Below are 72,089 nucleotides of genomic sequence, written 5' to 3'. Positions count from 1 at the left end.
TACCTTTGCCGCAACAACAACAACAGGTGTTCTAACGCAGCCGATTGCAACAGCAACAATGCAAAGTGTTTCCCAACTTGAGATGTAAAGTCTGAGGAAACAAATTGACGTGTTGCAGTTACAACTGGCGAATTCTCAGCGCGCACTGAAAGCTGCATCAACATCAAGTTCAACACAAGTGGTTACTGGTAACATTTTGAGTGAGTATGGTGGTGGTTCCTGCAGTGTCCAGTCTGAAGAAGACATAAATCGCCAAAGTGTCACACCACAATCTTACGTAACCAGTGATCAGCCTACAGTCTCCCGTCATAGTCAGCCGCCGCCTCTGCAACCTGCTCCGTCGTCCGTTGCCCAACCGTCGCTGCCAACTTCTCTGCCTGCATCTCAGTCGCCCTTGACGCAGCAGTTTAATGCAGTTCAACAGCCGCCATATTATAACAACTTTTTGATGCCGCCATTGCAAAAAAAGTTGTATGACTTGCCGAATTTTAGTGGTGTCCCTGAAGACTGGCCAATGTTCTCAACAGCGTTTGAACATTCAACGGCAGCGTACCAATATAATAATTTTGAAAATTGTTTGCGACTGCAGAAAGCGTTGAAGTGTGATGCTAGGGAATGTGTGAAGTCGTTGCTCATACATCCAGACAATGTGAACACTGTGATGGAGCAACTGAAATTCCAATATGGCCGACCTGAGTTGTTAATACGAGGGCAGTTGAAGCAGGTGAGGGAAATTCCGTCCATTAGTGAAAATGCTGTGGAGAAGTTGGTGCCATTTGCAATAAAAGTTCAGAATCTTGCCTCCTTTTTGGAAACAGCAAATGGCCATCAACATTTATCAAACCCTACACTAATGGATGAGTTAATTCAAAAGTTGCCCATGAGTAAGAGGTTGGAATGGGCTCAGTACTCGTCGAATTTGGAATCGTGGCCTACAGTTTTGGATTTTAACAATTGGTTGAAAGGTGTTGCCATGTTGATTCGAAGTGTCCAGCTTACAACAAGTCGTCCAACAGGTGAAACCAAGAAAAAAGTAGTTCTATATGCATCTGATGAGCAAGATAAAGAAGAAGAGTGCCGATTATGCCGAGGACAACACAATTTGTTTTATTGCAAGAAATTTCATTCCATGTCAGTGCCGAATAGATGGAATGAAGTGAAGAAGTTGAGGTTATGTTTTTCTTGCCTTGGTAGTGGACATTCTACTAGAAATTGCCGCCGTAGAAAAGAATGTCATGTAAATGGTTGCCAAAGAAAACATAACAAATTGCTGCATGACAAATCAAAAGATGTTGGTGAAAATAATTCACATAGTGTTGCTGCCCGGAATGATCAAGATGCCGAACCAGTGTTGAGTTGTGTTTCCAGTATTTGTGAAAAATCAAACTTGTTGTTCCGAGTGCTGGCTGTGAAACTTTATGGTCCAAACTGTGTTGTTGAAACGTTTGCCTTCTTGGATGAAGGTTCGTCGGTGACAATGATAGACAGTTCCTTGGTGAGGCAACTTGGACTTAGTGGTCGTCAAAGCAAGTTGAATTTAAGCTGGTATGGTGGTAAGTCGTCTCAAGAAAGTGCAATGGTGGTTGATCTTCATGTGAGTGGAACTTCTAAGAAAAGGAAGTATGCTTTGAAAAATGTGTATGGTGTTCCAAATTTGAAATTGCCCACTCAAAGTTTCAACATGAAGTCAAATAAGCATTATGAAGTGCCAGTGCAGCCATACAACAATGTGACGCCTAAGTTGCTCATCGGACTTGATCATTGTCATTTGGGGTTGCCAGATGAAGTTGTGCCATTGGAAGAAGGTGGCCCTTATGCAGCAAATACACCCCTAGGATGGGTAGTTTTTGGTCAGGTGTGTGGAAGACAGCCTACATCCCACACATGTTTGCTGACAGCTCAGCCAGAGCAAAATTTATATGATTTGGTGTCAAGTTACTTCGAAACAGAAAATTTTGGTGTGAAGGCCCTGCCGACAATAGAGGGTAAGGATGATGTTCGTGCTAGACAGTTGCTCAAGAATTCTACGATAAAGGTTGCCGGAAGATTTCAATCCAGACTACTATGGCGTGATGAAAAGGTAGTCCTGCCGGATAGCTATTCCATGGCCTTTAATCGACTTGCTGGAATTGAGCGGAAAATGAAGAAGAATCCTGAGTTTGGTGCCGGCTACAAAAGAATCATTCAAGATTATGTCAACAAAGGGTATGTACGAAAGTTAACATCATCCGAAATATCTATTTGTAGCCCGAGAACTTGGTATCTGCCACATTTTGGTGTGTTGAATCCCCTGAAGCCTGGGAAACTTCGCCTCGTGTTTGATGCTGCCGCCAAAGTCGAAGGAGTTTCTCTAAATTCAAAAGTATTGAAGGGTCCTCAACAATATAGACCATTGCCTGCCGTCTTGTTTAATTTTCGAATGGGAAAAGTTGCTGTTTGTGCAGATATCAAAGAGATGTTTCACCAAATTATTATTGCCGAAGACGATAGGTGTTCTCAAAGATTTCTTTGGCGTGAAAATGAATGTTGCCCCCCAGATGTTTATGAGATGACTGTGATGACGTTTGGAGCCGCTTGCTCGCCATGTATTGCCCAATATGTAAAAGAGACCAATGCCCTAGAATTTCGTGAACGTTACCCCAGAGCAGTAAAGGCAATTATCGACAACCATTATGTGGATGATTTTGTCGACAGCTTTGAAACTGCAGAGAAAGCCATAGAGATATCAATGCAAGTACGTGAAATACACAAATCAGCTGGTTTCGAGTTGCGCAATTTCACATCGAATTCAAAAGAGGTTGTCGTGGCTCTGGAGAGTAATTTGGGAAGAAATGTGAACTTCTGTGATGATTTAGCCGATGTTCAGTTTTCCACATGTATTGGAATCCTGGTGACGACGCATTTAAGTTTGAGCTGAAATTCCATCGAGTAGAACCAGACATCATCAGTGGAGAAAGGTGTCCGACAAAGAGAGAATTATTGAGTGTTGTCATGTCGGTATACGATCCCTTGGGCTTATTAAGTCACTTCATGGTAACTGCTAAATTGTTATTGAGGGAAGTCTGGAGATATGATATTCGGTGGGACGAAGATATCCCAAATGAACTGTTTGACATATGGAATAATTGGCGTGATGAGTTGAAGAATGTGGCCCAAGTGAGTGTTCCTAGACACTACTTTGGAATTGGATTGCCTGAAACAGTCGAGTTGCACATTTTCGTCGATGCCAGCGAAGACGCATTTAGTGCCGTGTCGTATTGGAGGTCGATAAAGTCAGATGGTGAGATTGAAGTCTCGTTTATTACCTCAAAAACCAAATGTGCTCCGTTGAAATCAATGACCATTCCCAGACTTGAGATACAAGCTGCCGTATTGGGAACTCGTTTGCTGTGCACCATCGAGAAGGAACATTCGGTCAAGGTTTCCCGACGAATTTGCTGGAGCGATTCTTCAACTGTCATCAACTGGATAAATTCTGACAACAGAAGGTATAAGCCGTTTGTCGCCCATAGAATCACAGAGATTTTGGATTCCACACGTCCTACTGATTGGAAATGGTTGCCCACAAATTTGAATGTTGCCGATGAAACAACAAGAGCCAAAAGAAATATGGATTTCTCTTTTAAATCTCGCTGGTACCAAGGTCCACAATTTTTGCATCAGCCGGAGGATGATTGGTCCGAAATGATTTCAACCTCCAATTATGAGCCGCCTGAAGAAGAGCTTCGTTCAAAATTTGTTTTAACGGTCAGTACATATGTTGTTATTGATTTTAATCGTTTCTCTTCTTTTCTCAGGATAAAACGTACAATGGGTTATGTCCTGAGATTTGTCGAACGTTATTTGAAGAAAAAAATTGGAGAGGTTGAAAGTTGTCTAACAGTCATCGAATTGAAGGATGCCGAAACTGTTCTTTGCCGCCTATCTCAACGTGAAAGTTTCGCCTTCGAATTAGATGTTTTAAAGTCTGGTGGTTCCATCCCAAAAAGCAATGAGTTGTACACCCTGTCGCCCTATATTGATGAAAATAATTTGATGCGAGTATATGGACGTATTGATGCCGCCAGTTGTTTGCCTATTGAAACCAAACGTCCCATTATACTTTCGCCAAAGCATCGCCTAGCCGAACTTATTGTTGTCCACGAGCATAAACTTATGAAGCACCAAAATTTTGAAGCCACTATTGCCGCCATAAGAAGTCGTTATTGGATTCCTCGACTTCGAAAACTATTAAAAAGCTGTATCTCCAAATGTAATGTCTGCAAGTTACGCAGTGTCTCTCCAACGCCGCCATTTATGGGTTCCCTGCCTAGCGACAGATTAACTCCAAATGTCCGTCCATTTGCCTATACCGGGTTAGATTATTTTGGCCCAATTACCATCACCATTGGTCGACGTCATGAAAAACGATGGGGGGCTCTATTTACATGTTTGACGATAAGAGCCATACATTTGGAGATTGCCTTTGATCTGTCAACCGATGCCTGCATTTTAGCTATACGCAATTTTATAAATCGCAGAGGAACCCCCATAAGAATACGGAGTGACAATGGCAAGAATTTTGTTGGAGCAGACCAAGAAGCCAAGAGATTTGAAGACGTTTTCGATGTGGTCCGAGTGAAGGATGAGTTGTCTACAAAGGGCATTGACTGGCAGTTCAATTGCCCATATAATCCATCAGAAGGAGGCATTTGGGAACGGATGGTTCAATGTGTCAAAAAGGTATTGCGTGTAACGTTGAAGGAAGTCGCCCCCAGAGAGCACACGTTACATAGTTTTCTCATTGAAGCGGAAAATATAGTCAATTCACGCCCTTTAACCCATCTGCCTGTTGGTCCCGATGAAGAAGAACCATTAACGCCGAATCATTTTTTGTTGGGCCATCCAAATATGCCAGAAACTCCAGCCGGAACAATTGTCGACAAACCAGCTGTGTTGAAGAAACAGTGGCGTATCTCACGACAGCTTCGTGACCACTTTTGGAAAAGGTGGATCGCCGAATATTTGCCCACACTGACAAGAAGAGCTAAATGGTGCCAGTACACAAAGCCCGTATCCCCTGGTGACTTGGTTTTAATTTGTGATCCTGATGTCTCTCGTCGTGAATGGAGAAAAGGTCCAGTGCAAGAGGTGTACCTAGGCAAAGATGGTGTAGTCCGACAAGCTGACATTGCCACATCGACTGGAGTCTTGAAGCGCCCCGTCTCAAAACTTGCCGTCTTAGATATTGAATTGTGAATCGGGTCGATTCACGGGGGCGGGGATGTCGCTGCCGCTCATATTTTTTATTTTTGTTTACATTTTTGTTGATCTCAGTTTCACACAGCAACATATGGATGATGGTGTGACGTCATTGACATGACCATCCATATGTTCGCATGTGTGTGTGTTTCTATGTTTTTGATATTATTTTGTTTTGAGCAGAGTACGTAAAAATACTTTAAATAAAATTTCCAATCGTTTCGTTTCGTATTTTCCATAGGAACAATACAAAACGAAACATAACCCTCGTTGGCCGAGCTCGCTGTTTAGTTTCGTTTTGTTTACATTCGTGAGTACAAACAAAACGAAAAGCGAAAAGTACTCAACTCCACAACAACAGATAGAAAACTAAATAGTACTTAACACATGTGAATAAATCAAAAACGTTTGGTGGTTGATAAAATTCACTGTGGTATGCTGATGCTAACTTATAGGGTTGTTAAGCAATCACATGTGTGTGTGTGTCTGAGTGTGTCGTTGACCATAACGCACGGCAAACGTTTCCCAAAAATACTTGTCGTTTCGGTGGTGAATGAAACAACTCGGCAAAGCATAGCCGAAGTTACATTTCACCAATCGTACGGTTTCCATCTTTTTACGTTGAAAAGTTTGTGTTTTTGTTGTGAGAATGAAACGATTCAGAGAAGCTGAAAAGTTTGTGGCTTTGTGTGATTGGTACGGGAATCGTTTTGCTTCTTTCCGTTCATTGGTTTTGAGTCGTTCTCTTAATTGATCATTGAGCCTTTGTTATGTTTTTTGTTAACCGCAGTAGTTTTCTCCTCATATTCTACTGCATTGATTGTCACTCAAACAGGTTTTTTGTTGGAACAAAACCGTTAGAAATTTGCAATGCAGTAGAATTTTGTGGATTATTATTGTCGCCCTTTTTTAATAAATTTAGTTCGTGAGGGATAAAGACTGCGGTAAGTTGTGTGGCTCTGTTTAATTTTCTTTATTAGTTTTTAATTTTATTTGTTTTTATTAGAAATAAACGCTCTTTACGCTACGTGCGCTACTAAATATCCACATATACACATACATATAAATTTATGAAGGTGTTTTTATTTGGTTGGTGGGAATTGGTGGCTCACAGGGAGTTGTTAAATTCGCTATCCCTCCCAGGAGAAACTCAAGTCGCAGCCAGCGACAACGGAGATTAGTTAAACCTAATTCCGTAACAATATCATTATCGAGTTTACGCAGTGTGTGGAATTTTGGTTCGTTCGTCTACTTTAATTAAGTAGTAATTTAAAGCCTGGGTACATATCCGCCTCGTTGTCTGGCTTCCTTGCATGCTTCATTTCTGACATAATAAAAATAAATGAATAAAGAAGAAAAGGGCAACCTAGTTCGAAATTGGTTCCGTCTTCTGTAAGGCCTGCGTACATAAGCTTCCTCGCCTGCTTAGGCCGCCATCAGACCATCTGCTTTTTCACATGTATGACATCAGCTGTTCTGTATATTAGTATACCCAAAGTGACAACATACATATGAAAAAGCAGATGGTCTGATGGCGGCCTTACCTTGCTTGCTTCTGATAAAAGAATAAAAAAGAAAAGGGCAACCCAGTCCGAAATTTGATCGGCCTTCTTTATTCTTTTATTTTTATTATGTCAGAAATGATGTAGGAAAGCAAGGCAACCAGGCGAGGCAGCTTATGTACGCAGGCCTTTATTCTTTTATTTTTATTATGTCAGAAATTAAGCAAGGCAAGGAAGCCAGGCAACGAGGCTGCTTATGTACCCAGGCCCTTAAGGGCTGAGTACATAAGCTGCCTGGCCTGCTCGCCTTGCTTGCTTCTGATAATAGAATAAAAAAGAAAAAGCCAACCTAGTAGTACTTATTTATTTATAAATCCGGCATAAATCCTCGTATACAACTCTGTTTTTTGCAATATGGTGCTAGAAAGTCCCAATTTACATTAGGCAAGTTTACTTGCGGCAAGTCCCTGTTTGTAGGAGAGAAACGTAAGGGGAATGGAAAAAAATTGCTCATACCGGCAATTTTCAGGCAATTCCTTTTATATTTTTTGTATTTGACACTACTTTCATTGTATGGAAAACAAAACATGTCGGAACAGAATTGCCTTTTATAAACGCAAGAGGCAAGTTTAAAAAGAAACAAGAAAAATTGCCGCAAGTAAACTCGCCTAATGTTAATCGGGACAAAATACAAAAAGTAGCAAGCTGGCACAAGAAATAAATGGTCTGTTCCTTTACTTTTGAAAATAGTAAAACCGACAGTAGTAGTAAAAGTTGTAAACTGCTCCCATATGAATTGTACGGTGTCTAAAGTAAAGGAACGCTTTTCGAGTAAAAAGTGGTAAAACATGAAGATTCTTGCACGTAAAGGAACAGAGCTAAAGTAGATGCATCGGAGAATTTATTGTAATGTTTGGTATTTGTTTTATTAATTGCAATATACACTCCGGTTCATCTGAATACAATCAACCAATATTTGCCTACAAATACCGTTATATCTGACGATAGGAGAGGAATTGTAAATTATATTTTTGTGGACATGTAGACTATATAGTAGCCGATATTTTCAATACCTAACATGTTTTACATATGCGTATTAACGTAACTTTTTATTCGCTTTATGAAAAAATGTCAAATTATTAACATGTTTTAATGGTTCACCAGGATAGAACCACCCTAAGAATTTACACAAATCCTTTGTCAGATGTGGTAAACTTTTACAAAAAAAACTATTTACAATTATAAATAAAGACCGTGAGTGTTGATTGCCAACAAAAAATGTGTTAGGGTCTTGGAATTTGCTGAAAATCGATGCTTAGAGCTCCAAAAAATATTCATATGAAGAAATCGGGAGAAACAATTTATAAAGTCAAAATTTTATACTGAATTATGTTCAAAATTTTAAAGACTACAATGAAATTACAAAAAAGTCACATTTGATAGCTTTATGAGTCAAAAACAGAGGAATTATGGTAAAGATAACTCAAATTTCTACCTTTCCATTCCAAGAATTAATATTTTATCCTGGGAAAGTCAATGCAAATCGATGGGTTCCACCCAGTTTCATTAGCTGTGGACATCTATTGGTCCAAAAAATAAAGAAAATCCCACCGCCGAAAGTTTCATGTCAACATCAAGGGCTTTGATTTTAAAGATATCGCATGACATGAAAATCACAGAAACATATATATATTTATTCCTTTAAACTCCTATGAGGAGCATAGGGCCACAACAAAGTTATTAAATCTATTTCTATCTAATGCTATTCTTTTGATTTCGTTCCATGTAACACCGCTTCTTTCAACATCTTTTTCAATTTGTCGCCTCCAGGTGTGTGCTGGGCGTCCTCTTCTTCGGCTTCCCTGAGGATTCCATTCAATGGCTTGTCTCGTTATATCACTGGGATCCTTCCGCAGTGTATGCCCTAACCACTTCCATTTCCGTTCCATGATATTCATATAGATTGGTGTTTGATTCGTCATCTCCCATAGCCTGTTATTTGATATTGTGTTGGGCCAGTAACAGAAACATAGGGGCTCTTTTTTGCTAATAACGGATCAGAAATATTTTTTCGGTACTTATACCATGAGTAAAAGATGTTTGAACTCCATAAACATCAAAATTAAACCCTTTCCTTTGGAAAAAATTAACGTCTGCCTTCCCCTATCCCTTAGTTGTTTCTTCACATCTAATGACTTAGAACCTTTTGAAATTCCAAGGACTTGATGGTGACATAGAGCGTTCGGCGGTGGGATTTTCTTTATTTTTTGGACCTATAAATGTCCACAGCTAACAAAACTGGGTGGAAGCAATCGATTTGCATTCACTTTCCTGAAATAAAATATCAATTTTTGGATTGGAAAGGTAGAAATTTGAATTATCATTACCATATTTCCTCTTTTTCGGAATCATAAGCCTATCAAATGTGATTTTTTGTAATTTTATTGTAGTCTTGAAAATTTTGAACATAATTCAGTATAAAATTTTGACTAATAAAAGTTTTTTACACAATATTTGTTGGCAATCACATTCACGGTCTTTATTTATAATTATAAATAGTTTTTGTAAATTCTTAGGGTGGTTCAATCCTGGTGAACCATTAAAACATGCTAATATTTTGACATTTTTTCATAAAGCGAGTAAAAAGTATCGTTATAATGCATATGTGAAACATGTTAGGTATTGAAAATATCGGCTACTATATATTCTACATGCCCACAAAAATATAATTTACAATTCCTCTCCTATCGGCAGATGTAACGGTATTTGTAGACAAATATTGGTTGGTTCTATTCAGATCATGGTACAATTAGAAAGGTAGATGCCTCAGCCCAGCTGATCGAATCTAAAACGTCAAAAAACTATGAATTCGCCATGAAAAATCAAAACAAACAACCATATGATTCGGTTAGTAAGAGATAGCATGTCTACACTTTATAGACAAACACAAGCGATAAAAGAAGACAAGACAAGAGACCTTTTGGCGAAAATTTTGACAGTTTACATTACAAAAAAAGATGCTTTGTTGTAGCAATTCGCCGATGCATCTACCTTTCTTATTGTACCATGCATGAAACCATATGATTCGGTAAGTCCGTGTTTAGACACACAAATTTCTCGGGAAAGTAAATTGAGTTTTTAGGCAATAGGGGGTAGGAAAGAGTATTGAGGAGCTCTTTCCTCTCCGCTCTCTCCAAAAAAACTCAATTTACTTTCCCGACAAATTTGTGTGTCTAAACACAGACTAAGAGATAGCATGTATACACTTTATAGGCAAACACAAGCGATAAAAAGAGATACATGTTGAAATGAAAACAAAACAGAGTTGAATTTTTTGATCAATAATAAATATCAACTCTGCATGTCAACACGGTTTTGACAGATTAAGCCATAACAAAAAAAATTGTAATCAGCTGTTAGCTGTGGCCTACCTAAGAATTATTGTACCATGATTATAATTATAAAAGGGTTGCCAAACAACAAAGCAACTTTTTTTGTAATGTAAAATGTCAAAATTTTCGCCAAATGATCTCTTGTTGTCTCTTTTTATCGCTTGTGTTTGTCTGTAAAGTGTAGACATGCTATCTCTTACTTACTGAATCATATGGTTTATTGTTTTGATTTTTCATGGCGAATTCCTAGTTTTTTGACGTTTTAGATTCGATCAGCTGGGCTGAGGCATCTACCTTTCTAATTGTACCATGACAGTGTGTTAGTAAGGTTGTAAGCACGCATGCTGCAAAACAAAAACAAATCAAAACATTTGCCTTTAAGGCTTGGTTACCAATTGTGAAATAAATTAAATTAAAAAATATAGGTGGAATTTCGAATTGTTGTATGAGGGTTTGTGTTGTTGTTTAGATAAGGATTTTTTAAATGCATACAAATTCTGAAGTTAGGCTGAGGGATGTCTGATTTTTTGAGAAATACGAAATGTATTAAATAGTATTAAACTTAACGTTGGGTGTGGCGATGAAGCTGAATTATATACTTAGTGTGTGAAAAGTGCAAAATTGCAATAAATTTAGTACTGGGTTAGGAATAGAAGTGGAATTCTGATTTTTTTTTATTTGCCAGGTTCATTGTTAGAGGTGATCGTAAAATAAGTGTACTAGAAGTATTAAATACTAATAAATATTGAAACACTCGTATTGAGTGAATCGATAAATGAAATTTGTTATAAGGATCATTGTTGAGTTTGGATCAGAATATTTATTAAAATCCCTCTTTAAATGTATGAATGGTTTCTACATTTAATACCATTGGCATTGGGTGAACAAGTAGAACTAAAACTGTAAAATTTGAGGTAAGGTCCTGGATTTTAAAAATTGTACTGAATAGTGTCCCAGCAAAATGTTTGTAGCCAAAGAAGTAGTTAAATCATGAGTGCAAGTGATTTCGGACTACATCTTTTTACGTGAAAGAAGTCATGATTTTTACAAGGGCATGGTGCAGTGAGGATACTGTCTAATTTACTTCTTAAGCACACATTTTGCATTAGTTCTTTGTAGTGAATAAATCACAACAACATATGATTCAACTACTTCTTTGGCTACAAACAAAGATGTAGGTCGAAATCACTTTTATTATTTTTTGTATACAAATTACTTTTTATGGATGCAAACATATTGCTGTTATTAGAATTAACAAGAAACAAATTGTTCTTTGTCTTTTTAAGTTTTTTTTTTGCAAAATTTTGAAATTTCTAAAATGTGAAAATTTTATGAAATGGATTCAAATCGGACATTGTCAAAATGTGAAGAACGGACTGCATTTTTCATGACTCTGCGTGGACTGCTTCAAAAAAAGCTATTCAATCACTACTTCACAAGGAACAACTTCAAATAAATTTTGCTGGGGTGCTATAGTTTCTATGTTATCACCAAGGCGAATTTAAGAAGGTGATCCAAGAGGCGAATTCAGGCCGCAGTATTCATTTGCTGTCAACATTTTTGCGCGAAACAGCCACAAAAGGTAGAAGAAAACGGTAAAATATTCTTCGCGAAGTTTAAATTAATAATGGGTCTATCTTGTATTGCCACTAAACTTGAGTTGCGTTGTCAGTTGTCTGCGCGACTGAGACGAAATGTTGTACCATTAATGTCAACTCAACTGGGTGACCTCTATTCGCCAAAAAAAAAAAAAAAACTATTTTATAAATAATTTGGCTTTGGATAACTCTTTTGTGTATTCTGGACAATATTTTAATATTTTGGCTGAGTTTTCGAGCAAATTTGGAAAACAACCCATGATTGGAATATAACCTGCCCATTGAATCTTCGGATCGTCAAGTTTTATTTGCTGTCCCAAAAAATGATAAGTTCGGTGGAATTATTTTTTGATGATGAAGAAAATATACAGGACATTGCATCTATTAGATGAAATTTGAGGGACATGTCGAATCCATTGGAATTGCCATCTGCACTGTAAGCTGATGATCATGTGGAAAGATCTGTATAATCAGTAAATTATTTCAGGTTTAAGGCGTATTTTGGATTGCCAAAGGATGCCGTAGTTTACGTTGTGGAAACGTTAAAGGATGACTTCAAAGAAAGTTACAGATCAACAGGAATACCCCCACTTTTAAAAGTGTGCGCAGCGTTGCGATTCTTGGAGGACGGAAGTTTCCAAAAGTCCCATGGCAATGATTTCAACAATTGCATGGCTCAATCTACATTGTCGAGAGTATTGAAGGAAGTTGTCCACTTGATAGAGGACAAATTGTGCCAAAATTGGATCGTTTCGAAGTTGACAGAGGAGGAAAAAAGGCAAAATAAAAACCATTTTTATTCAAAAACGAAATTCTCTGGTGTAGTTGGCTATATAGATGGAGGATGTTCGTCATTTGTACTTAAACTGAACCTACTGTTTTTGTCACCAAACTCCTCGGGCTAAGTTTGGATTTTCACTCAGTTTATCAATTAATATTTCGAACTGCTGCTTTGTCGTTATTTTCACCATATTGACACACAACATTAATTAATGATGCAAAGAATCAATAATTGTTAACAAAATGTTTATTTTTCCTTCTATTTTACTTCTTGTTTCTTCGAAAATGTTCACTGCAACTGAAAATTGGTGGTTGCTGAAAAACAGCCGCTTCGTCAACTGAGATTCGCAACTTCAGTTGAGAGTTGCCATACGTGGATCTATTTTGACAACTGGCAACGCCACTCAACTGTTATTGTTATCGACGATCGACCCCTAAGATGTTGTACACATAGATTCTTAAAAGAAGAGAAATATTTGTTATTTAATTTTGATTAAAAATATGTTTTGACAGCAAATAAAGACATCAGTTGTTATTATTGTATCAGCTTCTTTCTCGCACCATGGTTAACATGAATTCGATTTCTAAATAATGTACTGAAATCAAAAAGTCAAACGTATCTTTTCAACAAAATTGTTTATATTTTTGTCTATTCTGAACGTTATAGTAAAGGCCTGCGTACATAAGCTGCTCTGCCTGAAGGCCTGCGTACATAAGCTGCTCTGCCTGATTGCCTTGCTTACCTGCTTCATTTCTGACGTAATAAAAATAATAGAATAAAGACGAAATTTCGAACTGGGTTGCCATCAGTTGGAAATTGGGTCGGCCTTCTTTGTTCTTTTATTTTTTTATTGAAGCAGCAAAGCAAGGCAATCAGGCAAAGCAGCTTATGTACGCAGGCCTTCATTGCCTTGCTTTCCTGCTTCATTTTTGACATAATAAAAATAAAAGAATAAAGAAGGCCGAGGAAATTTCGAACTGGGTTGCCCTTTTCTTTTTTATTCTTTTATCAGAAGTAAGCAAGGTAAGCAGGCAAGGCAGCTTATGTACGCAGGCCTTAAGTTCATTTGAAAAAGGTAGATCTATGCGACTAATGTTTTACAAGAAGGTTCTTACACCCTGAAAATAAAAAGGCCTAAAATAAAATGTCTCAAAAATGAACTGTTATATAGGGTAACGTGTTTTGAATAAAGGTTTTCTTCATTTTGATATCACAAATTCCAAAATTCGGTTGAAAAGTGTGGATAAAAAATGGGGATAAAATTTTCAAAATACCCATACCATTCTAATAAAACATGGACTGGAATTTAAAATGTCAAAATTTTCAGTGTTCACACATGGTACAATTAGAAAGGTAGATGCCTCAGCCCAGCTGATCGAATCTAAAACGTCAAAAAACTAGAAATTCGCCATGAAAAATCAAAACAAAAAAAAACCATATGATTCGGTAAGTAAGAGATAGCATGTCTACACTTTATAGACACATACAAGAGATAAAAAGAGACAACAAGAGACCATTTGGCGAAAATTTTGACAGTTTACCATGGTACAATAAGAAAGGTAGATGCATCGGCGAATTGCTACAAAAAAGCAACTTTTTTTGTAATGTAAACTGTCAAAATTTTCGCCAAATGGTCTCTTGTTGTCTCCTTTTATCGCTTGTGTTTGTCTATAAAGTGTAGACATGCTATCTCTTACTTACCGAATCATATGGTTTTTTGTTTTGATTTTTCATGGCGAATTCATAGTTTTTTGACGTTTTAGATTCGATCAGCTGGGCTGAGGCATCTACCTTTCTAATTGTACCATGCAGTTTACATTACAAAAAAAGTTGCTTTGTTGTAGCAATTCGACGATGCATCTACCTTTCTTATTGTACCATGGTGTTCACCATACTAAATATAAATTGAAATTGTAATTTTTTTTCATGAGATGCGCATTATTTGCCATAAAGAGCTGTGTCTGGTTACCCTAAAATTATTGTAACAATTTGTATCAATTGTTGCTGGAAGCCGTCTGTTAACACAAAAAACCAGCAAAAGAGAGCGATTCGAGAGAGACATTTTGACAGTTCTTTCACTGAGAGCTTGTAAATTCTTGCTGGACAAATTTCTTCTAGCAAGCACTTGCAAGCTCTTCCTGAAAACAATCAATCAGCTGTTTTTAGTTTTTTGTTGATTTATGTTTGTGAACATTAAAAACAATTTTATTGTGGAAATAACATATGGCCTGTTCCCGTACTTTATAAAGTGGTAAAAGTCGTAAAAGTTGTAAAAGTCGTAAACGATTTTCATATAAATTTTGGGTACGGGAACGCAAAATGTGTAAAAGTGTTAAAAATTGTAAAAACTTTTTAGTTCTGGAACAGAGCTATAGTCTAATTGTATTGTTTTATGGAGAACAAATTTGTAAAAATACTTTTTTGTTTCATTTTCTTTTTTATTTTTAATAAAATACAACGTGTTTGCTTCCTTTGTTGGCGGACAAATTTTGGCAAGTCAGCTGATTGCTTGCTGGTTTTTGCTGGGATGGTGTCTGTTTACTTTTTAAAATTTTCTAGCAAAAGAGAATAAAAACCCTTTACTCTCTGAGAAAGTTCTTGCTGGACAATTCTTGCTGGGAAATTAACCAGACAGACTTAAGGCTTTGTATTATTTATGAACATTGAAATATGTAAATAAATACAAAATTAAATTTGCTTTCATATTCAAAGTTCATTTTAATCGCTAACTTCGCTTTTTTTATTTATTCATTTGCTTATTTTTTATCGAATCGATATGTAAAAAATGTAGTTTAAAAGTATATTCAATTTAAAAAAAATTGAAAAAGTGTAGAAAAATATCGAACATTGGTGGCGTCGTTTTTTATTGGGATAGCTAATACAATTTTGTTTGTTGTTGATTTATTAGTTTAAAACAACTAATTTATTACTGGAAAAAGGTTGGCTTTGTAAGGGGTAAGGCAGGGAAGACTAGTTTCGATCCACCCCACTGGATCTCATCTGTTCCCTTGTTTGTGGATATTCTCCACCGAAGTTACTTTTCAATAACTTCTTCAACAAGAAACTTTTTATACCCAAACATCAATCGTCAGCTCGAAGTGTAAAGGTGAACAAAGAAAAAACTTCAATGAGAAGTGTTTTCTTTGGCAACCTAACACAACTCCGACGAAAGTGTTTGCGAAACAAACCAAACCTTTTCCCACTGCTGTGTCGTCTAATTTCGACGAATGCACATAACAAAATGTAGTTGGTAGCTTGTCGCAGCCAACCATACAAACGGTGCCAGTGTTTCTCAAATCGAACATTGGTGGCTTCGTTTTTTTAATGGGATAGCTAATACAATTTTGTTTTTTCAAAATAGTCTGGCTTAATCCCATTGTTGTTGTTTTATTATTTTAAAACAACTAATTTATTACTGGAAAAGGTTGGCATCCTTCGCCAAGGGGTAAGGCAGGGAAGACTAGTTTCGATCCACGCCATTGGATCTCATCAGTTCCCTTGTTTGTGGATATTCTCCACCGAAGTTATTTTTCAATAACTTCTTCAACAAGAAACTTTTTATACCCAAACATCAATCGTCAACTCGAAGTATAAAAGTGAACAAAGAAAAAACTTTAATGAGAAGATTTTCTTTGGCAACCTAACACAACTCCGACGAAAGTGTTTGCGAAACAAACCAAACCTTTTCCCACTGCTGTGTCGTCGAATTTCGACGAATACACATAACAAAATGTAGTTCGTAGCTTGTCGCAGCCAACCATACAAACGGTGCCAGTGTTTCTCAATTCGAACATTGGTGGCGTCGTTTTTTTATTGGGATAGATAATAAAATTTTTTATGAATTAATTAGAGGGGGCATGTATATTTATGGATTTTAAGGAATTTTTCAAAGCAGGGAAATGACGGTGGTCGCAAGGGAATGATATTTAAATATTAAATTTTGTAAGATTCATTTGTCCTTTCATTGTTTTAATTAACTACAGCCTTGACTTTGAAATTGGTCTATTTGGATATATCTCCCAAATACAATTTAACATATTCACAGTGGTGTAGGGTATCATATAGTCCGGCCCGGTCGACATGATCCTTTCCTTATTGACTATTTATTTTTCATCTGCATTTCTACTTTTTCTTTATGGTTCCATGATGTATTTGATGGTTTGTTTAAAAATTCTATGACAAATTTATTTAATAGTTATCATAGATTGAATAATCTCGAATTTACATTAATTATACGCACGGTAATGACGACACGGTAATGATGGAAACGTGAGTATTCTTGGATATAAATGTGCAAATTATATTTTTTTTATAAAATTTGAAATAATTAAATACAGACTAAAAAGATTAACATACACATACCATTAATTTGGAAATTATAACATATGTAAATAACGGAAAATATACTCACCATGGGAATGACGAAATTTGTGAAACATGCACAAAAACCACTGAACACTTCAACAGCTCTAACACAACTGACTACATTTTTCACTTCTGTCGATTATCTTTAAAACTAACGGGAATTGTCGTTACTTTGACAGATTACTTATAAACAAAAAACCGGTTTAAAGCATTTTTTCTTAATAAACACATTGACGCACGGGAATGACGAAAAAAATTGGGACACAACTAAAATGTCTCAAAAACATAATTTAAAAAATAAAATTATATTTATGAAATCAAAATTGACTTGGTTCATTCTTCTAGAATAATTCGGCGTACTTCATTTATATATTTTAATAAATTAATGAATATCAGTGTTTTTTTTTTAACACAAAACGGTTGGCGACGCGCACGGTAATGACGTTTTGCACCTTGCGACCAATTTTTTGGATGTAAATACATATGTATGTAAAATATTTTATTTTGTTTTTCGGACCTCGTTAAAGTACATTTTGTTTTACTTACCCCCATTATTACAAGTCTTCTTTTGTTATATTTTGGATTTACCGCTTAACTTAAAGTTCCGCTTAACTTAAAGTTAAAAGTGATAATTGAATTTCAAGGAGGAGTTTCTTGGCATTAACTTTTAATGTAAAAATTATAGCTTCGTTCCAGAACTTTTTTAATGGCAAAAATGGTAAAAGAGCGAACGATAAATTTTGCTCTTAGAACACATAATTTTTCAAAAAGTACAGGAACGGAAAATGTAGTAAGGTTAATAATAAATATGTCAAGAATAAAAAATGACAAACATCATATAAAAATATATGTATGTAGGTTTGTCTGTAATAACGAATTGTGATTTTAAATTTATCTTTTATAAATCAAATGTTACGTACCAAAAGAAATGAGAGAAACAACATCTGATGGAAGTCTTTTTCTTGGTCATTTAGACCGGAAGTGGACATGAAGGCGGATGTGAGTTCCAGGCACAGTTGTATCAAATTATATCAAAATATACTGGTCTGTATCAATAATTGTATCCGCGCCTGCAATCAGTTCCTATAAATCAAACAATCAATCAATTGCCCTTCACCATATAAATTATGGAGGCTTAAACAAAAATTTCAAAGAAAGTATGCGATTTTAATACTTAAATATAAATTTTGTACTCATAATATAAAAGCAACAATGAAAATCATGTTAATAAATCCCTTACAAGTTTATTCTAATCTCATTAGTTACTGGACCACCATAATGACGTTTTGGAATTGAGTTTATTTATTTAGCCTATTAAAGTTGCATTAATTTACTTCATCACTATTAATACCAATAGGATCCGCTACACTATCGCGTGTTAACATCGGCGAAACATACGATCCATGGGGGCCACGAAGTGCAGTGCTTGAAACTGGCTATTTGGATTGAATCTAACACTTGTGTGGTTCTTCTAGGTTATTTGGCTTTTTAATAACTTATTTAACTTTCGTCGAACTATGCCCCATTCGAACGGACGTACAGGCTGACTGGGATGGACCTATCCTTTCCATTTTGAGGTGTTAGTGGGAAAGATAACATTTGGCATATGGGAAGCATTGGGCTTTTTTATGCCGATCATTTGTTCCACCCTGCATATGCATGAATCTACAAACGTTGAAGGGCTTGAGCAATATAAACCATGTTAATGTACAAAAGATGTGATTCCATTTGCAAGATCCCTGTAACAATGTGCGATGCCGGTGTTCTGGAAGATAATTGCTGATGGTTTTTCACATAAAAACGTTGGTCCCAGTTGCCGCAGTTGAACTGTAAGATTGAAATTGTTTAATTACGGGCTTTCCTGAAATCTTTTAGTTCATTACCACGAATTTTTATTAAACGATTTATGAATTATTTGCGAAAAATCTTATTTCTATTTTGTTTCAATGTTTTTTAATCCCAATTTACATTAGGCGAGTTTACTTGCGGCAATTGTCATTTTGTGGGAGAGAGAGGTGAGGCATATGGTAACCCTTTGCCTCTCAGCACCCTCTCTCATCAACAAACTGACAATTGCCGCAAGTAAACTCGCCTAATGTAAATTGGGACTTATTTTCGGTTCTCTCAAAAACTGTCAAATATTCCTGTTGATAAATTTCCTACTTTTTACACAGCCAAATTTGTGTAGTAGAAAATAGTAGAAGAGAAAGCCATTTAGAGCCAATTTTGTTTTAAGAGAACAACAAATTTTGCCAGTTTTTTAAGTACAGGAACGCATTTTATCAAAAAATTGTAAAACTAGTACTAAGTAGTACTATTTTGCAGGTTCTGGAACACAGCTTATATTTTTAATGCCTCAAAATTGGTTTAATTTGCTTTTTCAAATCCATTAGATAGTAAAAGAACACATATAATAATGGCCCATATTCTGTTTCTAAAAATTTAATTTTTATCAATATTTTTAACCCTAAATGCCTCGGGACACAGAAACTAGTCTTTTCGCAATATTCACCCATTAGGGTTCCTTGTTGTAAAAAAACCTATCTACCAAAAAATGGGGACTTAGGTTCATGTTTTGGTATAGCCCCATATAACGAAATCAACCGAATTGGGGTATCTTTACGGTGACCAATCGTACTCTATTATAGAGGACCGTACTCTATTTTAGGTGTCCGTACTCTATTTTTCCGACGTACTCTATTTGTCCTCTATTTTCATCATATGTACTCTATGTCCTCTATTTATACCCTATACCACAATGTGGAAAAGGGTATTATAAGTTTGTTTTGGTAAAAATTCATGTAACACCGCGAAATATTTTTCGGAGATCCCCAATGTGGTATACCAATCTTCATATCTCGACGAGACAAAGCGATTTTGAGATGTGTGTCCGTCCGTCAGTCCGTCCGTCTGTCCATTATAAATTGTAAACACGCTCCAGGCCGCAATTATGGACCAATCGTCACGAAATTTTGTATGGAGGTCGGGTTCAGATCAGGGATCTACCCTATTCTTATTGGTGATGATCGTGAAATATTTAGCGGGTGAAATGGACCAAAAACATAATATTTATCCAATTTTCTAGCGGCTCTGCAGATCTCAATAATAGTCCGATCAACGCGTAATTTTAAATAAGGTAAGAGTATATCACAAAGGAGAAGCTTGCAATTTGAGATGGCGATCGGATAATATTTAGAGGGTTAAATGGACCAAAACTTTTGTGTGAAAATTGTGAAAATTTGTTATATACAGGTTATATCTTAACTCCTGGAAGTGACATTCCGGTCAAGTGAGATATACTTGAAAGTGGAACGCTTGACCTTTCAATTGATGCCAATTATGTTGGTGTGCATGATCAGATAACAGAGTTACAGCCTAATATATTCCGTTATTTGCTTGTAGTGTAATAATAAACTCGCTAGAAGTCGCAATTATACATCAATAGTCACGAAATTTTGCACCGGGTAAGAGTATAGGTCGAAAAAGATGCCTACAATTTTGAATGATGATCTGATATTATTTAGCGGGTGAAATGGACCATTACTCTTTATTTTAATTCCTTGAGGACATATATATTTCCCAAAGTAGCCTACATATGGAAAAAAAACTACTGACCTTTCCTCTGATGTAAATTGCAATATAGTGTTTGCCAGATAACGGGCCTACTGCCTAATATATAATGGGTTCTGTGTAGAGAACCACATTTTTATCCCATGCTACATATTGTCTCTCCAAAAGTTTATGTAACACCACGAAATATTCGTCCTAGACCCCTTATTTGGTATGCCAAAATTCATATCTCGACGAGATAAAGCGATTTAGAGGTGTGTGTCCGTCCATTAAAAATTGTAAACAAGCTTAAGGCCGCAATTATGGACCGATTGTAACAATTTTTTAAGGAGAGTGGGTTCGGGCCAGAATATAAATGATTAGTTTTTAGTGATGATCGTGAAATGTTCAGGGGATGAAAATTAACCAATTTTGTAGCGGCTCTGTAGATCAAAATAATAACCCGCAAAATTTTAAACAAAGTTTGAGTTTATGATGAAGAAAAAGCGTACAAACCAACGTGAAGATCAAATAATACTTAGCGGGTTAAATGGACTGAAACTGTTTTGTGAAATTGGTAAAAATTTCAATAACGTAGCGGTTAAACAACGGGAGTAGTAGTACTACATAAGTGGGTTTCATTACATTTTAGTTTGTGTGAACTAAATTTTCCTTTCCTGCTACAAAAATGTCTTTGTCATGCTAGATAACTTTTTGGTTTTGGTCATAAGTATTATACATTACATCTCTGATATTTGATAATTTAATTTTCACAATCATTGAAAAGAAGTTCCGTGGAGAGCGATCGTCCAGGGATAGTGGTATAGGGTATCCCATGGTCGGCTCCGTCCGACTATAGACTTTTCTTACTTGTTTTGATTTATTTTACAAATACATGTGAATGCAAAGGTAATACAATGAAATCCGAGAAACCTAGGCAGAAATTTAACCAAATATTGTCGTTGTTGAAATGAAATCAGCCGTTTCAAATCACTGTTTATTGATTTAAACACTTCTGCACGCGCTCAAACCAATTACTGAAACACCTCCAAAACGTGGTTATTGAACGTGTCAACAGCATGTTCTGTCGATTGCTGTTTTGTTTCGGGCTTATACGCATCGTATATGGTTTACACAGCGATCGTAATTTTTTGAAATTTCGGTACGGAATCCATCGATAAGAAACCTTTTTTACGACAAGGTTTTCATGCAGTATGGGATGAATTAGCGGCAAGTGTCACAGATATAACTATCGTGTCACCTGGTCTGACAAATGATGTACATAGTTTCTCTTAGACGTACAAAGTTTGCCGTAAAATATATTGAATGTTTGGTGGAGAGCGGGAAGGATAGAGCTCCTCTACAATTAATTTCACAAAAACTCAATTTACTTTACGGAAAACCTTTTACGTGTGACTACCAAAGTTTCGGAGTCGAGCCATTTTTGTTTCGACTCCGAGGATAATTTCTAACAGCACTCAATGAATAAAATATACACAAGTTTCCAATTTTTTCCAATATGTTGGCCATTTTCTGCGGTGTTCCTTGAAAATAACTTTTGTCGAATATAATACTACTACAAAACTTCCTTGTTTAAAACTTATACAATTATAATAAAAATACAAGATCACCGAAATTTGAAACTCTGTGTAAGAGGTTCTGAAGTGGGCAGGCTTTCGCTCGGGAATATGAGCAGTTTAAGATCATTATCTTCTTGGAATACCATTGATCATAATCTTGATAAAGAATGTGTTCGATCTAAAACAAATATTCCAAAATATTTATACATTTCTTATCGTATATTGAGAAATCGAGCCAGCTTGCATATTCACGCTTAAGTTGAAACCCTAATTCGATTGTCATGGAATTTTAAGTTTGCGTTAGAGTATTAATTGGACCAATAAAGTTCTTGAAATTCGTTTTTGATAAATGTTGAAAAAAATTGTGGCCCGGAGTTGGAGCCAAGTTATTTTTTCGACTCGTCTCCGACTACAGCATAATTGCTCGACTCCAACTCAGGCTACGGAACCCTATTGACTACTAACTATAGGATGTTGCTTCATCGCGTGGTCATCACGTAGAAAATTGTGAAAAATGGTCGGACGAAAATGTTCACAAGTAAATTCCAATTTTTTTTGCAAATTAATTCTTCAAGACCTGTAAAAAACGCAATACGTGGTACGTCAAACCGCACTGAGTACGCTTATGCTAGAAAATGTTAATCTTTCCAATGGAAATGGTAAATGGCGCTGGCATTGTTATCAAACCCAGAAACTTATGTAGTAGCCCTCGTATGTGTACTCTATTTTCATTCAAAAATATTGGTCACCGTAGGTATCTTTTATGTTTTTATCTATGTACATTTCCAGACCGAATTAGCTGTAATTTAGAATTTAGGGTTGTCAAAAAACGTCTCCATTAAAAATTGGGGACATAGGTCAATGTTTTGGAATAGGCCCCATAAAAAGGTACCGACTGATTTAAATTATTTTTGGGTGTCATTTAGGTTTAAAGTGGTTAAGCAATTTCTTCACCATAAATCACAGTCCCATGCCCATTTTTGGGCACCATCGGTTTTAGTTTGTTTTTTACATTTTCGGGCAAAATTGGAAGTCATTTGGTATTTTAAAGTTCGCAGTAGGTAAGGACTTCCCCATCGAAGATTTTGTACATATGCCCGATTTCATGTGTTGTTTCAAGTTTTTAGAAGAATGAATTATTAAGTATTTTGGGATGCCAGTGGTCAAAAAACTTTTCCACCTAAAATAGTGGTATTGGTGCTTTCGTAAAAAGAAGAAAAACTAACCATTCCACATCAGTGGTGCGATTTTCTAACTCATTTTTTGAGTTACCGACAATTGTCGGTAAATTTAAAATGCTTATAGTTTTGTTAATTACCGATGTTTTTCGGTAAGTTAGCGACGAATAAAAAAGAGTCGTAAAGTTCTACCGATAGCAAGAGTATTGTCAACTTTTATTTGAACTTTTCATTCATAATTTTGCGTTTTAATTTTACCGATTTTTGTCGGTAACTCAAAAAATGGGTTAGAGAATCGCACTACAGTTCTGAAGATTTCATGGTGGATGGTATAACAAGTTCGACCTTCAAACTTAACCTTTTTACCATGGTGTAAGAAAGAAGGTGATACAATAATAGCAACCTATGTCTTCATTTGCTGTCAAAACATATTTTTAATCAAAAATAAATAACAAATATTTCGCTTCTATAAAAAATATCTGTGTACAACATCTTTGTTTAAGCTTCGCGAATAATATTTTAACGTTTTCTTCTAACTTTTGTGGATATTTCGCGCAAAAAAAATTTGACAGCAAATGAAGACTACAACCTAACGTCAACTATCACCTTGTTAAATTCGCCTTGCTTTTTACTTATTTTATTGTATCTGCTTATTCACATTTCCATTCCTTTAAACCAGAGCAAAGACGAAAAACTAAGTTGGTTTGAGCTGTTAAAACAGCGGTTCTATTCAATTCAAACAACATTTATCAAATTTTTTATAAAAAAAAAACACTAAAATATATCAGATTTCGTGAATATAAGAATGCTAAATTAGAGGTAGTTTACACTATCTATCAATGTCATATGACACGAAATAAAAACATTCCATATTTACCCACGGAGGCAATGTGGAGACGTAGTTTTTTTACATTTTTGCTGGTGTGGACGCACAGAGTATATGGCGTAAGGAAAATCTCCAATATTACACATATTAGCGAATAAATAACGATGGAAAATTTCATGTCGTATGACATTTACATATAGTGTAAACTACCCCTTAGTATTGAAAAATGCTGAATGGAAAATTTGCGGCTAAATACAAAAAAATAATGCTGAATGTAGTTGCAAAAATGCCAAAATGGTCACACTGCTTCTTACAACATACAAAATAAGCGCTATACGTCGCGCAAAACATATAGTATACCTCTTTTAAGTTCATTGGTTATTTGATAATAAATATTGCAGAATTCGCTTAAATATTATAGACTTTGATTAATAAAATAACTCTACCGATCAATTACTAGGGCATAATGTTGAATTTAAGCAAAGTTGGCGTCACCATATCACGCAATTTATTAGGTAAACTCTTTGGGTTGTCGATAACATAATCTCAGAAAAAGTGCAAAGTTCGAATCTGAATTTCACAGAACACAATTTGTTAACTATTCCCTAAATTTTATAGGTAACAGTACAGTTCGTACAATGTCTGGAAAAATACTTCAAGTAAGCTCTACGAGTAGTGATTATAAAACATTAAATATAGCTGTTCCCAAGCCTTTCGTCTTCAATGTGGAGTTGAATAGGCCAAAACGCTACAATGCCATCAATAAAGAAATGTGGATGTAAGCTTTGATAATAAACACATTAACTGAAATAAACTTATATCATTTACTTATTGCTTTAGAGAAATTAAGAATTGCTTCGAGAGCTTGAGTACAAATCCTGATTGTCGTGTTATTGTATTGTCTGGATCTGGTAAACATTTCACAGCTGGTACGTAATTTATTCGCTCTTAACAGGGTAACCTACATCTCAAGTTCGTTATTTTATAGGAATTGACTTAACCGATATGATTCAATTGGGACAAGAATTAGCCGAAGTAGAAGATGTTGCACGCAGAGGAGCTTACTTGGAACCACTGATAAAGTTGTATCAAGATTCAATGAGTTCTTTAGAAAAGTGTCCGAAACCAGTAATAGTCGCCACGCATGCTGCTTGCATTGGTGCTGGCATTGACTTAATTACAGCGGCTGATATTCGTTATTGTTCTAGCGATGCGTTTTTCTCTGTGAAGGAAGTTGAGATCGGAATGGCAGCCGATGTCGGTACACTGCAGCGCCTCCCTAAAGCCATTGGTAGTCAATCACTTGCTCGTGAACTATGTTTCACCGGCAGAAAGTTCGAAAGTTCAGAAGCTTTGAGTTCGGGATTAGTCAGCAGAGTTTTTCCGGACAAAGAAACGATGTTAAATGCCGCTCTAGAATTGGCGGAAAATATTGCACAAAAGAGTCCAATAGCTGTCCAAGCAACAAAACAGAATATCGTATATTCTCTTAGTCGCCCAAATCAAGACGGACTGGATCAAATTGTAAGTAAAAACATGGTCGTATATTTAACAAATTTAGACTTCTATTTTTTATTCAGCGTGAAATGAATAAACTATACCTACAATCTGAAGACTTCGCTCAGGCAGCAGCGGCTCAGCTAACGAAAGGTGAAAAACCAGTTTTTGCCAAATTATAATTTTAGTACCTCCTTATTTTCTATTACAGCATTTTGTACAGTGTTAAATGTTAATAAAGAAATCTTTTTTAATGCATCATTTGGGTAAGCCTTTCCATATTAATGGCATATACAGAATGTGACGGTATTAAATTGTGGTCATTAAAAGCTCGTTGACAGTCCTTGAGCGTTATTTCTTTCCTTCCTTTGGGATAGCTGAAATAAATGCGAATATTGAAAGGATTTGTTGTGTTATTTAATACTAATAACTCACATTTCTTCACATGCAGAAAGAAACGTAACGTCGTCGTTTGATCTACGCATAAAATTTGGAGATGTTATTTCTTTGTCCAATTCCAGAGGTCCATCATCGAGTTTTTGTCTTGTTACTGTGTTACGCAAGGATGGATCTTTAATTGGAGCACCCACATCGTAAAAGAAGGAACCTTCCCCAGTGACTTTGTAGTGTTCTTTTTTCATTATAATCGTGGAAATGAGGTTCTTCAGAAGAACTTGAACTGCCATGGCCACGTATTCTGCTACGCTGTCTTCCACATTGACTAAACCGCATTCCCATGCACCTATGAGGAAACGACCCAGAATAAATCCTGCATCTGGAAGAAAAAGTTCCTGGACACAATATCTCTGCGTGGGTAATATTTGAACGTTTGCCTCTGTGCCTACAGCTGGTCTTATAATTTTCATAGTATCTTCCATAATAAAATCTAAGAAGTCGTATGGCTCAAACGTTACACGGTCGGTAGTAATTCTTGAGCTCTTCTTTCGCTTTCCTTTTTTACTACTGCTTGCACTTCCACTGCTGCCTGTTAATGCGGTTGAACTGTTGGTTCCATATGTATGGCTAATTGTACTGTAGGGAGACGGTTGCTGCGGCATTTGAAACGCATCAATTTTATTTAAAATTGCTAAAAGAAACTGATTGTGCAAATGAATTTTTTCGGGTGTAAGGAATTTCCGCGACTCATAATCAAACTGTTCCTTAGACCATTTATGTCGGAACCACATTTTCATATTTGTTAGATACTTTGCGGCATTTTCTCCTAATGCAGCCATTAGTGCATTTTTGGCTGCCACCACCTTGTCAATCGACTCAGTCATAATCACAAGCAATTTTCCAAACAGTAATTTATGTGTGCAATTTTTTTTTAAAAATGAAGAGACAAAACACGATTGACCGATAAAGATGGGAATGACAGCAAAGGGCCAAGAAATAGAGCTGGCAAAAAATCGATGGCACTATCGATAAAATCGATTATATTTTAAAAATTAAATATCAATAGATAGTTTTGCCTGTCGATATTATCGGAACAAAAATCCCAAACCTAAAATTCATTGAAATAAATAGAAATTTGGCTGCTTTTCGGTTTTTTGTGTGAGAAAGTAAGCCCGTAGTTACACGTACACATTTTTCGGAAAAGTAAAATTCTTTTTTTAATATTTTTATAATATAAAAGCAATTGTTTATTCTCCTTTACATTTCTTTGAACTACTTTTGCAAAAAGTCAAGAAAAGCATTGACATTTCCGCCATTTTCATCTCCAAATTAATGGTGTTGACAACTTATCGATAATATCGATAGCAATCGACATTTTAAAATGTTATATCGAAAATATCTAATGTTGGGAACATCGATGGTTTGCCAGCTCTAGAATACAATTTACTTTCCGAAAAATTTGTGCGTCTGACAACGGGCTTACTTTCTAAGGCCATGTTTATATTTTAGCCTTTTGCAGGGTTAACCTTCTTAATGAGGATTTATTTGACGTATACGCAAAGGAATTGAAATTTGAAACCCAGTGCGTTTGTTAAATCCGGTTATATATAAACGTACTATAACATCCACAAAACCGACAAGCCGCGTAATTTCTATTTATTTCCAAAGATTTTAGGTTAGGACTTTTTTAAATCCGATAATATCGACAGAGAAAACTATCTATCGATATTAAATTTTTAAAAAATAATCGATACTATCGATAGTACCATAGATTTTTTGCCAGCTCTAACGGGACGCCTACGTCACACAGTAGAGCTGGCAAACCATCCATATTCCCAACATTAGATATTTTCGATATAATGTTTTAAAACATCGATTGCTATCGATATTATCCTTAAGTTGTCATAGCCATTAATTTGTAGATGAAAATGGCGGAAATGTCAATGATTTTCTTGAAATTATGCAAAAGTAGTTCAGAGAAATGTAAAGGAGAATAAACAACTGCTTTTATTTTATAAAAAATTTAAAAAATACATTTTATTTTACCGAAAAATGTGTACGTGTGACTACGGACTTAATTTCTTAAGGCCTGCGTACATAAATTGCCTTGCCTGATTGCCTTACTTTCCTGCTTCTTTTCTGACATAATAAAAATAAAAGAATAAAGAAGGCCGAGCAAATTTCGAACTGGGTTGCCCTTTTTTATTCTTTTATCAGAAGCAAGCAAGGTAAGCAGGCAAGGCAGCTTATGTACTCACCCCTTTACACCCACATAACCGAAAAGCTGCGAAATTTTTATTTATTTCAACGGATTTCAGGTTCGGGGTTTTTATTCCGATAATATCGATAGGCAAAACTATCTATCGATATTAAATTTTTAAATAATAATCGATATTATCGATAGTGCCATCGATTTTTTGCCAGCTTTACCACACAGGCAAGTTTTAGCTCTGTTCCTTCACATTCAAGAATCTTCAAGTTTTACAACTTTTTACTCTAAAAGCGTTCCTTTACTTCAGACACCATACAATTCATATAGAAGCAGATTACAACTTTTGCTACTTTTGCCGGTTTTACCATTTTCAAAAGTAAAGGAACAGACCATTTGGGATTGTGACAATCAATACATGAAATCAACCTTGGTACAAATACACAGGTAGCCGCATCGGCAATTGTTGGTAACATAAGATGTCAAAATTTGACATCAATTCAATGCAATTGACACATTTGGTTTGTTCCAGTACTACACATTTCTACACATTTTTACTCCGATAACCGATTTTTCCTTTATGTTATCGAAAAAAATAGTAAAAATGTGTAGAAATGTGCAGTACTGGAACAGACCAATAATGTTACCATCAGCTGGCTTGATAATGCTACCTGTATTATTGTACCATGAAATCAACTATAAATAACTAATGTAATGCCATGTTCATACTAGAATTTGAATCACTTATACTATGTTTACATTTACGAAATCCACTCGATTTCATCTGTCAATTCCTTTGTGTATACGTCAAATGAAAACTCATCTGAAATCGATTGGATTTCATTTGACGTTTGAGCAATGAAATTGACAGTTGAAATCGAGTGGATTTCGTAAATGTAAACATAGTGTTAGTTCGTTCTCATAAGTCCCGGTCCACACTAGAGTGAATTTCATTAAAATACTTCTTGAAATTAGGCGTTCTTAGATCGAATTCCTCCAATTCCCCATAACAGCAATGTCATGCTTTTACTCTACTATGTCCCGGGCCACACTAAGAGTAATTTCACTGATATTTTGACATTAAAGTAAAAGAAAATGTAGAATAGACCGTTCTATAGACCGTTTGTTTCATACGAATATTGCAACAAAGCAAAATTGCAGAACACATGAAACCGTGTACACTAGTTTCTTGAAATTATGCATTTTTCCCAAAAAAATGCAAAGTTTCATGTCAAGATTTCATTGATATTACTCTAGTGTGGCCCGGGACTATGGAACTCGATCTAGAGACGCATAATTTCATGCCAAAATTTCAGTGAAATTACTCAAGTGTGGCCCGGGACTAAATACGTACACGAATTAACCCGTTCATACGACATGGTACACAATTCATAGCAACATGATTCATATTTTCATACTTTTTATTTTCTGATTTTAAAGAAAGTTTCGCCCAAAAGACGAGTAAAAATAATTCATATGAACTGAAAAATATCTTTGAAAAACTATTTGTCCTTCTTTCAGATATCTATTTAATATTTAATTACATTATTTTCATTCATCTTTTCTATTTTTTCTCACAATTTTAGTGTTTTCAGCAAATAAAAATATTTTTCTATTTTCAAAATTACCGAGAGAGAGACCTGCCGAAATAACTTTTTGGTATACAGACTTTCTGGCAGGCATTTGATTCTTGTTTTTAAATTTGTACGCGAATTTGAAACGATGGACAAGAAATGCAACTGCAATAAACGAAAATAGAAAATGTTCTATGATTTGAATGTTTATTAGTCCTTAAACCGTTTACTTTTCATTCAGGTTTTGCAGTAAATTTTTTTTTTAGTAAAAATTTTGGGTTTTTAATAAATTTTAAATTTTATATTTTTCCTGTCATAATTAATTTATTTCGATAAATTCTCTCATTTGTTAGAGATGGGACATATTTTATCGTCGTTCTGAGAGTAATTTAAATTGAACAAAGTACACAAATCGTTGTTCGTTCTCAAAATTTTGTATGGGAAATGAAGTAATTATATCGTAATTTGGGGTCGAACAACGAATAGAGAGCGAATTACCGTCAGTCTAAACCATGGTACAATAATACAGGTGGCATTATCATGCCAGCTGATGGTAACATAATGTGTCAACCATGGTACAATCATTACAAGGTAGGCCATAGCAAACAGCTTATTACAATTTTTTCTTGTGGTCCGCCTATTGTGTCAAAACAGTTTTGAAGTTGTTTGTTTGTATACATTGATTTTTAACAAGGTTGACAAGTAACTCAAAATCAAATAATAAAGAAAAAGTAAAACACACATGGTAGAACAAATACAAGGTAAAGTTAATACTACAACAAATACAACTCGAACAACAACCACAAAGGAATTTGTTTTTGTTTGTAAACCGTAGTGTCAACGTAAATGTAAACAAAACAAGGAAATGTCTATAAATTATTGGAATTTAAAAAACTAATAATTTTTCACATTTGATTGAATATTTTGGAAAACATGAATGAAAACTCGTTAGATTTTTAATTTGAATGTTTCCATATCATTCCACTAAATGCATAATTTCTCGCAGAAAGTAGAATACTTGCAAAAATGTTTCGGGTCGCTGGTAATTCATTGAAAAAAGAGAAGATGTTTCAATCATTTGCTTTTGAAAACAAAAAAGCACATGTTTATTAGGGCTTTATTCTTTTCAAGTTTAACAAAATACCACACATATTAACAAATATTGTACCGCCTCTATAAGCGGTGTTTTAGTGTGCGGCATGTCGTTCGGACCTGGAGGAGGTTACATGTCAATGATATGAAGCCGTCTTTATGGGAAATAGTTTTTTTTTTTTCTGATGAATAAATTTGTTCTTCAAAAATATATATCCCTAATATACATCGAACATAGAAATAAATACATAAAATGTCGAATGGAATTTGACACTAACACTACAACCCAGTTCAGTCAGCTGGGTATTGCTGCTACCTTTTCTTGTTCTACCATGTAAAACACACAAGAAATGTTATTGTGCCTGAAATGGACACTTCTTGGAAGTGTACCAGAAGCCTTACGACACTCCAATGATTCCTAGTTGATTGGTAAGGGCAAGGTTTTCTGTTTTATTTTTAACCGATTTATATATTTTGCAGATAGTTTGAACTGATGGATAGATGGATGGATCTTACAGATGGATTTCTCCATGTACAGGTTAGGCCCTTAAGGACATTATGACGTTGGTGGCGGTGTAGTTGATGAAGACTATCGCGGCAATTTTGGTGTGGTGCTCTTTAATCATGATGTAGGATTTGAAGTGAAACATTGTGATCTATTTGGGCTGTTAATATGTGGGTGAAGATTTTTCCCTGAACTGGAGCAAATGGACAAATTGGAAGAGACTAAGAATTTGCGCTTATCAACAGGGCAGTACATGAAAAAATATAATAACAAAAAAATATAGAAACGGGATATGTCTATCTCCATCCTGAACACAAATTGTAAATTGTTCTTAAACTAAAATGGTGAAATTTTGTGGGGGAGGGGCCGGAAGTAGTGGATCGTTAGAGCACCATCTTCAAACTAGAAGTTTTTTGCAGCTTTCTTGCAATTTTCTTAGGACGTATGGACTTGCTCCTGTACCGTCATAATAGGGAATACAACGTGTTCCAAGAAATCGATTTGAGGAGTGATCTATGTTTGGGCAAATTTTGGACCGATTCAGTCTATTCGTTCGAGAGTTATCGTGCGCTCCAGACAGACAGACAGACTTCCGGAATGCAAATTTTGGACCGATTCAGTCTATTCGTTCGAGAGTTATCGTGCGCTCCAGACAGACAGACTTCCGGGCATGGCTAACTCGACTCCAAATTGTCTGATACGGATTTCGTCCACATATACTGAAGGTCTAAAAACATTATTTCGATGAGACACATTTTGGTTGTTTAATAAATGAAAAAGTAATATTTGAAATTAAATGAAAACAAAAGAAACATTGACAAATAAACAAAACTTGTTGCATTTGTTATTAGTCATTTTGAAGTTATCATGGTTTAATAAGAAAGGTTAGCCAAAGCTTTATGTCTATTTAATTTTTTTCATTCGAGTATGCCTAAAACTTCAAAACAATATAAACAAACTGTGTATGTGTGTGTGGTGTTTGAATAATATGCCAAACAATTTTAAAAACAATCGAATTCAATGATTTTTAAAATTGTTTTTAGACCATTTGTATGGAAGAAATTGTTGAGATTTGCATGGAAACAATCAGTTTATCATATTCACAACTCGATTATGTGGAGAAAACTTAACGCTTCATTCATTTTTCGCGTTTTTTATAAAATGCTCAAAATATGCATTGTAAACAAACCCACTTGTTGCTTTTATTTTGAAGTTTTAGGAATTCAAGAAAAACAAGGGTTCTATAGATTTTTTTCATTTAAATCTACCTCTTTACTTATACCATGGAAGTTATAAGCAAACCGGCATCAGAGTTGTTTTTTTATAATTTCATGATCCTGCCCAACCTTCTAATAATTGAACCATGGTGTCAACTGCATTGAATTGATGTCAAATTTTGACATATTATGTTACCAACAATTGCCGATGCGGCTACCTGTGTATTTGTACCATGGTCTAAACAAGGCATAAATAACAAAATTTTTGGAAAAAACATTGTTACCCAGCGTTTACACATGCCAGTGACAGTTCGAAAAATTCAATACATACACAATATTTTACTACCACAATTACATTTTTTGAATCCCAGCCAGCATTTTTTGAAAATTTTAATGAAATTCGAGTCTTTTTTGATCCGACTGCACGATTAAAAAGCTGGAATATGAGCTCATTTTCTGATCATAAATGACTCCTTTTTCGGAAGGAAAACGTAACCTCAGGCGACTCTTCTAAACAAATCACAAATGAGTCTTCCTCTGCATTAGTTTCATTTTTGCCCATTTTCTGACGGTATATAAAGTCTTTTTCGAGTCGTATTTCAATCATGTATTGGTGATTTGTTGATTAATTTGGGACTCTTTTTCGAGTCTTTTTTGAGTCATGTTTATAATCATTTATGAGTCTTTAGGGAGTCATTTATGAGTCTTTTTATTAGACGAAATAAATTAAAATAATTTTCTTTTTATTTTTTTTTTGTTTCTTTCCTTTGTTTTATTGTCTTTTCTTCTTTGATATGTCTTTTAATTATCCTTTATGTTGAGCGGTGGTTAGTATACTGCTTCTTCATTTCACTTGGCAAAACCTGAACATAGCTGTGACTTTTTACGTGATAATTAGTAACAATTATTACAAATGTTTCTAATTTTGACAATTATATAAAGGAAAAGTTGCTGAAAAAATTGTTTCAGCAACATTTAGTAAGTAAAAAGACACACCACATGTGTTGTGTTTGTCTATACATTTAATATTATACGTTACATTTATATCAAAGTTTTATAGAAAGTGTATATGAGAATTATTTACAACCAAACAAAAATAAAACAAAACAATAAGTTTTTAATCACCTATCTTTTCAAAATATGATCAGAAGATACATAATTATAATCACTTTTCAAACACCTGCATGAGCATTTTTTGATTAAGCATTTTGCAATCTTCATGAAGATCAAAATGTGACAATAAATAACGAAGAAATAGCCACATTTTAAACGCCTCAATGATTCATTTTTGATTGCTACACATTTGTTGTTGTATTTCAAATTGAACTCTTTTTAATCATTACAGGGAGTCACTTTCGAGTCCCTTTCTGATCATACAAGCGACAAATGCCCTGTTCCAGAACCTGCAAGAAACTACTATTTTTTACTACGATAACATTTTTTCCTTTATGTTATCGGAAAAAATAGTAAAAATTAGTAGATTCTTGCAGTACTGGAACAGGCCAATAATCAATTTTTGATCACCAAAGGGACTCTAAAAAGACTCCGCAATGTGATTTTTGAAAAAACAATCTTCCAAATCTTCCACTACATTTTTCATGCCAGTAAAATTTTGAACTGTCTGCCAGTGATATGTCGAAAATGAAAAAAGAGTTGCCTAGACTATTTTTTAATCCATGTACATTTTTGTTTCTGTTAAGAATGCAAAGATTAAATGCATATTTTCAAAAAGGTTATGGAACACAAATAATACATCTCGGTAGCTGCAATATATTAGTGGTAAATAAAGACATAATTTTGATGTTTTTCATCAAAATATTTGTAAGTTGAAAAATTATTTCCCCTCTGGGATTATACAATATTGAAAAGACGGCAATACCAGATTCATTATGTTTATGATTGAAAACAATCCTTTTTACAACGAAATAACATAAAAATAATAAAAAAAGTTGTGAATTGTGTTTTAAATCTTAAAATAATTTTTAAATTGAACTTGCACTGGCATGTGTAAACACACAAGAAAACTGCATGCCAGTCGAACACTTTTTCGGCATTTTCGAGTATAATACATGTACTCAATTGGCACCAATTTACTGGCATGTGTAACTCCAGCGTTAGGTAAAATGTATTTTCCAACATCCGGGTTATTCCATTCTACGAGATACAGGTAATAAAACTCCGACAATTACTTTTCTTTAGAGTAAAATAGCCCATATTATAATACCTGTTGGGCAATTCAGTTTCAACTATGAAGGCAATAACAACATACTTATCAAATAAAGGAGGAAGTTTAGTCCATTTATTTTTATTACATTCTTTTAAATCCATGATGTACATTAAATAATTTTAACATTCTAAATGGTATTAATAAATTAAATGATTAGTCATGAAATTTTACATTTCATACATTTTCATTCCCTCCATCACTACTATTTTTTGCAACACCGCTAAAAAAATGCATCAAAAGTAGAGCTGGCAAAAAATCTATGGCAATATCGATAATATCGATTATTGTTTAAAAATTCAATATCGATAGATAGTTTTGCCTATCGATATTATCGGAATAAAAACCCCCAACCTGAAACCCATTAAAATAAATAGAAATTTCGCTGCTTTTCGGTTATGTGTGTGTAAGAAAGTAAGTCTGTAGTCACAGGTACACATTTTTCGGTAAAATAAATTGTATTTTTTAAATTTTTTATAAAATAAAAGCAGTTGTTTATTCTCCTTTACATTTCTGTGAACTACTTTTGCTTAATTTCAAGAAAATCATTGATATTTTCGCCATTTTCATCTCCAAATTAATGGCGATGACAACTTAACGATAATATCGATAGCAATCGATATTTTAAAACATGTTTGGAATATCGATGGTTTGCCAGCTCTAATCAAAAGTCGCAGCGTGTGTACAAGGCCTATCCTGTCATGTGTAAACGCAGGGTTAAAATGCAGCTGATTCTTATTTTTTTTTATTGTAAATGTGACTTTGGCAGTTTTCAGCTGTCATGTATCAGCTGTCTATTAATTCATTGATAAATTAAAAGAAAACATGTTTACGTTTTTAAGGATAAATCGAAAAATTGGTAATATAAATGTATATAATTCTATAACATTTGAGTATTAATAATGAAAGGTGTTGAAATCAATAAAAGGCTTAACCCAAATTGCAAAAAAATTGGAACTTGTTTCGAAATTTCCTTCATACAAATATGCTACAAAAGCTACAAAAGCCCAGAATGATATTCAGACACTGCATAATCAGGTCTTTGGCCAAGCTGTCTACTCTACTCACCCTCATATGATAAATAAAGATGAGTTAGTTCCAGGTTTAAAACTGGAAGAATTCCAAAATCGAAGAGAAAGGCTACTCGTGGGAGTTCAAAAATATGCTGCCGATTATTTAAAAGATAAATGTGTTAACCGTAATCACTTAGTGAGTATCGATTAAAAATTAAAAAAATCACATAACAATGCGATATTATTTTGCAGATTATTATTCCATCATCCACAAAGAAATACATGAGTGATAAAATCCCATACTTTTTCCGGCAGAATAGCGATTTTTACTACTTGTCAGGATGTATGGAGCCAGATACGATACTTGCGCTATATATTGATGAAATGGGAAATATGAAATCAATGATGTTTTTAAGGCCGAAAGATAAACATGCCGAGTTGTGGGAAGGTTCAAGAACGGGTGTCGATTTAGCTATAGAATTATTTGGCCTGGATGAGACATTTTCTTGTGATTCATATGAACATGAAATCAAAAGACTCATCGAATTTAATAAACCACTAATTTGGTTTGATTCGAAAACGTGCGATTTATCCAATATTTCTGAAATTACGAAAAGAATCACAAGTTCTTGCACTGTTGAGTCGCCTTCTAGTCTAATACAGGGTATGCGACTATTTAAGTCTCCTGCTGAACAAAACTTGATGAGAAGAACGTGTGAAATAGCATCTCATTCAATCAATGAAGTAATGAGTGAAACTCGACCCGGACATTCGGAGCACCATGTTTTTGCAATGATCGATTTTAAATGTAGAATGCGCAATGCTAGTTATTTAGCATACCCACCAGTTGTAGCAAGTGGAAGTAACGCAACAACAATTCACTACATAAATAACACTCAACTATTAAAATCAAATGAATTGATATTGATGGATGCGGGTTGTGAATATGCTGGGTATGTTAGTCTTGGTGCATAAGTACTCGACTATTAATTAAATAATTACAGGTATACCAGTGACATAACAAGAACATGGCCCGTTAGTGGGGAATTCACAGAGCCACAAAAAGTTTTATATGATGTTGTATTGCAACTACAGAAAGAGTTAATCGGTAAGTACGTCTCTTAAGTAAATTCTTGGAACTTTTTTAGTTTACCACAGGTAGTATTTTTTGTACTGATTTCAACGATATATTGTTTTGTTCTGAGAAATGTATAGTTCCCGAGATGTGGGCCTTGGAAGTTCCATAAATACCGCAATGTGGGCCTTGGAAGTTCCATAAATACCCACAATTACCTTCAAAATTATAAATATTTTTTCCACAAAGGCGGCCTTCGGTCGAGGATTTAATGCTTTCTCCTATGGACAGGTGCAATTATTATTTTTTTAGTAGCCGCCCTTCGTCCTATTATTTAAGTCTTTCTGCTATGGACTGGAGCAAATCTAGGGTACGGGAACAAAATATCTCTTAATTTTTCTCTAAGCAGCTGGCCTATAAACAAGTGAATTTTCGGAACTTCAGAAGGCCATATCTCGTTGAAATCAGTAAACACTAGCTGTGCCAACGTTTTTCTGAGAACGGTAGCTAATACCCTAGACAGACGGCAGCGTTATTTTGCATTAAGATCTGCATTTAATTTTAGCCTGACAGACGACAGTTTCTGCATTTACGAGCTGGCTGTTTTGTTGTTGTTTGCCTGCAATTTTGTGTTTTCCTTGAACCTCTCCCTCATGTGAACACGGGCAGGGCTGCCAGATTATTTTTATTGAAAATCGTCAAAATAATAGTTTGTTTTTGTTTACAACAAACCATCAAAATTTGTTATGCGTTTCTTTGCAATGCAGAGTCCATAACAGTGGGAAATAATTATTTGATTTACATATGCGGCTACGAGACTTTATAAATGTTTCAGTTGAATTCGCATTTAAACGAATTCATGGGTTACGTTTATTCTTCAGCTCTGGTCGTAGAATTGTAGAAGAGTTCTTTGTTTCAATACAAAGAACTAACAGGGTGTTTTTGTAAAAATGCTTGCCTGTCACACGAACCGTTCGTACTAAAACGTATACGTTCAAAATTTGGTTCTTGTAAAATTTTACGAACCATTCGTTTTTATCTAAAAGCTTTCGTCTATTTCATAAAAGCTTTTACATTTCAGAGTTTCCATGATACTTATTTTGTGAATTTTGCATAGGCATCTGCACGTAAAATCTGCTACTTGATGGCAACCCCGATAAACAGATGACCAACAAAAAATAAGAAAAAAATGTAATCAAATTTGTCCAAAAATAATTGTGATAATATGAAGAAACGGATGTACATATGTACACGTGTGCTTCCATGAAAATAAATAAAATTGAATTCCCTTCCAGTTTGCGTGTGTTTTGTGCCATTTATTACTCAAATTATTTAAGTTTCATTCAAAACGATGGGTCTTTTCCATTCGTTTATTTTTGACGTATTCGTTCGTCTAATTTTGTTACGAAAACCAAAAAATTACGAAAATAAAAAGCTTTCATTTGTTTGTCACACGAATACAAACGTCAACCGCTATGAAAACCAAATTGTGTCTTCGTTCATGAAATCGACGAACGAATGGGCAAAAACATTTTACAAAAACACGCTGTAAGAGAACTGATGAGTCCAAGTGGCGTTGGACGAAACTAGTATTCTTTGCCTTTCCCGAAATTAAATCAATTTTAACTACTACCACTTTAGATAAAACTTGTTGTTTTTAAAATTTAAAAACAACAAAACCTGAGATTAACAGCGTGTTTTTGTAAAATGTTTTTGCCCATTCGTTCGTCGATTTCATGAACGAAGACACAATTTGGTTTTCATAGCGGTTGACGTTTGTATTCGTGTGACAAACAAATGAAAGCTTTTTATTTTCGTAATTTTTTGGTTTTCGTAACAAAATTAGACGAACGAATACGTCAAAAATAAACGAATGGAAAAGACCCATCGTTTTGAATGAAACTTAAATAATTTGAGTAATAAATGGCACAAAACACACGCAAACTGGAAGGGAATTCAATTTTATTTATTTTCATGGAAGCACACGTGTACATATGTACATCCGTTTCTTCATATTATCACAATTATTTTTGGACAAATTTGATTACATTTTTTTCTTATTTTTTGTTGGTCATCTGTTTATCGGGGTTGCCATCAAGTAGCAGATTTTACGTGCAGATGCCTATGCAAAATTCACAAAATAAGTATCATGGAAACTCTGAAATGTAAAAGCTTTTATGAAATAGACGAAAGCTTTTAGATAAAAACGAATGGTTCGTAAAATTTTACAAGAACCAAATTTTGAACGTATACGTTTTAGTACGAACGGTTCGTGTGACAGGCAAGCATTTTTACAAAAACACCCTGTAAGCTGCATTGTTTTACAAAAATAAAATAATACACATCTCAACAAATCTGCCAAAAGTGAATCTATTTTTAATTAAAATAAACATTAAATGGCAATTCGAGTTAGTAAACATATTTTTATTTCAAATCAGTATTAAATTTAATGATTAATTAAACGATTTTGTAAATAAATATTTGAGTTAATATTCTTAACAAGTCGTGTTTAATCCATGCGTCAAACGATGTATTTTGTTAAGTATACTCTACATTGAATCCTTATGAAAGTCCCGGGCCACACTAGAGTAATTTCAATGAAATTTTGACATGAAACTTTGCATTTTTTGGGAAAATTCCATAATTTCAAGAAACTAGTGTACACGGTTTCATGTGTTCTTCAATTTTGCTTTGTTGCAATATTCGTATGAAACAAACAGACCGTTTTATTTTACTTTCATGTCAAAATTTCAGTGAAATTACTCTTGGTGTGGCCCGGGACAAAAGAATTTCGATACATATTTCGTTTTGCGAAGATTTACTTGGTTGAAAAATCGTTTAACATCTGCTGCGAATGTTGTAATACCTATCAGTATTTTCTTTAAATATTTTGTTATTATAGGAAAAACATATGAACCATCAACACGTTTCAAATCATACATTAAAATGCGAAATAAATCCGTTTCATTATTTTCAAACATTTCCTCAAAATCCAAAAGCTTTAGTTCACGAAATTCTGAATCCAATTTTTGCTTTTCCTTGTTGACAAAATGTCGAAAAATCAATAAAACTGTTTTCAAAATCAAATCTATTAAACTTTTGAAATTTCTGCACAAAGCTCAATATAACGCAGTTAATTGCCCAGAACAGAATCTACTATTGTTGAAATTTTGACTTTCTACGTTCAAAAATAACGATTATTGTGATTATTGTTTAACAATTAATTTTTTTAAATCAACAAAGTTTTTACAAATTCATGTTTTACGACATTTTTTATGACTGCATTATCAAAAATATCCATAAATCGTCATTTTTTTTGGTAAACATCGTCATTTACCATTTTTTGACCAAAAAATCGTCAAAATGCCGATAAATCGTCAAATCTGGTAGCCGTAAATACGGGTTCTGTTTTACGGTATTGCCATATTGAAATCAATTTGATTTTGTGCATTAAGAATGTGGATAATACCCTAGACAGACGGCAGCGTTAATTTGCATTAACTGCCTTAATTCAAATTAATTCGTGCATTATCCACATTCTTAATGCACAAAATCAAAGGGAATTTAAACTGAATTTATGTATTTCAATATGGCAATGTAAAAGAGAGCTCATATTAATGTAGGTGAGAGAACATATTCATGTTCTGAGACAATTTGCATTGCAAACAACATTAACGTTGCCATTTGTCTAGGGCATTGATGCTCAAAATAAAAAAGAGAGTAAAGTATTGAGAGAATCACAAGAAAATTTGTATCAACATTTAGTGGTTGCTAGACCTGTGACCAGTAAACATGTGGCGGGTGTGTGCGGTTCTGTTCAGTGTCCCCACTAAAATTATGCGTATATCCATGCCATGTTTACTTGTCGGCTGCTCAACGACGACTGATTGTTATTCTCACATACGTTAACGTATATGGATGATCTTGGCTGGTCTAGGGCAGGGGTGTGTGTAGATGTGTTTCTCCGTTGCAGGCCAAACAACAACTGATGCTTACTCTCAATTTACGCTACCGTGAAGAAATGAGCATCCCTAGTCTAGGGCACGGCTGCCAGATTTGACGATTTATCGTCATTTTGACGATTTTTTGGTCAAAAAATGATAAATGACGATTTGACGATTTTTACCCAAAAAATGACGATTTTTGGATATTTTGCTAATGCAGTCACAAAAAATTTTTTAATATTTAAAAATTAAAATATTTTAAAAATTAATTGTTAAACAATAATCACATTAATCGTTATTTTTGAACGTAGAAGCTTGAAATTTCAGAATTTATGTAAAGGAATTTTTATTTATTTATTTATTTATTTTGTTGTTGAGAAGAAGCCATTTGGCCTATTAATATCACAACATGCAATAACTACAAATGTGGTCTTCGAATCAGGAAATGTATCTTAAAATATTACAATTCAAATCTTATAACTATAAGTATAATTAAATGTACATATGTGTGAGCGCTAAAAAACTACAAGGCATGAATAAGGCTCCCCAGCCAATTTAATTTTTAACTTGAACCAAACTGAATTCAATGGAAACAAGCAAAATATATTATTGCACTGCTCCAGAACCTGCAACAATCTCCTATTTGTTGGTAAATTTTTAAAGGAACAAAAATTCAAAAATCGAATTTGATTTTGAAAATAGTTCTATTGATTTTCGACATACTTAAGGAAATTTCACATTTTGTCAACAAGAAGTAAAAGCAAGAATTCGATTCAGAATTTCGTGAACTAAAACTTTTGGATTTTGAGGAAATGTTTGAAAATAATGAAACTGATTTATTTCGCATTTTTATATATGATTTGAAACGTTTTGATGGTTCATATGTTTTTCCTATAATAACAAAATTTTTAAAGAAAATAATGATAGGTACCACATTCGCTAGCAAATGTTAAACGAGTTTTCAGGCAAGTAAATCTTCACAAAACGAAATATGTATCGAAATTCTTTTCATAAGGATTCAATGAAGAATATACTTAACAAAATACATTGTTTGACACATTGATTAAACACGACTTGTTAAGAATGTTAACTCAAATATTTATTTACAAAATCGTTTAATTAATCATTTATTTTAATACTGATTTGAAGTAAAAACTATATTTACTAACTCGAATAGCCACTTAATGTTTATTTTAATTAAAAAATATTTAAAATATTTAAATATAAATAAATATTGCCATTTTAATTTTTGACGATTTTGTAAAATAGATTTGACGATTTTAATTTTAAAAATCGTCATTTTGACGATTTTCAATAAAAATAATCTGGCAGCCCTGGTCTAGGGCATTATACACGAATTAATTTGAATTAAGGCATTTAATGCAATTAACGCTGCCGTCTGTGTAGGGTATAGCTCATTTTCTCGTTCGGTTCGTTCATCATTCAGATGCGGCCACATTGCTAAATAAACGTAAATTACATCCTCTACATCGCTGCAATTAATTTTGTTTATGTCAATTCTTCCACCAAAGATGAAAAAAAGAGAACGATTCCTTAAACTATAAAAATAAAAAAACGACGAAAGAGAAATTTGTACTAGGTCTAATTAAGAACGATATCAGTAAACTTTATTGTTATTTTTTAACATAAAATCTCTATGTACATCGGACAAAATTTGATGTTTTTTGAGTAAAATATACAAAAAATGTCTAAAAACTACCATTTCGGGTTGTGCCAGCATAATTGTAATCAAAATACTTAGATCTCCTATTTCTACAATTAATGGCTATATCACACCATATGCTTTTTCATGTGTATGTTGTCACTTTGGATATACTAATATACAGACCAGCTGATGGTGTGATGTAGCCATAAGATGAATTACATATGAGAAATTGTTTTTAGAGTGGCTATGATATTTGGCTTCACTTACGAAGCAAATAAATAAATAAAATAAAAAATAGAAATCACCTTTAGGCAGGCGTAGGTGCTCAAAAAAAAAAAAAAGAACGTAGATTCCACAATAGCCCCTAATCATCCAAATCCTTTGTCCATTTTGTATTTTAATTTTGTTGGGAGTATTTCAACCAAAGAAACCAATATTAAAGAAGATTATCTAAACTAGAATTCCCACACCCTCCCACAATTTCTTACAAATCCTCATTTAGAGACTCACAGTTTAAGTATATTTGTGATGATATAACTGCAATAACGAAACATCAGCATGTGTTGGATTATCCCTATTATGTTTCTTCATTCCTTTCAATAAAATCCTATTATTTATTAAATATTCACAGTTTGTAGGAAATGATTTGAATTCACTGTCACTCCGCTTGGAATGTGTTGCAAGAACTTAAAAAAAAATCTTGAAATATTTGATACAAACCATCTTTAAGATATACTGTAACACTATTTCCTATTCCATTTTATCTGTTCAAAACTTGGTAAGCCTCTTCGCTTTTGTATCGTGGGTCTTTGAACATTCAATATTGGAGTTTACATACATACTTACTTCGCCATTTCTCGATTTGTTTGGTTTCCCATTAATATTCCATTTACGTCTCGACACATATTTTGTGCAATAACTACACGTATTTTTTTCCTGTTTGTATTTCGATAAGTAAACGAGTTAGAACATTCTTCTCTCTCGTTCGTAGTCCATTATTCATTCCCAGCATCGTGTCTTGGCTTCCTGATCCTTAGATTGTCTGTTGCAGAATTTTGATCATATTTTTTCAGCTTATAGCTTTGATTAATATTTTGAAAAATGTACACAAACTATCACTAATATTGACAATCCACTTTGATAGTGAGTACCCAGCTTTAAAAATTGAAGAAGCGTTTTACAGCAATGCTTTGTCAAGTTAGTTGTTTGTTTGCTGGTTTTGGTGGATGTTCTTTGTTTATTTTAAGGAATATTTTTGAAAAACAGACAAACTAGTGCCGTTTTATGATAATATCATCTATTCTGTTATATGTATTTTAATAATATTTTTAAAATTGACAATTTTTTTAGGAACTCTGCTAAACGAAGGTGGCCAAACATTAGACCATTTATTTGATACAATGTGCCTACGTTTGGGAAAATATTTGCAAGAGATCGGATTGGTGCCAAAGCATATTACTGATGTTGTCGGTCTTACTAGAGTAACAGAAAATTTTTAAATCTTGTGTGAAACATCTTAATAACAATATTTTTACATGTAGGCTGGTTACCAGTTTTGTCCCCATCACGTATCTCATTACTTGGGAATGGATGTTCACGATACACCACTTATGCCACGGACACTAGGGCTTTTACCAGGCATGGTGTGTACAGTGGAACCTGGAATTTATATACCAAAAGATAGAACGGATGTTCCTCAAGAGTTCCGCGGAATAGGTATACGAATCGAAGATGATATTTTAATAAATAGCGATAACAAGGTAGAAGTGTTAACATCGGCTTGTCACAAAGAAATAAGCGACTTGGAAAATTTGCACAAAAAGAAAGGAATCATATAGTAAACCCTAATTGAACTCTAGAATGTACATAAAATAAATGATTTCTAAATATGGCTTATTTTCGTTTCGTCAGTTGCGTTGTTGTCATGAAACAAATCTCATGAAATTAGGCGTTCTAAAATCGAGTTCCATACTAAAGTAATTTTATGAAATTTGTGTAGTTGGGATTTCGATCTAAGAACACCTAATTTCATGAGATTTGTTTCATGACAACAAAGCAACTGACGTTTCGGAAGTCAGCCTATTTTTAATGTATGTAAATAACTAATTATAGTATTTTTTTATTTCTGTTTTCATGTAGATATAAAAACATTTTAGATACATATTACATTGGTTATGATGCAAATATTGGTTCCTCATACATTGTTTCTCCATTAAAATCTGAATATGTAGATATCATAAATAATATAGTAAATATTACAAGAATATTTAATATTTACCTTTATGAGTTATTCTTGTAGAAGACGTGATTTAGTCATACCCATTGCCCAAAACTGAAGTTATTTAAAGATTAATTTATACGTCTCCTTCTTCTTGACTGGCATATGCTGTTCAATTTCATTCGGAATTGTAAAATATGGAGGCGGGACCTGGTAATAAACGTAAAACGATTAAATTGATTTTTATTCTTGGAGTAAAAAATGCATAAGGTATATTAAACTGGTCAGATGATATACGGGCATGTTCTGGAATTCACCGTGTATCCATTTCACATCACACATGCACTTCACCTGTGAAAGCAATTGATGTTCTGTGTTTCACGTGAAAAGAGCTTTCATATTTCACGAAAGAACTTTGGAAAGCTTTATTGCAGCTTTCAAACTTTATCATTAACAATGAAAAAATATCAGTCTGCGTTGGCGCATCAACGAATACACATGCGTGTGTGGGTATGTACGCTTTGTTCGTTTGATTGTTTACGAAACAGGCGTAAACAAAGAAACGAACTTCTACAAGAGCGCGTACATGTTGAATTTGTTACTTTAAGAAAAAAACACATTTTTAAATCATATTGTGTTAAGTAAATTAAATATTTTTTTAAATGCTAATAGAAAACACATTAGATTTTAGTCATATGCAGTTTTTTGTAGAAAATTTGAATTAGTTTCTTTAAAAAATAAGGATTCACTCAGCTCTCGCCATCAAAATTACAGTGTGAGGAATACACCCCAACTAGGTGTAAAGTGTGTTGCAGAACAGCTTTAGGTGTGTTCTATACACGTGAGGTGCAGAGGTGAATGCCAGAACATGCCTGATAATGTGTTTGTAAATATCGAGTATACTTTAATATGAAAATGAAATAGTAAGATGTTCAACAATGAGAAGAAGGCTTAAGGTTGATGTACAAAATTATGCGGCAGATTACTTCAGAGTTTAACCAATGACTACAAAAAAAAAAATAAAAAAAAATAAAAAAAAAACAATCAGCCCAATTATGAACGGCCTCTCACCGTGAGTTTTCTCTTTCTCGCCTCCTCCCCTATTATAAACATCATATCGCCGTGAGTGATGTTATGTTCTCACTGTTCCCTTATTATAAACAACAAGAGGGTGAGCAAAACTCACGTTCGTGAAAAAATTAGCTATTACAAATGTAAAAAAAGTGAGAAAAAGAGGCAAATTTCTGCTGAAATTTCTCACTACCGAAATCAAAGTGAGTTGAACAAAAAAATTTAAGTGTGAACATTTATTTTAAAAAATACGAATATTTTGTATCTGTAATGATAATTAATTGTATTTTAGGTTGAAAGTAACAAAAAATAATAAGAGATTTTTTATGTTGTGAGATTATTGTTGACCTTTGGACGCTATTTTCTTTGGTTTTAATTTGGCTTGAGGTCAACTTAAAAATTTAAAAACAAATTGGCGTTTTTGTTTTTATTCTTATAAAAAGAAAGAAATATCATTATTATAAATTTCTACCATAATGTTTATAGTTGCATAAAACGAATGTTCTTGTTTTTTAAAGCTTAGGACATTGACCGCTAACATTTTTCAGAGTTCTTTACGAATTCGGTCTGAATCTCTGAATTCTTTCAGAATTTGGTACAAAATTGGGTCTACCTTCAGTTCCAAGAATGGCATGTAACTATCCACTGGAGTTATATGACTAGGTTTGGCATCGCACCATAAAAAGACGCAGAGTGCTGTGCATGGTGCTATCAATATTTGCCTAAGAATTTAGACGACTGCAATATCCCAAGTATAGTTGAGCAAAAACTACTCTGGTTTGTTGTGGACTTTATTCACACTATATTTGTTTACATTAGAACCTGCGACTATGTGAAAGCTATTCAAAACTACTTGAAATGCTTGTTGAGCAAGGGATTCTATCCAGTATGGTTGGGCTTCCCTCTCTAAAACGTGAAGATCATTCTTGATGGACCTAGTGTGTCGGGCCAACCCACCCAACGTTTTAGTTACAGTACTTGCTCGGGCATTACCGTGAGAGCCATCCCTATCTCACGGTAATGCCCGAGCAAGTACTGTAACTAAAACGTTGCCCGTGGTATGTATCAGTGAAGGAAGGCCTAAATCGAGTTTTCAGGTATGGACAGATCAAAAAGGTACATTCTGCATAAAGCGGCTCACAACTATACAAGGACCCAATCAGGAGCAACCCATGTCTGCAATTGTTATTCCTAGAGAGAGCAATGTACACGATTTGGATCTTTTGGGGTCGCAGTCTTGGAAAGAATGGGAGATGGTGCTAAACACAACTTCCACTTCATTTCCTTGGTATTCCTCAGAATTTGCCATTTCTGTTATCACCCAAAATGCAACATTAAACATTTACTTATTGTAGCCATTTAATGACGTTTTTAAACGACATTTGGGCATAAGACGAGCTGGCCAACTATGCTCGGATCGAAATGAAATTTTTATCACAGGTAGATCTCGTCACCCTGATCACAAATATATATAACATTTGTTGCGGAAGTCCATACTTCCCGAGATATAGGCCTTTGAAGTTCCAAAAATTCCTTTGTTAAAGGCCAGCTGATAAGAGAAAAATTTTAAATTTAAAAAAAAGTTGTTCCCGTGCCCTAGATTTGCACCTGTCCATAGGAGAAAGTCTTAAATACCCGGCCGAAGGCCGGATACTTAAAAAAAGTACAAGTTTAAAAAAAAAATTTTGAGCATAGTGCGTCAACTCAACTTGTTCCGACATTTGTTCACTTTTTTACGATTTTCCAATAAATTTCACAAATTCTTCAGTGTAAATAAACAATTTTCACATATCTGCCAAAACAAAAGAACAGCTGTTACAGATGTTGCCATGTTGTTTTAATGTTGTATTTTCTTTTACCAATATCCATGTTCTTTTACAGTGGATTGTTAATAACTGACATTTTTCTTGCTAGAAATGTTTATTAATTTGAAAATGTATTTATTTTTTTATACAAAAAATAAGAATTAATTAATCTCAAAGTTATTTGTGCAAAAAATGACGGTATGGCAACACAAATTATTATTTCAAGGGTTCACAAGTCGCGCCATTATTTTCCATTTTCCGACTTGTCAACCCTTGTTCACTTTTTGTGCTCCTCCCTGCTCAATCATAATAGCTCGAGCAGGTGAGAGTGAACTGCAACTCACTTGTGAGTAGCTCCCTACGTGAAGATTCATAATCGCTATGAATATACTCCCACATGTTGACTCGCACCAACATTCAGCCCAACTTCCGAGAAATTTTAATTGGCAGTAATTAAGACATATTTACCAAGGAGATACATCAGCAAACGGCTACAACAAAAACTATGGCTGACTTCCGTATCGTCAGTTTCTTGGCAAATGACTGCAAATGTGTGAAATATTTGGTCTGTTCCTTTACTTCTGAAAATGGTAAAACCGGCAAAAGTAGCAAAAGTTGTAAACTGCTCCCATATGAATTATATGGTGTCTGAAGTAAAGAAACACTTTTCGAGTAAAAAGTGGTAAAACTTGAAGATTCTTGAACGTAAAGGAACAGAGCTATTATGTTTCAACTGCGAAGCTACGTGTTCAAAACGTCACAAATACGCTTTTTAACGCATGTGATTTTGTTAATCAACCTTATTACGGTTGGCGTAGTCGTAGACGTTCAAGTGACGTAGACGTTGTCGTAGGCGTAGTCGTAAGTTACATTTTTTATGTGATGAAAAATGATATACAACGACAATTTTTGACTTTTATAGCATGTTATATCCTAAACATATCGAAAGAAATACATTCGTAATTCCCAGAACGGATTTTTCGTTTTAAATATAACATTTTTTTTTTTTTTTTTTGATACGACAAATCTGTATTACGTATGGCGTTGAAATACGAGGAAAGAGTCGTGACCGATTTTGTAAACAGCATATAAAAATAGAAACAAATCATTTTCAAAATATTTTTTTCAATGGAAAATAACTATAATAAATACAAACTTTACTACTTTTATTCATTTGCATAAGATAAATTTCGTGTTTTTATCAGATGACAAACTTTCTATTGAAAAACTGTTAGAGTCCTCATATAACGATTCATTCAATGAAAATTTCTTAGTTTTTGTTCGAGAGATGAATTAAAACGAATTGTTTTACAATTAAAAAAATATAATTTTTTTAATTTTGTATGAGAAAAAAATTGTCGTTGTCGTAAATGTTACGTGGTACCAAAAAATATCCCTACGACAACGACTACGCCAACGACCACAAAAACGTCTACGCCGAACACTTATTTTGATTGTAAAAACTGTAGGGTTAGTTGTTCTTCTGAATTAATAGTTTAAAAATGATCTACTAATAATTCTATTAATTTTTTATCAAAAGAATTCTTTAAAAAATTAAATTTTTACTTTTTTGTACAAATACATACATAATACCAATTAGACGTTACGACACGTCAGTTTGTAATTTTGGATAATGTCATGTTCATACCAGCATTTGAATCACGTCGTTCGTTCTCATAATTACGTACACGAATTAACCCGTTCATACGACATGGTACACAATTCATAGCAACATGATTCATATTTTCATGGTTTTTGTTTACTGATTTTAAAGAAAGTTTCAACCAAAATGCGGGTAAAATTATTTTATATGAACTGAAAAAATATTTATCCTTCTTTCAGATGTCTATTTAATATTAAATTCTATTATTTTCATTCATGTTTTCCATTTTTTCTCACAATTTTGGTGTTTTCAGTATATTTTCAAATTTTTCTATTTCAATAATTAACGAGAGAGAGACCTGCCAAACATATCTTTTTGGTATACAGACATTCCGGCAGGCATTAGATTTTTGTTTCTAAATTTGTACGCGAATTTGAAACGATGGACAAGAAATGCAACTGCAATGGAAGAGAAGACAAAATTTGCTATGATCTGAATGTATACTAGTCGTTAAACCGTTTACTTTTCATTCATATTTTGCAGTTTTTCTAAAAAATTTTGGATTTTTAATACATTTTTAATTTTTTATTTTTCCTGTCATAATTAATTTATTTCGATAAATTCTCTCATTTGTTAGAGATGGGACATATTTTATCGTCATTCTGAGAGTAATTTAAATTGAACAATGTACAAAAATCGTTGTTCGTTCTCAAATTTTTGTATGGGAAATGAAGTAATTGTAGCGTAATTTCGGGTCGAACAACGAATAGAGAGCGAATCACCGCTAGTCTGAACATGGCATAAGACAACGCCAACCGTAATAAGGGTGAATTACAAAATAAAACAAAAAAAAATATAATTAATATGGATGATTCGCGAAGGTAAGTATATATAAGCAATAAACAAATAAAAAAATTGGTTTTTATTTAATTAAAAATTGTTTAATTAATAAAAAAGACCAGATGTTCAGATGATTCTAAATTTTAGAATCTAAAACTTTTCTTTTTATTATATTTATCACACTCAGCAAATTTTAAATGGAGTTTTCATTCACACTCTGTGATAAATCATGGTAGAATAAGAAAAGGTAGCAGCAATACACAGCTGACTGAACTGGGTTGTAACCATGGTACAAATACACAGGTAGTGGCATCGTAAAATTTTGAATATGTTATGTCAAAACTTTCTTTATGTTGTTGGGGAAATTACAACAAAAATAATTTTTTATAAAGGGATTTGACTTTTCATATTCGATCAGCTGGTGTGATACCACTACCTGGTAGTTCTGCCATGGTTGTAACGTTAGTGTCAAATTTCATATGACATTTTATACATTTACTTCTATTTCGATGTACATTAGGGACATATATTTTTTGAGAAAAAAATATATCATTCGGAAAAAAACATTTCCCAGAAAGACTTCATCATATCAATGATATGTAACCTCCTCCAAGTTCGAACGATAAGCCGCGCAGTAAATCACCGCATGTAGAGGCGATACAACGTTTGGTAATATGTGAGGTATTTTGTTAAAATTTAAAAAAATAAAGCCCTAATAAACATGTGCTTCTTTGATTTCTAAAACAAAACATTGAAACAGCTTCTCCTTTTTCTATGAATTTCCAGCGACCCCAAACTTTTCTGCAAGAGTTCTACTTTTAACACCAAAAAAATTCGCAAAATATGAGTAAATGGGTCGAACAAAATACTTGAGGCGTGAACTGAGAAATGAAGTGTGTCGCAGAACATACCCTATAGATGTATCCAGGGCGAATTTAGGAAGGTGATACAAAGCGAATTCAGGCCGTCTTCATTTGCTGTCAAAAGTTTTTACGCGAAGAAGCCACTAAAGAAAGAGGGAAACGATAAAATAATAGGTTTGTCCTCGTACTTACTAAATGTTGCTGAAACACTTTTTTCGACAACTTTTCCATTGAACAACTGTCAATTTTAGAAACATTTGTAATAATTATTACAAATTATCGAGTACGCAGACAGGCATATTATTCGTTGTGCACAAATATTCTTTATAGAAGTAAGATATTTGTTTTTTATTTTTGATTAAAACATATTGTGACAGCAAATGAAGACATCAGTTTATCTATAATATACCTGTTCCGGAACCTACAAGAATCTACAATTTTTTACTACGATACAATTTTTTCCTTAATGTTATCAAAAAAAAAAAAAAAAATAGTAGATTCCTGCAGTTATGTAACAGACCAAATAAATGGTCTGTTCCAGAACTGCAAAAATCTACTAACTTTTAGTCCGTATTTACATTAGGCAATTTTCCTTGCGGCAATTGCCTAATGTAAATATAGACTTACTATTTTTTCCGATAGCATAAAGAAAAAAATGTTATCGTAATAAAAAATAGTAGCTTCTTGCGGGTTCTGGACCAGAGCAAATATCAATATTACAAAAATCCATCAAAAATTCACAACTTCGATTTCGAATCGATTTTCCTGGTCACCGATTGTCAATTTACACATATGGGATTTGATAGTATGCATACTTGGTCTGTTCCATACTGCAACAATCTACTAATTTTTACTATTTCTTCGAAAACATAAAGGAAAAATTCTTATCGTAGTAAAAAGTAGTAGCTTCTTGCATGTTCTGGAACAGAGCAACTGAAACTAAGGAAATCAAAAACTTGGGTAAAAATATTGGAAGGTGTGGACTCCTAAAGACGACAATTTTTTCTAAATTTATGAATATACGTAATTTCTGAAAACTTCTGTAAAAAGAAATAGCTATTTCTCGGGAATTATAACAGATAATATGCCTGTCTGCATACTTACTAAATGTTGCTGAAACAATTTTTTCAGCAACTTTTCCTTTATACAACTGTCAAAATTGGAAACATTTGTAACAATTATGAAAGGCATAAAACTGTACATATATGTATAAATCTTTGTAATTATTATTATTATTATTATCGTGTTAAGGCCCCCACTCATTTATCAGTCTGTGCCGTCAGTCCGATGAACCCTTTCTGTATGTGTGACTGACAAGTGTGTAGCACGAACCATCAGTCAAGTCTAAAAATCTTGAATTTCTCCTCCAAAAATGAATGAATTCTACGTTTTTTGTGTTCCAACACCAACATTATTTTATGTTTTTCAAAATTATTTATTGACAATTTGAAAATGAACACAATTCACCCAGACTGATGGGGGTTCATTTTGAAATCAAAACTATTTTGATTTTCATCAGTCTTGGAAAACTCACACATACATTCTCAAAATTTCAAAAATTTACACATACTACCATAAATGCTGGCAGTCAGACTGACTAATGAGTGGGAGCCTTAATTTTATAAATTTGTAAAATAAAGTGGAATATTTGCACACGGAGTTCCTGTATTTAAAAGCGTCGATCGGACTATTATTGCCACCTACAGGGCAGCTACGAAATTGGATAAATATTTTGTTTCAATCCTTACGGTCATCACTAACAAATAATGAGGTCTCTTCTGGTCGGAACTCGATCACCCAACAAAATTTCCTGATGATCGGTCCATAATTGAGGTCTGTAGTTTTTATTGCAATTTTTAATGAACGAACGAAAACAAGTCGATAAAATGCTTTATTTCGTCGAGATATGAAAAATGTCAAAAAATTGCAATGAATATTACATGAATGTTGGAAAAAAAAACTTATAATACCATTTTCACATTGTTGTTGTAAATACTTTATTTTAAAAATTCGCAAATTTAAGGAAAATGTCGGAAGTCCCCGCAATTATACAAAACTTTTCATAGAAAAGGTGGTAAGTCCGAAAGGAACCAATTATCGCCCAAACGGGATGGAATAAAATATTTAATACAGAAAGAGGTAGAAGGTTTTCTTTTCCTCCTGAAAAAGATGTCTTGTACTCACATTTTTCAATTCCTCATAAGAAGCTCCACGCATTGTAAACTCTTTGAATATATAATTATTGCCTACTTCATAGTGAAAACGCGTATCGTGTATTTTCAATAGAACATTATCCACACGTAAAAAGTGTCTCAATAGTATGAAAAATCCCGATGGCATAACGCGCTGAAAAAGGATTCTTTATAAATGTTTGAATCATTTATATTTGAAAACATACAATTTTTACGGTACAAGACGATATTCCATTATCATGCAGTTCATCTTCAAAAAGTGTCAAATCATGGTAGAAGAGTATCTTTTCCCTTTGCATCAGTTTGAATTTATTAAGTTGTTGCTCGGTTTTCTCCATATTAAACTTTTCATTTAGCGTTCCTTGGTAATCGGTGGTGAAGGTCCAATCAAAGGGTTTAAATTTTTCTTCCATTAAACTCTCTGGCCTACAAAATAACTATGAATAGTATCTATCAATAATCTCAGGGGATTCATTATGAAGAACACTTACCGGCTTTCTTTCCACTCTTGTGCACATGCAACTTGCAAAGGTTGTTTTCCGTTTTCAACTAGTCGCAAGGATTCCATTGGAAGGAACTCTAGAATAGCACCATCCCGATGTTTTAAGACTAGTTTATTTTTATGAAACACCATATCAGGAAGGTGTGGTAGGTCTAAAACGTTTCGATAAGTACACAATTCACAGCATTCATCCTCATCTTTGTTACAGTGTGCATCTTGTCCTTTAGAGCAAATACTTTTTAGTATATGTGATTTAAAATATTCTATGTGCCATTCTTCGAAATTGATACTTTCCTGATCAACAGGCAAACGAGGTACGATTTCATCCTGCAAATTACGAAAATTGAAATTCTATCTGTAGTGCGATTCTGTAACTCATTTTTTGAGTTACCGAGAAAAATCGGTAGCATTAAAACGCAAAATTATGAATGGAAAGTTTAATTAAAAGTTGACAACACTGTTGCTATCGGTAGAACTTTTCGACTACTTTGTATTGGTCGCTAACTTACCGAATAATATTGTTAATTACCGAAATTATAAGCATTTTAATTTTACGGACATTTGTCAGTAACTCAAAAAATTAGTTAGAGAATCGCATTACTGGGGATTATTACGAAATTTTGTCATAAGTTGAATGCTTGGACTGGATTTGGATCGATCATAAAAATATTTCGATTTAAACGAAACTTATGTATGTAAAAACTGGAATTTTTTAACTTTCGGAGCCTATATCTCGTGATATAGGCTCCGATATATCTATTGGCTTGATAACAGGACTGCAAAGGCCTATCTGTGGTAAAATTTTCAGATCGATTCGAATCCAGTCCAAACATTCAACCTGCCCCAAAATGTGTGCACAATACCTCCATTGCAAAACTTTAATTTTTTATGGCTAAAACGGCAATAAGCTTAATTTAAAGTCTGCAAATTTTACACAATAAAAGCCGGCAGTACAAAGCAAAACAATAAATTCTTACTAGAGTTGTGTAGTTCGAGCGAAATAGTTCAATTGAAAGATTCATTCAAAAGAGCGTATGAACTTGACCAGATGATATCAGGTGTGTTCGTTTACTCAATAATTTGTACAAGATAGACGGCAGCGTTATGTTTGGTTTACATTCGGCATCTTTTCGTGATTTCGAAGGCGTTTCGTGATTTCGCGCGGAATCAAGCAAAAATTATCATGATTTCGCATACAAAAATGAAATCATCTCATTTCGTGATTTCAGCGAAATCAACATCGAAATCACAGTACACATGATATACAACCCTGTATTTGCATAAAAAAGTACCAAAAGTTGCAACACTTTTCACGTTTCACAATAAATAAGGTAGATGGTCAATTGCTGCAACAAAAAATTTTAGTATCAAAATTTGTAAACAATGTGAAAAAATATTAAATTATTTTGTTACAATGCTATTTTTCATTGTACTCCCGTACTTTTTAATGGTAATGTTAGAAAAAAGAGCAAACTGTCAAAAATTGCTTCCCCATACAAATTTCTTAAAAAATACGGAAATGGAAAAATGACGGAAATTGCAAAAACTCCAGCATAAATGTCAAAATCAACGTATCAGCTATCATATTAGATTTTTACTAGTTTTTACTAGGCCAAAAGTGCATGGCAGAAAACAGGAGAAGAGGGTGTTATTCGGCGCGATTTTTGTTTGAAGAGAAGTGCAAGTATTACTATAGTATAGTCTATAGATTTCGGATTACGGGAACGCATTTTTATCACTAAACGGGAAAACTACTGCAAGTACTAATATTGTGCAGGATCTGAGCACAACTTTTATCTGTCAAAATTTATTATAACGATGTCTCAACGATAAAATGATTTTTTTATTTTTTCATTTGTTAGTACTGTACACAAATAATACGATATATAGATAATTTTACTATAATTTTCCAAAGAAAGTTGTAAAATTCTATATTGTCGTATATTTTAGATGATTAATTCAATTTGCAAAAACTTGATTTGAAAATTCATGTTCGATCAGCTGCGCATATGCGTCTACCTTGATCATTGTGATATGTTTGAAATCAACAAAAAATAAGTGTAAACACCGGGGTGTATTTCAGGATTTCGTGAAATCCAGTGGATTTTGGAGCGCAAGTGTAAACTTGGCATTAATTTGCGGCACATACGGTCCGTTGAGCGTCGCGTTACAACAACCACATAAAAACTTTAAGAACAAACTTGGCATCACTTACTCATTTTTCATATGATTGTTATTTTTTTTTTTAAGGCGCAACGCGACACAACGTACCGTATGTATTTGGCCCTTAAGATCTGCATTTAATTTTACCCTGACCATGGCGCAATTACCTAGGTAGATGCATCGGCGAATTGCTACAACAAAGCATTTTTTTTTGTAATGGAAAATGTCAAAATTTGTAAACAAGGCTAAAAATAAAACAATTCGCATTGACATGTGAGTATCGCGAATTCATTTAACCCATTAAAACGCAGAACAACCGAATCATATGGTTTTTCTTGTGATTGTTTTTGACGTTAGAACTTTTTTATTTTTTATGATGAATCCACAGTCTGCAGTTGATTGCTGGAAACAACTGTTTTTTTTGCAATGGAAATTGTTGCCTCGTTCCTCCTTTTTAATGGTAAAAGTGGAAAAAGAGAAAACTGTCTCTCATGACCAGTTTTACCAGATAAGTAAGAAACGGAAAAATAGTAGATCTGGTAACAATGTCAAAAAGAAACATAAAAATTCAATTTTCACTGTTTTTAATCTTGTTTTGTCGGCATTGGCCTTTCTGTTAATTTTTTCTTCATTGACAAATAATCGTCAAAAAAATGTCTAAAATTCAGTTTTACCATTTTTTACAAGCCATTTCCAGCTTTTAAGATGTGATCATAGTACAATTACTTAGGTAGAAACATAGGCGAATTGCTACAACAAATCATCTTTTTTTTTTGTAATGTAAAATGTCAAAATTTTCGCCAAATGGTCTCTTTTTATAGCATGAGTTTGTCTATAAAGCGAACACATTCTATCTCTTACTTACCAAATTATATGGTTTTTGTTTTGATTTTTCATGGCGAATTCAGCTGGGCTGAGGCATCTAACTAAAGGTAAGGTCACATTAGGCAAATATTTGCTCCAGCGACCGTCACTGTGCGCTTACTGAGAGCAAGTGAGCGTGAATAATGAATTAAAATTTATGCTCACTTGCTCTCAGTCAGCGCACACTGCCGGTCGTTGGAGCAAATATTTGCCTAATGTAACCTTACCTTAAGTAATTGTACCATGGATGTGATCCAACTCTGAAGACACACGCTGAAACTTTCATACTAAACTTTCCCATTATTTTGGCGTTCTTAGGTCGAGTTTCCCAATACAGTAATTTCATAAAATCACTTTAGTATGGAACTCGATCTATAAACGCCAAGATAATGGGAAAGTTTCGTATGAAAGTTTTAGCGTGTAGCTTTAGAGCAACGATTTGTTGTACTATTAATCGAATCAACATTAGAACGGCGTTAAATGTATTTTAATGTGACTGCGTAGTAATTACCGACGTCCAGTTATACCTAACATTCGCCGCCTCCACTGATTGTATTAGATCGGCTTAATTCTCTGCTCCATTGTCTGCGCAATTTTGCAGCTATTAATTAGTGAAAAAATCTGTTGTAAACATTTATAAGCTATATACAAATATATACAAATAATAATTTTGTGCTTAATAATCCAGCCGAGAATCCCAAACCAGTGTGCACAGTTGCGATTGTGTAGATTGTGGTGATATTGCAGAAAATAAATATGAAAACGGTGTCTTTAATACAGCGCAGAGCAACAACGCCTTGAATGAACAAGAATTGTTGAGTAGATATAAATGAAGGAGCCCCCACTGAAACCCAACCCTAAAGCAAAAACAAAACACACAGCACTAAGTTTTCTTGAAATTTCTGTGTATATTTTTTAATATCAGAATACAGTTTTTGGTGAAGTAATCGAAAATATAAATTATCGACTATTAAATAGTTGGAGAAGGGTTGTATAGAGGATCGGCGATTGGAGTTAAAACAAACACAAAAGACGACAAAGATGGATGCCGATAAGAATAGTGGTGGTGGCGGTGGAGGTCAAGAGACAAAAGTGATTTATCATATTGACGACGAGACCACTCCGTATTTAGTAAAGATTCCAATACCATCGTCTCAGGTGACACTGAGAGATTTTAAAATGGTGCTTAATAAACAAAATAACAATTACAAGTATTTCTTCAAGTCTATGGATGCCGACTTTGGTGTAGTAAAGGAGGAAATAGCAGACGACTCAACTATATTGCCGTGTTTCAATGGTCGTGTTGTGTCATGGTTGGTTTCGGCAGATGGTACAAATCAGTCGGACAATTGTTCCGATATGCCCAACAGTGAATGCGGGGATTTAAGACAGACAACAAGGCCTGCCCAACCTCCACCACCACCACAGAAAATGGTTGGAGGGGCCCCGATTAGTGTCGGCGGTGGGAATGTGGGAACACCAGGGATAATTTCTAATCCTATGATGCAACCGCCTCCACCACTAACATATCAATCAGCATCGGTCCTGTCAAGTGATTTAGACTCGACCAGTTTGTTTGGTACAGAATCCGAGGTAACGTTTGATCGAGATCTAACAGATTACAGTAGCGTACAGCGATTGCAAGTGCGCAAGAAACCACAACGTCGTAAAAAGAGGGCACCTAGCATATCACGGACTTCGAGTTATTCATCAATAACAGACTCAACAATGTCATTAAATATTATTACCGTCAATATCAATATGGAGGCAGTCAATTTCCTGGGCATATCGATAGTGGGCCAATCAAATCGTGGCGGAGATGGAGGTATTTATGTTGGCAGTATTATGAAGGGGGGCGCTGTTGCCTTAGATGGTCGCATAGAACCAGGAGATATGATTTTACAAGTAAATGATGTGAATTTCGAAAACATGACCAACGACGAAGCTGTAAGGGTCCTGCGTGAGGTTGTTCAAAAGCCGGGGCCTATAAAGTTGGTTGTGGCCAAGTGCTGGGATCCCAACCCCAAAGGATATTTTACAATACCTCGCACGGAACCAGTTCGACCAATTGATCCCGGCGCATGGGTAGCTCATACACAAGCCCTCACGTCGCAGGATAGTATTATTCATCCGGATATACCCGAACCCATAAAAGAAAGACTCGATCAAAACAATTTGGAAGAGATTGTCAAGGCAATGATTAAACCCGACAGTGGCTTAGAAATACGTGATCGTATGTGGCTTAAAATTACTATACCAAATGCATTCATCGGAGCCGATGCCGTTAATTGGGTGCTAGAGAATGTTGAAGATGTCCAAGATAGGCGCGAAGCCCGCCGTATTGTATCAGCTATGCTGAGAAATAATTACATAAAACATACTGTTAATAAGCTAACATTTTCTGAGCAATGCTATTACGTTGTCAATGATGACCGGAATCCACTGCAGTGCCGCTCGAATTTAAGCCATGCCGACACAGAAAGTATCACCAGTGATATAGGCCCCCTGCCAAATCCTCCAATATACATGCCATACTCAGCCACATACAACCCCAGCCATGGTTACCAGCCCATACAATATGGGCTTACTGAACGTCATGGCCTCTCATCAGGATCCAGCAGTTCAGATGTTCTCACTAGTAAAGATATTTCTGCCTCTCAGAGTGACATAACATCTGTAATACACCAAACAAACCAAATGACCATTGGGCATCACGGTTCGAATAAATCATCAGGTTCATCCAATCGGGGCGGTGGTAACATCAACAACGAACAGGACTCTTCCGTGTTTAATTATGTCTTGTAGGACGAGGAGGACTTCCTCTCGGCCAGGCGGCGCAGAAGAGGACGAAACATAAGGCAGGAACTGCAATGAAATTATGTTTATTATTCGTGTTTTACCTTCAATTATTGTCTTCTTTTATATTTTGCCTTTAACATTTTTCGATACGTTTCAAGAAAGAATTATAAAAACTGAAAGGATAAAAACCAGTATACCAGATACAAAATCAATATAATTATAGTAATTATTATTTAATAGAATAGTACGTACATTCTTTATATATAAAATACACATCGTATAGAAAACAAAGCATAAAAATAAATAATTTTTAATATATACATAAATTATAAATTACACGACTAGATTTCAACTTAAAACACGTCTAACATCCACAATTATTGTAATATGTATTTCTTAAAAGCGAAAACAATGTTAAGATTTCAAAATACCAACCTCTCTCCCATGATGAGACCGAACATAGCATGTCATAGAAAACGATTGATAGACAGACATACCGCCAGAAGGCACAAAATAAAACTGACAGATAACGACAGAACCAATCACATTTTGTAGAACAAAAATTCTTGCAAAAAGCAACAAAAATAAAAATTATCATTTAAAAAATGTAATTGCATATAACCGAGAATTTTTTATCTTTGATTATAATTAATTACATACATTATTATTAAATATAATAATTTAAAAACAAAATGAGCAAATATAACTTTATAATAATGCGAATTATAAGAAAAGAATTTAGTAACCATGATTTATAATAAAAAAAAAATATATATATATATATATATACATAAATATATTTAATAAAAATTATTCTTTTAATTGGTATTTCCCATGAGAGATTAAACTCACATAATTAGGTAACTGTAATACCCCGCCAACCAAATAAGTTCTGTAATGTTGGTGTCAATATCGATACAAAATTTTGTGTTTTCATCTTGGGTGTACATTAGAGAAACCCATTTGTCGAGTGCAATCCCAGTGTCATAGAAAGTGTTGTTCTGATCAACCTTGGTCCTGATAATAAACAACAGCCCAGCAAAATTTGACGGAAGGGGTTCTTTGCGATGACGTGATTTCATGGCATCTTTTGCATTGGTTCAAAGGAAGTCGTGAAAGATCCGATCTTTTCATTAGGATTTGAACCAATGCAAAGGAAGTCGTGAAAGATCCGATCTTTTCATTAGCATTTGTACCCATTCCATCGATCCAATAGAGATGATGTTTGTGTTTTTATTTACACACCTGTTTATTTTCATTTTGGTATGTTCCAGTACTGCAAAAATCTACTAATTTTTACTATTTTTTCCGATAACATAAAGGAAAAATTGTTATCGTAGTAAAAATAAGTAGATTCTTGCAGTTTCTGGAACAGACCAAAGTTGTTAGAACTGTCGTCGTGATGTTGTCTTACATTTCCTGCATATCAAACAACTAAAACTTCTAAACAATTGGTATTATATGAAGTTCCAACCATCGAGCTAAAAATAGAATCGGACTGCACACATTGCTATTTTAAAAGTTCCCTTGTCTGTTCTAAATCTGACATAGAATGAAATCAATCAAATCTCGCTTCTTGGAATTTGAAAAAAAGTCCGAAATGAAAAGGAACAAGAATCTGAAAATAAAGAAGAGACTACTTTTGGAAAGAAACAATTAAAAATAAATTAATTAAGGATAAATGGTATTTTCCATAAAAAGTCTCTCCTCCCCGTTCGTTACATTTTTTTCTTAGAGATCCCTAAAGCAAGCCGGGTTGTAGATCCCTACATATTTCCGTCACTAAACAAAAGAGTATAAATTACCAAAATGTTGTTATAAAATAACAAAATTATAAAATAAAAGTAATTTACGAAATAAAAATACTTAAAGGAGTGCATTTGGAGTCCATGTTGAAATCTGAACTGGTGATTGGAAGATAATTGAAAAAACCTTTTGTAAGATGAAAGAATATCAGTTGCGGAGAACGGAGGAACTAATCTTTTGCGTTGCAGCGGTGGTGATTACATTGCAATTTTGGATGTAAACTTTTGAAAAACTAAACTGATAAATTAATTGTAGCTATTTCATGAATTCGTTTGAATTAATAAAGAGTTTTGTTTTTCACGAAAACCATATTTCAATACAGCATTTCCATTTTCCAAACAAGACATGAAAATTTCATGCCAAGGGGTTGGTGAAAATGACATGCCAAAGCATTGGTTAAAATGACATGTCAAAGCATGGGTGAAAATGACGTGTCAAAGCATTGGTGAAAATGACATGTCAAATCATTGGTGGAAATGACATGCCAAAGCATTGGTGGAAATGACATGTCAACGCATTGGTTAAAATGACATGCTTAGGATCCAGAAAAGAACGTCATCTTTTGGGGTCCACGCTCATATAAAATTCATCGATGAAGATGCTAAAAAGATGACATGCTAGATCACTTGCACCCATGATTGAATGTCATCTTTGGCATCGAACATTTTGCTGGGAGTTTTTATACCATCCACCGATCTCGAATTTAATGAAATTGTTTTTAATAGCTAAGTCTTTTGTAACATTCAATGAACTTCTCAGAATAACTTTGTCAAAGAACCACACTCGCGCTTTCTGTGTATGTAGCAGTCTTCACTTACACAATAATAAGACATCGGATTTTGCATATTTGCATATTTTTTATAAATAAAGATACTAAAATTCTGATTGGACCAAAATTCGTTTTGAAGAAAAGGTAAAATAAATGCTCTGGCAAAATTTCAAGCATCTACGTTTAAAAATCACGATCCTATACAAGAAATGCCAAAAGACGTAACAACTTACTGTAATTTTCATAAAACACAAACCCTCACTATTTTAAAATTAAACAGCAGTTGTGATCAATGCAGTCTTTGATTTTTCCAGAAATTATTATGCCACAAGTAGGGTATATTGCGCTGATTACGAAAATGTATAATTTTCCTGTGGAGCGGATCCGCTTATTTGATCAGTCCAGATTCAAAGACCGGGCTAGACCCGGTTCTGCTGAACCGATTACTACAAAATGGGTATCGTTTGAAAGCTTATGGAAATACCTATCACGTGGTGGTTTACTTTAACAGTTCTTTATTCGGCTTATTTCTCCATATGTATAATTTGAAAGGTGACAATATCTCAAAAATGGTGGCTACTTTCAAAAATCACAAACACCATTCTTGTAGTTAATTTTTAAATCAGCAACTTTTAGTTTAGATGATTTTTAAAATGTCTTGCAGAAAAAATCTGTAATTGAAATAATTGAAGAGGATGACAGAAGACCTATGCCCTGATTTTAATAAACATCTAAAAACGAATATATGGAAAACAATATGTTAAACGGCCAAAAGGAAGTGCTTATTCGGAAGGCAATGCAATGCAAATGAAGCCCGGATGTACATCATCATTTTGTGAAGGCAGGTTGCTTCAATATTGCTCATTTTTCCAAGAGAAAGAACGAACGGAAATACTCAAAATTTCTGACAGCAAAACGTACTTAACGAGAATTTTGAGACGTTGATACGAAAGCGTGTATATGCTCAAAATTCACTTCGTTCCAACACAAAGAATTTGTCTGTATTGGTTTACTTAGGATTGTGGTCTTAAGCCCTCGCATCGCGTCAAGATTGTTACCCCTGGCGAGGGGTAACAATCTTGGATTTACCGAACAGATTTATAGCGTTCCGCTTAACTTAAAGTTAAAAGTGATCATTAAATTTCATGAAGGACCTTAACGTTATATTTTAATTCCTCCAAATTGGTTTATTTTGGGTTTAAAATCCATCCAATAGTAAAACAGCACATATAATAATGCCTCTAGATCTGATTTAAATATAGTAATATAGTCTAATACAATTGAAAATCCAAAGATAAAACCGTTAACCACAAAGGAACCCAATTTATACAACTATGCGAAGATTTTAATATGCTGATTTTAAATGGTATTACTAAGGGAGATCAAATGGGAAACTTTACATACGTATCAACTTTGGGTGAATCGGTAAACGACATATGCGCCGTGTCTAAAGAAGATCTAGGAAACATTGATGAATTTAAAGTTGAAGACAAGGTATGGTCAGACCATTTTCCAATTGTTGTAAGAATGAACTTTAAAACCGAACCTGAAAACAGTGAATGTATGGCACTATTACCAAAGCTGATGTGGAGGGAGGAAGAGAAGTGCGTATATCAGAGAAAATTGAATGAAAACATGCGTCATATCATTAACGATGAACTAAGCCTTACGGATATATGCGAAATTATAAAGAAATCCTCCTCAAAAACTCCTACCGGAAAAAGTCTTTTGAAAAGAAACAGAAATGGTACAATACAAACTGCAATAAAGCACGAATAAAAAGCTTCAAACTTCTAAAAATTTACAGAAAATCAAACAAAGCAGATAATAAGACTAGGTACATAACCGCACAAAAGCTATATAGAAGTGTATGTAACGACAGTAAAACTATTTATTATAATACAATCGCAAATAAACTTAACAATATAAAGAGTTGGAAAGAATGGTGGAAAATGGCCCGAGAAATACGTAATCAGAATAAACTCGTAGGAACGAATATTGCACCAGAAGACTTTAAATGTTACTATGAAGGTTTATTAAACAGCAGCAATGAAAGCACGATCATTTATTATGCACCCTCCTTTAAAGAGGATATGGACTTGGATAGACCGTTTACTATACATGATTTAAATAAAATAAAATGTTGTCAACAGTTAAAAACAACAAAGCTCCTGGTGAGGATAGGATTCCGTATGAATTCTTCATAAATGGAACAAATGAATTACACACCCAATTATTGTAGGTATACAACAAAATATTCACGAATCGACAAATTGACCCTTTATTTTCTAAAACAATAATTTTCCCCATACACAACAAAAGGTGATCTAAATCAACCATCAAACTACAGAGGCATATCCTTCATGAATTGCGTAGCTAAAGTATTCATGGGACTAATCAATAGCTTTGTTCCTTTACTTTTTTAATGGTAAGAGTGGTAAAAGAGAAAAGTGTCAAAATTGCTCTCTCATGAACATTTTTACCAGAAAAGTAAAGGAACAGAAAAATGGTAGATCTGGCGGCAATGTCAAAAAGAAACATAAAAAAGTCAATTTTTGTCTTTTATTTCACATTTTTTAATTTAGATTTGTCAGCGTTCAATTTTTTCTTCTGTTTTTCGTCCATTTTCTTTTTCATTGTGAAATAATCGTCAAACAAAACTCGAAAAATCAGTTCTGCCATTTTTTACCTGCAGAAATTTTGCTGGTAGCCTGTGGTAGAAGAGAAAGCCATTTTCGCTCTCTCTCCACTCTCACTCTCTTAAAAATTGCTTCCAATTTTGCCACTTTTCGTGGCTAAGGAACGCTTTGCAGGTTAAAAATGGTAACAAATGGTAAAAATTGTAACCTCAGGTAAGTAAAGGAACACAGCTATTGAAAGGTTATATAATTGGGTTGAAAATCATGAAATCCTTACGGAATATCAGGCTGGTTTCCGAAAAAATTATTCGACTGCTGATAATATTTACAATCTGCCTTCAATCGTATCACTTAAACTGAAGGAAAAGCAAAAGGTGTACTAATTTTTTGTTGATTTTCTAGCAGCGTTTGATAATATATCGACGCAAGCACTCATTTACAAACTTTTCTATATAGGTGTATCGAATAAATTGGTCACATTAATAGAAAATATACATATAATAATACCCAATCTGCAGTTTGGAATGGAAGAGAGCTCTCCGATTACTTTGATACAACGAAGGGAGTAAAACAAGGATGCATTCTATCGCCATTGTTGTTTGCTTTATACGTAAATGACCAGCATGATTATATGCTGACGACATTGTTATCCTCGCAGATGATATAAAAGTACTACAATCTATGATAGATAAATTGGAAACCTATTGCGATTTATGGAGCTTGAAAGTTAACTTAACTAAATCCGAAATCATGGTGTTTAGAAACGGAGGAAGACTAAGTAAAAATGAAAAATGGACTTTTAAAGGCAATGAAATAAAGATCTCCGACGAATTTAAGTATTTAGGAGTTACGTTCTCACCAAAGATGAAATTCCTCAAACATGTGCAAAATAGAACAAATGAAGCGAAGAATGCAATCAATGCCACATGGAACCAATTTGTGGGCAGAACAGATATACAAATGAATGCCAAATGGAAACTATTCCTAGCTGTCTGTAGATCCATACAAAGCTTTGCGGCGCAAGTGTGGGGTTTCTCGTACTTCGATGAGATAAACATGTTACAAAAATACTTTCGGAAGCGAATATTACATGTACCGAGCTTTACCCCAAACTATGTTTTGATGTTGGAAACTGGTGTGGAGGATGCACACATATATACTCTGGGACTCCATCTAAAATATTTAGGCAAAATCATGTTCCGTTACTCACAAAAGAGGCTACCGAAACAGTTATCAGAACTCACGTTTCAAAACAAAACTTTTTGGGCAAAGGAATTAAAAAGAACTGGCCCAAAAGTTCAACACATCTTGGCCACACTCGATCCCGTCCTCAAATAACTGGGATATTTTCTGCACAAATTTAATCGCTAACATAAAATTACGATTGAGTGAGGAACGATTATGCAGACAACAAAATTGCCAAAGCCTTCGCATATATAAATATTTAAATCCTGATAGAGCCTATCTTTACCTAAATGAGAGGAAATACACGTTCGAACAAATAGTTTGGATATTTAGGTCCCGCAGTGGAATGGTCTATTTGGGATATAATAAACATGAGTCAGACACATCATCTAGCGACTGCAAACTATGCAATTTGAATGTGATTGAAACAATGCAACATTTCCTAGGAACTTGCCCTGTTCTGCGCGAATTCTAGTCCGGTCAAAATAGACATTGAAATAGCAAAAATTCCCACAAAGCTGAATTTTGGTGGAGAGCTAGAGTCCTAAAAGTCCCCATCGATCCCATGTGTGCAAAAAAAATTATTCGGGAAATTATTATTTCAGTTCTACGTTGTTTCAATTTCATTAAATTCCCACATACAAAAAAACGGACTAGTGATCCTGAATCTCCAGCTGAAATTTGCCGATGAGAAATTGGCCTATATGAGAGCTTAGTGAGGAAATTATTGTGCTATTACATGATGAGAACTACAAACAGCGCATAACAACATATTATGCGGGTGTCTTCACCAATTTGGACAAAACACATACATATGTACATATGTTAAAAGTAGATTTTTTGTTCTGTGCTTTTTTATCAAAATATCAAATACATTGTTAACAAAATATTCCAAAAATTAGTCCCAATTTACATTAGGCGAGTTTACTTGCGGCAATTGTCAGTTTGACGGAGAGAGAGGTGAGCCATATGGTAACCCTTTGCCTCTCAGCCCCCTCTCTCACCTACAAACTGACAATTGCCGCAAGTAAACTCGCCTAATGTAAATTGGGACTAAGGAAAATAAATGTTAATTTATCTTTTTACTCCCGTTCTTACATTCAATTTTTTTGTCATAAAAAATCTATCCAAATTTATTACATCGTTTTTCAATCGACCACACAAATATGGCCGTTTTCAAAACGAGAAAAATAAATGATTATCGGATTGCATCACACGTCTTTTTGATTAATTTTTCCATAGAACAAAATGGAATATGAAACCGATATCGAAAACAATTCGATGTCGGAAAATGTACATGCATCACACCTACAGTCGTTTTTGACTCGTTTCGAGTTCGAAATCGATTTTCATCACATACCTGTATAATTTTTAATTTACATTAGTTTCTTTAAATGTATATTTAATAATTGTGGGTTATGTCTTTTAGCATTTCAGAAAAATACAATACCAAAAGAAGTAACCCACACAGCCTCTGAAAAAAAATTAATTTGTTTCCAAAAATATATTTCTTCTCTGCCTTAAAACACGATACTAAAAATTTTCGTTATTTTATAACACCGTTTTCATTTTATAACGTTTTTTGCTTCTCCTGTAAAGTTTTGGTTTTGTGGGTTACGTCTTCGGGCATTTATGGCGACGAATGCAAAGTATGCAAAAAAAATATGCAATATATGAATGTAATTTTTTGACGAAAATCTTCAAATTAAATTTCGAAAATCAACAAAAGGTGTTCTAAATTAAGTTTATTGCCGTTAAACGTCGATTTTTTAGCAGATTATTATATTATTAATTACAATGTACAACAAAATTGAATTTTTTTTAAAATTACAAAAAAACCCCGCACAGATTATGAAGAGGACCGAAAAAAAGAAGACACGTGTATCGGAGTTTTGAAAGTTTACGCCGGGAAGTAACCTAAATAGGCGTGGCAATTTCCGCCCATTTCTACAGGTTTTGAAATATTCGATATCAGATTCCTTGGAATCCTTGCATTTTAGGTATAATGTGTCTTTGGCAATATTACTGACAACAAAGCGGGGTATCGGAATAAATTAAAAATTTGTTTTGTTAAATCTTTCTTCGTTATGGTAATTCCTATCAATTATTTCATATTTGCACATAAAATATGGAATTAATAACGATTTTATTCATTTTTTAGGGGTGTACGAATATGAACTTTGCATAAAATTTGCCAACAAAAACACCCAAATGTTTTTTAATAAATTTATATTGTTCTTTTTTCGAGTTGATGCATAAAAGTAACATGAACTTAGTTTTAGACGAAAGGTGTTAAAAGAAGAAATCTACACAAAATATCACTGTAAGCCCCAGAACAAACTAGACATCTAAAGTAAAATACTTTGTTAAGAAAATTACGGTCCAAACTAGATATTATAGGTAGAAATTATTTCTTAAAACTTTTAGCGCCATTATTACATGTGTTCTTTTACTATCTGATGGATTTGAAAATGTATGTCCCAATTTACATTAGGCGAGTTTACTTGCGGCAAATGTCAGTTTGATGGAGAAAGAGGTGAGGTATATGGTAACCCTTTGCCTCTCAACACCCTCTCTCACCCGCATGCTGACAGTTGCCGCAAGTAAACTCGCCTAATGTAAATTTGGACTAAAATAAACTAATTTGGAGACATTAAAAATATAATTTTCACATTGAAAGTTAATGATAAGAAGCTTCTCCTTGAAATTCAATATCACTTTTAACTTTAAGTTAACCGGAACGCTATAAATCTGTTCGGTAAATCCAAATTGTAACAAAAGATGACTCATGGTAGAATAAAGTAAAGGTAGGCCACAGCTAACAGCTGATTACAATTTTTTTTCTTTTTATGGCCTAATCTGTCAAACGCAGGGTTGACATTTTGTACTGTTTTGACATTATGCAATCATAAAGGTAGATGTATCGCTGAATTGTTCCAACAAAAAATTCTGCTGTAACACTATATCTTAAAATTGACAACAAGGACAAATAATGTGTATTCGCGTGACAAAATAAAATTGTTGATTTTTTAGCAAAACTTACGAATGAACAATTTATCAAATATTGATATTAATTTAAATTTGTTCCAAAAGTACGGGAATGTAAAAATTAAAATTTTTGTAAAAATTCTGCCGACATTTATCAGCAAATCTGATGCCAGCAATCACGATGTCAGATTGGCCAAACTTGTCCAGTAGAAAATAAGTGAATGACATTTTTTCATTGTCATAAGTTTGAGAAGAACATTTGCTATTTTTGGAACACTTTTCCAACAAGAATATTCTGGAGCCTATCTAATAGCCCGTTTCCACGGTACGTCGTTCGTTCTCTATTCGTCGTTCGACCCTCAAATACGAATAAATTACTTGATTCCCCATACAAAATTCTGAGAACGAACGAAGATTTTTCTATGTTGTTTAAGTAGAAATACTCTCCGAACAACGATAAAATATGTCCCATCCCTAACAAATGAGAGAATTTATCGAAAATAATAAATATGACATGTCTAAATTCAAAATTGAAAAATTTGTTTAAAACACAAAAACTTTTAGAACAAAGGGAAAATGTGAATGAAAATTAATGAACTAAACGTTTTATATAGATGCAGAAGGAAGATGGTCGTGTTTCCTTCTTAATTCCACACACATTTCTTGTCCATTAGTTCAAAATCGCGTAAAACAAAAAAATCAGAAACAAAAAGGAAACAAATAACTGAAAGTCTGTATACACAAACATTGTTTTGACATGTCTCTCTCTCTCTTTAATTATGAAAATAGAAAAAATATATTGAAAATACAAATTTATTCAGAATTTATGGAAAAAATGAATGAAATGTGTGTAGATAAATATAAAAGATACATTTGAAGGAAAGTGTACTGTTTTTCCTATTCATTTAATGTATATTTTATGTGTTTTCGGTTCAAATTTTCGTTAAAACAAGGAAACAAATATGAAGGAAATTTTGTTTATGTTTCTGTTAATTACGAATGGTGTCGTGGAAACGGGTTAATTCGTGTACGTCGTTCGACAGGCGAACAACGTAATTGAAACGCTCGTGTGAACATGACATAAAGAAATGTTTTTACACCATATGGCACTTTTAATATATAAAAAGTGAAGCTCTAAGTTCCATATGTTTTTTAATACGGGATAGCTATGCAGGTACATCTACCATTATTATTGTACCATGACATTTGACGTTTTAAGCCATGGCTGCAGGGTGGCATTTCTCAGTGATTTTCATACCTGGCCTACCTCTCCTTCATTGTACCATGAGATGACTTATATTAATGGGGGTTAGACTCTTAATTAAAATTTATTCCATACTGAGTCAAAATCTCCTAAAATATTTCACTTTTTGGGGATTGTGTCAAAAGAAGAAATGTTCCAAATCAAATTTCATTATGATTCTCTGAATAAAAGAAATTTGTAGCTATAATATTTAACATCTCCCAAAGCTTTCGCTTTTTATATATGATTTAGGACCACATTCTACCGTCTTTTTTCACTTTTTCGTTATCGCCGGTCACAAAATGTATTTTATTGATGTTTTTCAAAATAATTTCTTTCAGAAGATTATGTGTGCTCGATCCAAACTGTTTTTGAAATATCTATGGCATTGTTGTCAGTAATATTGCCAAAGACACTTTATACCTAAAATGCAAGGATTCCAAGGAATCTGATGACGAATATTTCAAAACCTGTAAAAATGGGCGGAAATTGCCACGCATGTTTAGGTTACTTCCCGACGTAAACTTTCAAAACGCCGATACACGTGTCTTCTTTTTTTTCGGTCCTCTTTTATAATCTGGCCGAATTATCTTATAATTTCTTTTGTGTTGTACAGTGTTATTATTCCCCCACAGCAATAAATTTGGACTAAAAGACTTAAATATACATAGATATAAACAGATGCTCTGCTCCAGAACCTGCAAGAAGTTACTACTTTTTACTGCGATAACATTTTTTTCTTTATGTTATCGAAAAAAATAGTAAAATTTAGTAGATTCTTGCACTACTGGAACAGACCAAGAATTAAAAAATTTCCTATAGCTCTGTTCCAGAACTAAAAAGTTTTTACAATTTTTACTACTTTTACACATTTTCCGTTCCCGTACACAAAATTTATATGAAAATCGTTTACGAGTTTTACAACTTTTACGACTTTTACCACTTTATAAAGTACAGGAACAGGCCATATATTATTTCCTATACAAATTTGTTCAAAAACTCAATCAGGGGTAGAGCTGGCAAACCATCGATATTTCCAACATTAGATATTTTCGATATAATGTTTTAAAATATCGATTGCTATCGATATTATCGTTGTCATCGCCATTAATTTGGAGATGAAAATGGCGGAAATGTCAATTATTTTCTTGAAATTATGCAAAAGTAGTTCACAGAAATGTAAAGGAGAATAAACAACTATTTTTATTTTATAAAAATGTAAAAAATACATTTTATTTTACCGAAAAATGTGTACGTGTGACAACGGACTTACTTTCTTACACACACATAACCGACAAGCAGCGAAATTTCTATTTATTTCAATGGATTTCAGGTTAGGGGTTTTTATTCCGATAATATCGATAGACAACACTATCTATCGATATTGAAATTTTAAATAATAATCCATATTATCGATAGTGCCATCGATTTTTTGCCAGCTTTAGTAGAACTGGCAAACCATCGATATTCCCAACATTAGATATTTTCGATATAATAGTTTAAAAAATCTATTGCTATCGATATTATCGTTAATTTTTCACCACCATTAATTTGGGAAGAAAAATGGCGGAAATATCTACGTTTTTTGTTGGCATTTTGCACAAATAGTTCACAGAAATCAAAAAGGAAATAAGTATGTAATTAAAAAAATTAAGTAACAGTGTTTTATTTATAAATGCACTTAAAAGTAGAAAATAATTTTGATGATGGAATCTCTCAAATAAAATGATTGCATTTAAATTAAAACTTGTGATAATATTGAACGGCAAGCGTTTTATTTGAGAGATTCCATCATCAAAATTATTTTCTACTTTTAAGTGCATTTATAAATAAAACACTGTTACTTAATTTTTTTAATTACATACTTATTTTCTAGTTTTTAGTGCATTTAAAAATAGAACACTGAAACTTATTAATTTTATAATTATTTTTAATTTTTTTGTAAATACATTTTTTTTAAGATTTTCAATTTTTGCTCTGTTCCATAACCTGCAAGAAGCTACTATTTTTTACTACGATAACATTTTTTCCTTTATGTTATCGGAAAAAATAGTAAAAATTAGTAGATTCTTGCAGTTCTGGAACAGACCATTTATTTGTATATACTTGAGATTA

General features: G+C 33.9%; 7 protein-coding genes and 1 long non-coding RNA gene across 8 annotated transcripts in view; 6 read left to right on the top strand and 2 right to left on the bottom strand.

Moving 5' to 3' along the window:
- Positions 1-2,917, top strand: part of LOC141398254 (uncharacterized) — a 3,048-nt gene extending 131 nt beyond the window's left edge. Inside the window, exons 1-2 of the mRNA XM_073975530.1 lie at positions 1-67; positions 119-2,917. The exon at positions 1-67 is cut by the window's left edge and continues 131 nt beyond it. Coding sequence (XP_073831631.1) covers positions 1-67; positions 119-2,917 — 2,866 coding nt within the window. The remainder of the gene's footprint in view (positions 68-118) is intronic.
- A 74-nt stretch (positions 2,918-2,991) lies between these two features.
- On the top strand, positions 2,992-5,238 carry LOC141398253 (uncharacterized). Its single transcript, XM_073975529.1, has one exon. It carries the CDS (start codon positions 2,992-2,994, stop codon positions 5,236-5,238), a length of 2,247 nt encoding a protein of 748 aa, XP_073831630.1.
- A 6,900-nt stretch (positions 5,239-12,138) lies between these two features.
- Positions 12,139-12,491, top strand: LOC141399711 (uncharacterized). The gene is made up of 2 exons (XR_012411911.1): positions 12,139-12,169; positions 12,221-12,491. It is a non-coding gene; the product is annotated as an uncharacterized lncRNA (long non-coding RNA).
- Positions 12,492-24,229: 11,738 nt separating this feature from the next.
- LOC141396987 (delta(3,5)-Delta(2,4)-dienoyl-CoA isomerase, mitochondrial) lies at positions 24,230-25,770 on the top strand. Its single transcript, XM_073972736.1, has 5 exons — positions 24,230-24,527; positions 24,631-24,790; positions 24,853-24,941; positions 25,001-25,536; positions 25,593-25,770. The coding sequence occupies exons 1-5, from the start codon at positions 24,479-24,481 to the stop codon at positions 25,689-25,691; spliced, it is 933 nt and encodes a 310-aa protein (XP_073828837.1). The 5' UTR covers positions 24,230-24,478; the 3' UTR covers positions 25,692-25,770.
- LOC141396986 (transcriptional adapter 1-like) lies at positions 25,556-26,923 on the bottom strand. The gene is made up of 2 exons (XM_073972735.1): positions 25,945-26,923; positions 25,556-25,886 (listed from the first exon to the last, which is right to left on the bottom strand). The coding sequence occupies exons 1-2, from the start codon at positions 26,787-26,789 to the stop codon at positions 25,760-25,762; spliced, it is 972 nt and encodes a 323-aa protein (XP_073828836.1). The 5' UTR covers positions 26,790-26,923; the 3' UTR covers positions 25,556-25,759.
- Positions 26,924-35,473: 8,550 nt separating this feature from the next.
- Positions 35,474-44,530, top strand: LOC141396999 (xaa-Pro aminopeptidase 3). Its single transcript, XM_073972749.1, has 6 exons — positions 35,474-35,585; positions 35,655-35,935; positions 35,992-36,692; positions 36,744-36,847; positions 43,775-43,905; positions 43,966-44,530. The coding sequence occupies exons 1-6, from the start codon at positions 35,552-35,554 to the stop codon at positions 44,260-44,262; spliced, it is 1,548 nt and encodes a 515-aa protein (XP_073828850.1). The 5' UTR covers positions 35,474-35,551; the 3' UTR covers positions 44,263-44,530.
- On the bottom strand, positions 44,507-54,525 carry LOC141397000 (TIP41-like protein). Its single transcript, XM_073972750.1, has 6 exons — positions 54,382-54,525; positions 53,508-53,845; positions 53,223-53,442; positions 53,009-53,170; positions 44,703-44,852; positions 44,507-44,643 (listed from the first exon to the last, which is right to left on the bottom strand). Exons 1-5 carry the CDS (start codon positions 54,385-54,387, stop codon positions 44,763-44,765), a joined length of 816 nt encoding a protein of 271 aa, XP_073828851.1. The 5' UTR covers positions 54,388-54,525; the 3' UTR covers positions 44,507-44,643; positions 44,703-44,762.
- Positions 54,526-57,079: 2,554 nt separating this feature from the next.
- dsh (Segment polarity protein dishevelled) lies at positions 57,080-59,935 on the top strand. Its single transcript, XM_073972731.1, has one exon. The coding sequence runs from the start codon at positions 57,587-57,589 to the stop codon at positions 59,348-59,350; it is 1,764 nt and encodes a 587-aa protein (XP_073828832.1). The 5' UTR covers positions 57,080-57,586; the 3' UTR covers positions 59,351-59,935.
- Positions 59,936-72,089: the final 12,154 nt, after the last annotated feature.

Source organism: Musca autumnalis, unplaced genomic scaffold (assembly GCF_047663935.1).
Source record: "Musca autumnalis isolate F117 unplaced genomic scaffold, ASM4766393v1 scaffold_3, whole genome shotgun sequence".
Taxonomy (NCBI): Eukaryota; Metazoa; Arthropoda; class Insecta; order Diptera; family Muscidae; genus Musca; species Musca autumnalis.
The sequence above is the reverse complement of the archived record's forward strand: the minus strand, read 5'-3'. Positions and strand labels throughout refer to the sequence as shown.

Excerpts from the sequence above, each read along its gene's own strand:
- LOC141398253 (XM_073975529.1), top strand. The coding sequence starts at position 2,992 with ATGTCGGTATACGATCCCTTGGGCTTATTAAGTCACTTCATGGTAACT.
- LOC141396987 (XM_073972736.1), top strand. The coding sequence starts at position 24,479 with ATGTTGAATTTAAGCAAAGTTGGCGTCACCATATCACGCAATTTATTA. Across the intron at positions 24,791-24,852 it reads ATCAATAAAGAAATGTGGAT|AGAAATTAAGAATTGCTTCG; the intron begins GTAAGCTTTGAT and ends TTATTGCTTTAG. Across the intron at positions 24,942-25,000 it reads TGGTAAACATTTCACAGCTG|GAATTGACTTAACCGATATG; the intron begins GTACGTAATTTA and ends GTTATTTTATAG.
- LOC141396986 (XM_073972735.1), bottom strand. The coding sequence starts at position 26,789 with ATGACTGAGTCGATTGACAAGGTGGTGGCAGCCAAAAATGCACTAATG. Across the intron at positions 25,887-25,944 it reads CTTTCTGCATGTGAAGAAAT|CTATCCCAAAGGAAGGAAAG; the intron begins GTGAGTTATTAG and ends CATTTATTTCAG.
- LOC141396999 (XM_073972749.1), top strand. The coding sequence starts at position 35,552 with ATGTTTACGTTTTTAAGGATAAATCGAAAAATTG. Across the intron at positions 36,693-36,743 it reads GCGGGTTGTGAATATGCTGG|GTATACCAGTGACATAACAA; the intron begins GTATGTTAGTCT and ends AAATAATTACAG. Across the intron at positions 36,848-43,774 it reads ACTACAGAAAGAGTTAATCG|GAACTCTGCTAAACGAAGGT; the intron begins GTAAGTACGTCT and ends CAATTTTTTTAG.
- LOC141397000 (XM_073972750.1), bottom strand. Across the intron at positions 53,443-53,507 it reads CAAGAGTGGAAAGAAAGCCG|GCCAGAGAGTTTAATGGAAG; the intron begins GTAAGTGTTCTT and ends GTTATTTTGTAG. Across the intron at positions 44,853-53,008 it reads CTTATGAGGAATTGAAAAAT|GTCCCGCCTCCATATTTTAC; the intron begins GTGAGTACAAGA and ends GTTTATTACCAG.
- dsh (XM_073972731.1), top strand. The coding sequence starts at position 57,587 with ATGGATGCCGATAAGAATAGTGGTGGTGGCGGTGGAGGTCAAGAGACA.